The sequence below is a fragment of the Cupressus sempervirens genome, chromosome 3, assembly GCF_028749045.1.
Source record: "Cupressus sempervirens isolate cs-2001-9-10 chromosome 3, ASM2874904v1, whole genome shotgun sequence".
NCBI lineage: Eukaryota > Viridiplantae > Streptophyta > Pinopsida > Cupressales > Cupressaceae > Cupressus > Cupressus sempervirens.
Genome location: NC_143120.1, coordinates 1,077,640,589 through 1,077,712,677, shown reverse-complemented (window position 1 = coordinate 1,077,712,677; position 72,089 = coordinate 1,077,640,589). Strand labels below are relative to the sequence as shown.

Sequence of the window (72,089 nt, the reverse complement as noted above, 5' to 3'; positions counted from 1 at the left end):
ATGACTTGAAAAAAATTTAGTTTAGACTTTATTTATATAAATGCATAATAAGTAAACAAAATACATGATGAAAGCTAATGTTATATATGATTTTAATAAATTATTAATGAATCAAAATAGCTAATATTAATTTTAAAAGAAAATATCAAGCATCTAAATTGGAATGAATTTTTTAGATAGTATTTTTTTTTTTTTTTTTGTAAATGGCCAAGGCCTTGATTTTATTGATTGATAAAATTATTAAATTGCAATAGAGTACCTCCGTTCAAATGGGCACTGGTAGGAAATAATTAATTGGGAAGAAAACCTCCAATCTAGCCTAAGACATTGGTCCTTTATTATTACACCATAAAAGGGGCATACCTCATTCAGATAATTACAATTGTCATTTATATTACAAAGATGATCACTATTTGATTGAGAACAAAAGATATTTTGAATTTTATATGTAGCTAAGACTTGTTATAGCTGAACCTTTCCATCCACTACACTTTTTAGATAGTAAAAGTTGTGCATACACAATTAATTCAAAATATTTACTTAAAGAGGCACATAGTATGAATATGAGAAATTACATGACCTTTCCAATATAAAAATATCTATGTATAAGTAGGGAAAAATTTGGAGGAGGAAGGGGGCACTAGAAAATGGTCAATTGAGAGAATAAAGTTCCAACACCAATCATAATTGTAAATCATCAGTTTAGAAGCAGTCAATGACATCACTACAAAGCTCTATGATTAGTAGCAATGGATTCATGACTATAAATACATCATAGGGGCATAAACCATATGTTTTATTGAAGAGACACTAAAAATTCTTCAAAGAATCAAGTGAGTAGGAACTAAGGTCAAGCAATATACATTAACCCAAGTATGAAGTTGTAGATTTGGCAACTAGATTACACATATATTTGGTAGCTCTAATACACTATAAAAAAGAGATTTCTTCAATAGTTGATATTCAAAGCTAAAAAAATCAACTGCTTTAGTACCAACTATAAATCTACGATGCCAAATATTACATATGTAGTCTTAATCAATAGGTCATGGTCATTTAATATTTAGTGCCAAAAATTAGAAACTATAACCCATGATGAGAAAAGCTATGAATTATCAAACAAAAAGGACTAATATAATAGAAATTACTATTAAGTAATAGGAAAATATAAATATATATATATCATACAAGGAAGATATAGCAAATATCAAAGAATGCATAAGATAATATACTTATCACAAGGAAGACATACATTTTGTCAAAAAGGAAATATATATTTAGGATTTATGGAAATAAATGATCTAAAAATTCTAGTCATCATCAATCATAAACTTGGGCAAATGCTCAGTTAAACACAATCCAAATCATTCGAGTGAAAAGAGTCACTGATTATTCATAGCATTCAATCTGTACCATAGGAGGGATTCATCTCATCTTTGGAACATGATAAAACCCTATATATATATATATATATTGATAGAATTCCTTGGTAATAGATCATCTCCATTGGTAGTCAGTAAACCTCTATTGTTACAAATGCAAATTAGAGGAAATTACATCCAAGGGTATGAACTATGGATAAAAATTGAATACTCTAACATAGATGGTTAAGAAAATTACTTTAATATAACTACTAAACCCACCCCCTTCCAACCACCTCCCCCTGCCCCCTCACTATTACTTGTTCAATTTTTTTAACATCTCTAGCATATGAACTAGTTTGGTAGAGAATTTTTCAATTGACCAAATCTCTCTTCCCTAAAACATGGTGTTGTCAGTCTCTTGTGAATCATGTCATGCTTATAAATTAAAATTGATCATAGTGAAATAGAATTAATGAGATACATACTTTCTATTCCTATTATAGACTAGAGTTGTAGAAGTCTAGTTTGGATTTAAGATGATTACTTACATTCTTTTTTTCAACATTTCTCTTCATAGTGTGGTTGCATACAATGCCTTAAAGATTTGGATTTGAAGACCATATTTCCAATAGCTATATTTTATTTATGGTTTATTTTGGATATCCTTGAAGGGTGGAAATTTTATTTTCATATTTTATATTGGCTCTTCTAGTGGTTTCTATTAAAGGTAAATTCTATAGTTTTGAATTTTATGTTTTTAGACCTATTTTCCCTAAACCAATAATTTGGACTTAATCACTTGTGAGCTTATTAACTTGTTCATATTTTAAGCATGTATGTAGAGAATTCTTCTTGTGTCATGTCATTGATTATTTTCTTCTTTCAAGTACACTCTTGACATATTGTTCGGGTGTCCTTATTTTTTGATATTGAAGTGATAGGCTATTTCTGCAACTCTTTATTGATGAAATTTATCTATCATCTTTTTGAAGAGAAATCTAGATATTTTAATAAACACAATATTTGGTTTAAAAAAATTGTACACCATATTCAATCTAGTATTTGATGTTGTCATAAATAATTTTGACTAGAAAAATAGTTTCATTAGAATTCAATACCAAGATGAACCTGCTATCTTTGTATGGGAGCTTATGAATGAACTGTGTTGTCTTTAGACATGTCTAGATAGGCTCTCCAGCTATACCTAAATACATTTTTGAATCTTCAAATTTTTAAAGGTCTATCTAATTGAATTCATCTAGATTCCATTGGGTATATCCCAAAATGAATAGAAAGTCATTCAATGTCTCAATGATTGATTCAATTCGAAATATTTATGCATTACCAGATGAATATGTTTATAATATTCAAATTCTAAATATTGGAAGATATAAATCTTTTATTTAATGTCATCATCTAGGGATTTTTTTCCTCAACTAGAAGCATGGATTATAGAAATGGCACAATTTTTCAAATGAATTGATGATGATCACATTATAACTATTGCAATTGAAGGTTTCTATGGGCCAAAAATTCATGAAAAAAAATGAAGTTAACCCAGGAGATTGGGTGCAAGAACTTGGTGATGATTTTATGCACAATTTAGCTTTTGAAGCTATTGACTTTGCATAAATCCATGCTTATCCTAATGGTTGGTGTGTATTTTTTGATATTTTTATCATGGTTTGAAAGTTTAGTCAAAGGAGGATAATAAATTTAGTTTATATTTTATGCCTTTTTCTATCCACTTAAGGTTAAATATTTATTTTGTAGCTAAAATCAAGCTCTATGTTATTGATGTAGGGTTTCAGATAAAGAACTTGAAGGAAAAGTTATATTTTTTTGCATTTGTAGATAGCCAATACATCTTGAACCCATCATCAGCATACAAATTACTCTACTACACTACTAGATCATTTCATGGTGAGCTTGGTGATTGCTATTCTTATGTGATGTTTTATTGGGATTTATTTGCATATTTTTTAGTAAACACTTATCAACTCAAATATATGAATAATGTTTCACAAGAACTCTTCTTTTGGGATTAAATGACATAGTTTGGTATTTTTATCCTTGTCTAGCTCTAAATTATTTATTCTTGTAGACTTTATACAACTTGATACTTTGTTTTGTAATTTTCTAGTGTTTTATAAATAGTCTCACTATATTTTAGTGTTACATTTAAGCTTTTAGAATTTTTTATTTGTGAACATAGAGCATTTTTTTTGTTGGATTATTTACAGTGGTTTAAATTTTCTTATTGTATTATTAGTGTTAATGTATAAGTTTGTAGAAATTGTTAGAGGTGGCTAATAGAAAAATGAGGCATGAGAAAACATTCTTATATTGATAGGTACATGGATGGTATGGATTATAAAGAGTTTAGTATGTGATTTTTTTGGCTCATCTATTTATGATTTGTGGCTTTTCATCTATTAGTGGAGTGCCATGCCAATGGCTAGTGTAGAGTGTCATTAAGGAAATGACACTGCAAGCTAGTAATGTAACTACAAATTAAGATATAAGAAAACTTACCTAATTGAGAATTTCAGAAGGATTACAAATTTTTTTTGGCTTTCCTAAAACTTCCAGCAACTACATTATTTATGATATTATTTTATTTTGTATTAATGTTTGTTTCTTATCCTAACATATTTTCCAATTATTGCTTCAGAGAAAACAAATCTTACATTATTCTATATTGTATGAATGTTTGTTTGTGATTATAACATATCTTCCACTAGTTGCTTCAAAGAAATGCAAATCACACATGACTTTATTTTGTATCAATGTTTGTTTATGATCCTGATATATATTTGAATAGCTACTTCATAGAAATGGAAATCACAACCTTTGTTATATGCACACCATATGGAATAGAATATATCCTTTCATGATGACCTAAATTTTGATGAGTGAAATAGTTCCAATGCCCCTCAATGTTTTTGGAATTCTAGTAGGTAATGTAGAGACTACTAGACCATAGCTTATACTAATTAAAACACTTTCTTTTACCTTGGCTTCTACAAATCTGGAGCAACAGAGAGTAGTATGATTTGTTAATCTTAGATTGGCTTTGACATATGAATGAAAACACACTTAAGTCATTCTCTTAGTTCATATCAAACAAGTAGTGTATATTGAGCATAAGTTATTAGATATACAGTATGTTTCAAGTAACTAGTAAATGACGAGTTACTCAAGTGCCAAGTAGACTATATATGTAAAGTGATCAATGGATGCCAAGTCATTCAGAGGCTGAGCTATAGCATTAAACATATAGTGGATGATTAGCATCAGATACTTCAAGTGCCAAGTAAAAAATTTTGGACATAGTTGTTTGTAATGGCATGTAAGCTTCTATGTAAACCATTTTTGAGCCAACTTAGTGATTGTTTTGTGATTCTAAGATGACAAGGATGAAAAAATAGTTGAATCAAAATCATTGATTCATAACTAACCCTAAGTCACCTAAGCCTTCTTAAGGAGAAAAAACCCTAAAAGATTTGTAAGTGTGAAAGGTATGGAAGAGAGAAGTTTACATGCACAAATAGAGCATTCATGGTGGCTAAGGACTTATGACTTGAGATACATTGCAAAATCAATTAGAGAATAGAGGAAAGGAGTTATAGGATAGAAGTGATACATCTAATCAGAGATGATCAAGTACAAATTAGGAAAGAGGTGATTTTTAACCTAGCAGTAGACTGCTAATCGAAGGATCATTGCTAAGACATTCTAGTAGGTGAATTAGTTAAATCTCTTAACAGAGTAGTCCTAATAGGCTATTGTAAACCCTTTAACAGGGTGGTTACTTCATTTTAAGCTCAATTAATTTAATTAGAGACACTTCTAATAAGGCATTGAAATCCTTTAACAAGGTAACATATAAAAATCTTGTAAGCCTTTAACAAGATAGACCTTTCATAGGGTAGATCATATTTTATGATCAAATATTGTAGTCTTCAATAGATACAATTTATTATTGAATTAGTAGAGATTTGTGGGTATCATCCCCACCCTAGTTTTACCTTCTCATTAGAAGGTTTTTGGTAACCAAATATTCTATTTCATACATGTGTTGAATGTTATTTTTATTCATGCTATGGATGAATATGTTTGGCTATCTATTTCAATTTACATGAAAATTGTGAGATGGATGTGTGGTGAATGAATTTATGGTTAAATTTTTGAAGGATTGATTAACTCCTTAACTCAGAGTTTACTTTCCCTATTGTATTTCTAACATTGGTATCAAAGAAATTGGTTCTCTAAAAAGGAAAGCTTTACAACTTTGAGTAGAGATCTTGAAGATGGAAGTCTCCAAGTTGGGAAAGACTATTGAGGATCAAAAGATTAAAATATAGCTTTCCCTACATCAACTGAATGAAGAAAGAGATGAGTTGAAGTGCTCATTAAAAATAAGAAAAGAGATAGCTATTGAAGAGAATGACACACAATACCAAGAGATTAACATTACTTAATTTTTTGTAGATGGAAGTACAAGTGAATTTGATGCAACAGTTGTAGATCTGAAGGAAAAGAATAGTTCCATAACTAAAGAGGTTAGAAATCTTAAGATAGAACAAGAAGTCCAATCAATATTGCTACATATGTGAGATGACCAAGTAGAAAAAGAAAGTTGAAGAAGACAAATTCATGATTGAAGGTGAAAAAAGGATATTAACCAATAGATTGGAAGAGAAGATATTAGAGGTGAATAGGATTACTCAGATGCAAATAGAAACATTTAATCGAATGATGATTACCAATCATGAATTGAATGGAAAAGATATTGAAATCACAACACTAAAGTTGTGGAATAAAAAATTGAGAAGTGATCTAAAAAGAGAAAAATAATTTTTTGAAAGTTTCAATAGACCTAGTGAAGCCATAAAATATTTTGAACAATTGATGAGATCTCCTAGACCTAATAGAGATATTACTAGATTGTATTACACTAGTAATTAAAAAGGAGAATCATCCAAAAATAGTGAAAAAAGGAACAACAATGGTAAGAAATACAAACCCAATTGTCATAATTGTGGTAAGGTAGGTCATACAACAATGTTTGCAGGAGCAAAAATGAAAATAAAAAACCTAAGAAGAAATTCATGGGTTACTACCACAAGTGCAACAAATAAGGACATCATGCACATGAATGTAAGAGCAAGATATCAAGTACACAAAGATTTGAAGGTTACTACTACAACTATAAAAAGTATATACATAGATCATATGAGTGCAAATCAAAGCCCAACTAGTCATCAACTAAGCAAGCCAAGGTAAACCATACTGGAAAATCCTATAATTGGGATTACAATGCAAGGTATAGTTGTCACTGTTATCAAGAGTATGGACATGTTGCTGAAAGTTTCATTAGATCACATTTTATAAGTGACTACAAAAGATGGTTGTTTCAAACCACATGTTTTAGCTATTTAGAGACAAAACACATAAGAAAAAATTGTCCAACAAGGTCAAGAGCACCTAGTAGTGAATTCAACAAAGTTAAAGGAAAGGTTGATCTTGAAGAAGTTAGGGTGCATATGTACAAGACATGGAAAAAGAAGGAAGGTTGCAACACAACAAGTTTAGAGGGGGTCATTTCATCCAATGGATCAGGTGATGATACCACTCCCAACTAATAAATTAAGAGGTATGTATGGGTCATTTAAAGTTAATTTATACATCAGTTTGAAGGTTTAGTTTTGAAAAGATCATATAATCATGAAGTAAGATGAAAACTATTGGTTAGAAATTAGAAGAAATCTATACATTTTATGTTGTCAAGCATGAAAAATTTCACTGTGGTCACCAAGTGAAAGTTAGTTATTGTCAAGCTATCAAAGGTGATAGTGTTGGTTGAGCTCACTGTGATTGCTACACATAGTAGGAATTACATACAAGCCAAGTGAGTCAAAATTTCTATTGGAGGAAAACTTATAGTTATGTAAGCACTAAGAATTAATTGTAAAATTTTAAGGGCTATATGGTCAATTTTTGACTCATTTTCAATTATTCAAGATAGAATAGAGCATTAAGAGCTAAAGGAAACTTGGAGAAATTGATTCAAGCATTTGTAAATTAAATTCAATTTCTACTTGATAGCAGTCATCAAAATTTTCAAGGTTTCTATCATGTGCTAAGCTATGCTATTTGAATTTACATCAACCCTAGTTTGTTGTTATGGTGTCTAGATCTTTTGCTTCTATAGTTAAGGAAAGAAAGGAAGTTTTGAATGTTTGATTAATAAGTAATAATATGAAATAACCAAATTTCTATGAAATTCCTAATATTGCATATAAATTAGACCCATTTGGTGCATTATCTATGATACCATCACAAGTTTTGATGATACAAGATGTAAGGTGTTGCTACACTTGTAAGGTTAGAAGCATTGAAGACATGGAAATAAGAGAGTTATATGGGAAATTATATGAGAATTATTTGTTGAAAGAAAAATAAAAGGTTATAGGTAGAAAAGGGTTAACATGTGCCCTAGATTTTCCAAAAATATTCAAGATAGAATGGATACATGTTATTTTTAGTAAAATTCATGACAATTTTGTATGGTTAGAGGATGGCCCTATCAAAATCACAAAGAGGATTATTCATAAAGTGATAAGGTACCCAACCCTAGACAAACCTAAGATAGTGAGGAGTGATGCAAAAGAGGAAACTGAGAAGAATACAAAGCAATATGAAACAAAAGAGGGATGACCATAGACACAATTACTAATCCCCTAATTGTATTTATAGTAAGAATTATTGCACATAAGCTCTTTTAATCCACTAGGTTAAACAATGTACCATTTATGGCTATGGATTTGGGTTACAAGATAGTGAAGAAAGACCATTCTTATAATCATGTTGAGTTACAACTCCAGTAGTTATTTGAAAACTTGGGAGCCATAAGGAACACAAAAAGTGAACAATGAAAATTTGGTTCAATACTTGTTTGCATATTTTTCTATGTGTAGAACACTTTTATCACAATTGGGAAAATATCTTGGAAGATCAAAAAGTTAGTTGTAGTGTAAATTGGTGAATTTATAGAGAAACTTAGCAATAATTTTGAGTCTGTGATGACTAGCTACTTTGAAGACTTTAATAAGTCAATGAAAAAAAGATAGAGGATTCCAATATCACTAGTAGAGAAGCATTTTGATGATGTTTTTTCTCTAATTGATGTTGATTTTACTTATGTTCGAGCTGATGTTCCAAGGGTGAGATGGCTTAGACCATTGCCTTATGAGATTAATGTTGATAAGGCATCTAAAACCATCACTTCTATAATAATAGAGGAAGTAGATTAGGAGGTTATTGCTTTTAGAAATAATGATGTAGCGAAATGAAAGATCACAATGGACTTAAAGACAACTTCTATGATGAGGAAGAAGAATAAGCTTGTGAAGAAACTCAAGGAACAATTTGGTGAGTGGGAAGAAGGAGATAAAGGGGAAGAAGATAATGAAGATAATGAAGATTATTAAGATGCATCTTCCCAAGCACCATTTACTCCCACACCAAGTTAAGGTGAGGACCAAGGAGAAGAAAAAAAAAAATTGATCAAGGTTCCAAGGGAGAAGAACCCAATGAAGCACCTATTTGGACCACAAAAGAAAAGAAAATGAAAGAAGAGAAGCCAATAGAAAGAAAACCTAAAAGGGTTGTGACAACATAGCCTATAGTTCCTATTTTGAAGGATAGGACAAGAGCTATTGCCAAGAAGAATTAGGAGGTTTAGAAGACAAAAGGCAAGAGAGCTGGCACAACTACAAAAGAGGATGAACTTGAGTAGAAGCAAAGGAGAAAGTATATTACCCCAACTAAATCAGATGAGGAGAGGACCAAGTTAGATGATAGTAGACAATTCAAAGTGGTAATTCATAGTCCCTCTTCTAATTTGGACAACTTGTGTAAAAATATCAAGAATAATGATGATTTAAGTGGATTCAGACATGTCGGGTTTGATAAACTTGGGAAGTTAGATATGGATAAAGTAGAAGAGTCTATTATTCCATGATGGAAACTTTCATGATGAGTCCAATGGAGATTGACAACTATTTATCCAAGAGCCTATATGATAGAGTTGAGAAAAGGTGGAAATATAGTCTCACAACAAAGAGAAAAATTAGAGAGACTACACTTGTATGAGATCATAAAAGGCTATTAACAAGTATAAGAAAAGATTTTCTCCAAAGTAACAAGCTTTTAACATTTTACAAAACAATATGGAATTTTTTGTTCAACAAAGCACTCAAACATGGAAGGTGATCTATGGGCTAAGAATACAACAGGATATTGAGAAACAACCTAAGGAAGTAGGTGAAGAAAAAGTACAACAAGAAGTAATTGAAGTACCTAATGATGAATATATAAAGGAAGTACACAAGGAAAGCACTAAAAATGTAATATCTACGGAAGAGTAACAACAAGAGTAGAGTGTACTAGAAGTACACATGCCAAGTGCTAGTCCACAAGCATATATAGTAAATGTTAAGGATGTATTTGACACTACCTTTCAAAACATCAATCCCTATGCAAAAGGTACTAACTAATTCCACCACCAAGGAACAACTATGAAGTCATCTTATGTTTCTGAGTGTGGAGGATATTGAGAAGGCATAATTAGCATCTGTAGGGATGCAAACACAAACATTGTCCATTATTCCCTCTCAATATACAAAGGTGAAACCTACAATGTATATTGTAGTATATCAAAGGAAGGATACAATGCCTTCACACATTAGCACTAAGATATAAAAGGTTTTAGTAGCAATAGTTATAATAATTGAGAAAGAAAGGACACTAGTCCAAATAGGTTAGGAAGCTAGTCCTACACCTACATCAAAAACCCAAGGTGGACTAGACATCAGAAGGATAAGCCTAAAGATTCAATCTTGAATACAATGCTAGAGGAAATGATAGCAATACAAACACTCACTACCTTACTAGACACTGCTACTCGTACTTCTAGTTAAGCACTTCATAGGTCAAGTATTGAAGCTTCACCATTGCAAGCATCAAGGCCAAGTCCTATCACATATAAGGTTAATGAGGTGACATCCTATGGTGACATCAACTTAGATAAGGTGATTGAGTTGCTAAATTATGATCCTACAATGATTACAATAGAGAAAATGAGCACATTATAGGATACAATAGCAAGGAAGAAATACCAAGAACTACTTAGAAGGGAGCATAGGAAGAAACAAGTACTTCATGAAATCAAGGCCATATTTCTCTATGCATTTAGCCTACCTACACCTGATGAAGCCAAACCAATTATTGAGTAGCTAGAAAATATTGTGAAAAATACCAATGATGGACATCCAAATTCAAATGTCAAATTACTGGAACAGTCTAAAAAGAAATTTCAAACAAAGGTGTATGAAAAAAATCTAGTGCCATTGCACCACATTAGGTTGAATTAGCAACCATGATTGAGGGTGTGAATAAGATATTGGAGAACATCTTCTTTCTTTACACCAAGCTATGTGATGTTCCCCTATTCACACAAGAACTACAGAGACATATAGACCATATAGAGGGATATTTGAAGAAAATAGGTAACATAGTCTAACATATTATCATTTTAGGAATTTATTATCAACATAGGGTCAGTTAGCGACTTTACATGATCAAGATGCAAATATTAGGGCTACACTGATCAACATTCATTCCATGTTAACCCCTCACATGGAGGTGTTACATAAGGAACTAGCCTATGTAGAGATATTATTGAAGAAAGATCCTCATCTTTCTTCACATGAAGGATTAGTCACCCTTGGTATTGAGTTAGACATACATATAAAATCTCTGGAGGTAGCAGATGTCAACTAGGATGCATCATTGAAAATAATGATGGAGGTCCATATATCTTTCTTGGAAAAACATACAATTCGTGTACAACCCATGACATAAGTGAAAAAAGGTGGAGAATACATGAAATGAGAGAATAAAGGGGGAGAATGAATGAATGGAGAGAAAAAATCTTGGGGAGACCAAATAAAAATAGAGATGACATAGCTAATCTACTTAGTAGGAGTATTCAGTTTCAAATTCAGAATGGAACAATCAACTTAGGGGTATTTATAGAATTTTTAGGTATGACTATTAAGTCATAAACATTTTGCAAAATGTTGAACTTTTTAAATTTTGTATGTAATCCAAGTACTATATGGATATTATCTAAGTTATGCTCAAGAGTTAAGGATATTCATGCATGACAAAGTGTTTTTTGCACTCATGTCAAAGGGGGAGATTTTTAATCTTAGATTGGTTTTAAAATATGAGTGACAACACACTTAAGTAATTTTCTTAGTTCATGCCAAACAAGTAGTGTATGCCAAGTGTAAGTTGTTAGTTATAAAATATGTATCGAGTAACTAATAAGTTTCAAGTCACTCAAGTGCCAAGAAGATAGTATATGCTGAGTCATTTAGATGTTGAGTGACCAATGGATGCCAAGTCATTTAGAGGTTGAGTTACAACATTATAGATACAATGAATGTCGATCATCAGATACTTCAAGTGTCGAGTAATAAGTTTTGGATATAATTTTTTGTAATGTCACAAACTTCTATGTAAACCAATTTTGAGTAGACTTAAGGATTATTTTGCAATTCTAAGATGATAAGGAAAAATCTATATTGAAGATCCCTATATAGTACATCCAACCAATAAATTGAAGGGATGTTTTAAGAATCAAAATGGTTGAATCACAGTTGTTGATTAATAACTAAGCCTAAGTCATTTAAGTCTTCTTAAGGAGGAGAAACCCTAAAATATTACAAGTTTGGAAGGTATGGAAGGGATAATTTTGCATCCACAAATAGAGCATTCATGGTGGGCAAGGACTTGTGAATTGAGATATATTACGTAATCAATTAGAGGAGAACAAAGGAAAGGAGTTAAAGGATAGAAGTGATACATCTAATTAGAGAGGATCAAGTACATATCAAGAAAGAGGTGATATGTTATCTAGTAGTAGAGTGCTAATTCAAGGATCATTGCTAAGACATTTTAGCAGGTGAATTAGTTAAATCTCTTGAGAGAGTAGTTCTAACAATCTATTGTAAATCCTTTAATAGGGTTCTTACTTTATCTTAAGTTAAAGTCCTTTAATCAGGCATACTTCTAATAGGGTGTTGAAATCCTTTAATAGGATAAGATCTAATAATCTTGTAAGCCTTCAACAGGGTAGACCTTTCACATGGTAGATCATAGTTTATGATCAAACATTGTAGCCTTCATTGGATACACTTTATTACTACAGTAGTGGATATTTGTTAGTGTCATCCCCACCCTAGTTTTACCTTCTCATTGGAGGGTTTATGGGTAACCACATATCTAGTGTCATACATGTGTTGAATGTTATTTGTTTTCATGACATGGATGAGTATGTTTAGATAGCTATTTTAGTTTACATGAAATTATGAGTTGGATGTGTGGTGAATGAATTTATGGTTAAATTTTTGAAGGACTGATTCATCCCCCCCCCCCCCCGCCCACCCCCCGCTTCCCCCCTTTCCCTATTATATTTCCAACATGATTAAGAACTTGATTACATCAAATTTAGAATATGCAATTTAAATATTAGAATTGGTACATCTTATACTATCTTTCTAAGTGTAGAATTTTTTTATTTTTTTTCTGGTTAGATGCTTGGAGAATAGATATTTCCTCTAATGGATCAGTTGGAACATGATCATGATAGTAAAGTAATAGGAATGCTCTTGGAGATGGATCAAATAGAAGTACAACATTTATTGAATCTCCTAATGTGTTGAAAGGAAAATTTCAAGGGACAATAGATGTACTTCATTTGGCTCAAGCTACAACTGTTACAAATTAGGATGATCAATTTGGTTCACTCTCATTGAATAAGCCTCTTGTTTCATGAGACTAATATCTTCATTGGGGGAAAATATAGATTTTCCTGATGAAATGGGTGAGAATTACTTGAGCCAGAGTTGTTTTGACTGAGGTCTTCTATTGTGGTAGTTTTGCACATTCTAATGTTTTGTTTCAATCCTTCTAACTAGCTCATTTTTTTAGTAGGGATGAAACATTATTAGTTTTTTTTTTAGTATACAAAGGATATTACTGATCCATTACCCAAATTCCCTTTTCCTTTGGCTGATTTAAGTTTGAAAAAGTAGAATTATTTTTTTGAAATACAAGGAACATTTAAAACATCAGCTTGATTGCTATTAGAAATAGATAATACGAAGGGTGGGGGGGAGTGAATCAGTATTTTTAATGATTTATCCCACAACTAAATATTATTAATTACTTTATGATGTGTATATGAAAATAAACCAATAGTGCTGATTAGTATAAACAACCATACACAAAGAGAGATCATACCATCATATTTTGTCTATGCACTATCTCTAAGCATCTAGCTTGCCTCCTTTTTTTGTGTACTTACCTTAGGCATAGTGGACATGAATGAAAGTATAGCCTCTTCAGTTTCTTTATTGACTTCATCATGATTTCCTCCCAGGAAGAGAATAGATCTTTTCTTGTCTTAGTAATGGTGCTCTACCTTTCAAAATTTCTTTTAAATCTTCTTCACTATTTACAAAACATAACTTTCTCACCATGTTGATTCTTATTTGTTTATCCTCTTCTATAACTCTAATTTTCCTATTTAGTAATCTATTATACAAATCTTTGGGTATCTTCCCTTTTATACTATCAAATCTTTTATCTTTTGGAATCATGTTACTAACTATAGCATTTTCTAGCTATCTCCTATCCATGTTATTATACAAGTTATAGTATTTATTAAACTATACAAAATTGTTATCATTAGTCATTTGAATGTTTAGTTTTTCTACCTTTAGCTTCCATTCTTTGTGTACTATTGATGTCTTGGCTTCTTGATCAGCTACTTCAATTGGTTTGTCACTAGTCTCTTCCTCAGATTGAGATGAGCTAATCTATAGAGTTTTTCTCCCTTTTCTTGGGCCATTGATAGTTTGCTTCACTCTCCTTTTTGAAGGTTTTATGATCCTTGTCGACCTTCTTATAGTAAATTTTTCTTCTATCTTTACTAGTTTTCTTAGAGGTTGCTACTATGCAACTACTACATAAGGCATAGAAGGAGTCTACACACTTGTTTGGGCAACTGTGACCTCTTTAGTAGGTCCTACCATTGTAATAGGTGTAGGGGTTAAAAACTGAGCTTGGCCATTGGCCTTCATTTCCATAGCTATTCCCTTTACCTCATCAAATTCTTTCCTTGTCATTCCAGATTCTTTCAAGATAGAATCAATAACTTTCTCCACCTTTTTCTTGGAGTCCTTTATTACTTGACTAGTTTCCAATTCTCTCATTTTCTCAACATATGTTCCCCATATAGGATAGTTAGAATCAACTTTAGAATGAAGGATTATTTGCATATACCCTTCAATCAAATCCTCACTCATCTCATATCCCATAGGTTCAATGAATTTCACCCAAGGAACTACTACCTCCATACATGTGAAATTTGTTTCAACCATAAAACATAATTCAGCCTTATACTTCTCTACAAGCACATGAGGTATCCTATACCTTTTCTTCATTTCTTCTTCAAAAGACTTCATCATTCTGTCAATGTCACTATTCCTAAGTACTTCAAGTCTTGACCTATAAGCTCGAGTGATCTACTACATTGTGCGCTCATTTTCATTCCAAACTATGATGCCAAGAAACTTCTTAGTAGCATAGAAAAATATGTGAATTAGTAGGGATTCAAATCCAAAAACTACGCTCCTTTATTTCTTGATTCTTGATATGTTATCCAACAATTGCAATCTTACAATGTTGCACATGTTAACTTATTCACCTCTTACTACCAAGTAAGCTACATGAAGAAATCCTGTAGGAATTGATTTTATCCTAGATGCATGATTATACTTATATCCTAAAGTTTTGCAAATGAGTCTCACTCCATCATCTTGAATTAAGTTGACTTTCATGTTCATTCTATCAAAATATGCGTTGAGATTTTCCTCAACAAGTTTGTGCACATTCTTCATGTCTACTGGGTTACTACCTTGATTTCTCAAACCTGTGACCTTATTAAATAATTCATTGTCTCCTATCCATAGATGGTCATCATGTTCTTTGCTAAGAATTATCCTTGACCATTCATTATTATCAAAATTTGTGTAGAACATATGCTTAACTAGGTCAATATTTTCTATGAATCTATGTTCAATTTTCAATGATAAATCATTCTTTCACATCTTCTCCAAGTCCTTGTGAATCTCTGAATCACCCATGCTTTCAATATTACAGAGAATATAACCTCTGATATCTTCTATATGGAGAACATTTTTTGGAACTCATGAAAATGATACAATGGGGTCATCGAGTAAAGAAACAAATGGGTGTTTCTTGAAATTATACCTAGGCCTATTGCTTACACTATAAACTTCTTACCTTTCCATTCTTGAAGGATAATGCTCAACAATTGAGAAAATACCTTAATTTTGTGTACTAGGGTTTTCGGTGACTTCACGTGCCTGTAGGATTCTTAAATTCTCCAAAACATGCTTAAATCTTGCACACAAACTTTGCACAAGAAAATGATGTATGCAAGTTAGCTTGCATTCTTTAGATATTTTGCAATCTATACTACACAATAAATGTATATCTACCACTAGTTTAGTATATTGTCTCTATGCAATAGAGATTTTGGTCCTTTCATATATCCTCATCCTGATCATATTAGGCAATGCACACTTCACTGTAGAATTCTCTCAATGTCCACTACATACCATCAATTACACAACCCTTGATAATTCCTCTAGCATCAATTATTAATAATTGATACTTTTTTCAAGTTTGAGAACTTTTAGGTTCCTTTGTCTTCACAAATGATTCTTTCAATTCATTTGTCTACTCTTTTACTTCATTCCTTTTATTATTCCTTCTGTAATTCTAATTCCTATTTAGGTCTCTTCTCTCCTTTCTATAAAACCTCATTGTATGTCCAAAGTTGTTACATAAATGACATATAGGTACATCTCTTTTTTGTTCATTCAACTTGTCATTAGGTGTTCTGCAATTCCTTGCAATTTTTCCAAGATTGTTGCATCTATAGGAAACAATCTATCTTCTTTCTCCACTTTAATTACTATGAGATCTTCTTCTATTTCCTGCATGGTTAGTGTTCCTATGCATCTTACTATTTGTATTATAACTACCAAATTTAGGTTTCTTATAATCTACTATGTAATGACCATATCCATGACAATTATGACAATAAAATTTTGAAATAGATTTGAAAAACTTACCTTTTTAATTGACTTTAGTTTCTTTAGGTTCATCACAACAGGCAAAAGATTCCTTTCTTTTTTTATTCATATCTTGATTAGATTCTTTGACTTTCTCAGAGTGAGCAACATTCACTTTGTCTTTAGATATATCATTTTTATTACTTAGCTCTTTATTGACTTCAAGAGTAATAGGTTCATTTATTTGAATAGGTTTCTTAGTGGATTGACCAAGAAAGAATCCAGGTCCTGTCTTATCATAAGTTGGTCTTTGCACACATATTTATTCCTCAATTTTATCACTACTGATATATAGTTTCTCAAGTTTCTTCTTGGGCACAATGATGTTGTCTTTTTCTAATTATACATGTTCTAACTTAATAGATTATAGTTTTGATGTTACCTTGCTTAACTAGGATCTTAGATTTACATTTTCAACTTTTATTTCAGAGTCAATCTTTCCTCCATTTTTTATAAGACTTAGCTTAAGTTCAACTATCTTTAACTCATCTTTTAGGATCTCATTTTATTTCTTTAGATCTTCAATGTCATCATCACTGGTTTGATTAGTAGGTCCTTTCTATTTTAGGTCATCTATTTTATCCTTTAATTCACCAATGTAGGCTTTTGTATCCTTGTATATGTCTTTGAGACCATCTCTTTCATTAGTAAGAAGATCAATCTACTCAAGTGCTTCTTGAAGATTTTTCTTCAGTTGTTCCCTATCCATAGGGATCTTATTCAAGTTTTTAAGCCTTTTCTAAAAAGCCAAGTTCTAATACCAATTGCTAGAAATAGATAATACTTGGAGTGGGGGGGGGGGGGTGGGGGTGAATTGGTATTTTCAATCCTTTAGCCCAAAACTAAATATTATTAATTAATTTATCATGTGGATATGAAAATAAAACAATAGTGCTAATTAGTATAAACAACCATACACAAAGAGAGATCATAACACCATATTTTGTTAACTAGGGAAACCATGGCCAAGGGAAGACCCTCGTGGGTATGGAACCCGCTAGATGATTCACTATATAAAGAATCTAGTTAAGAATATTGACCTTGTTAGGAGTTTATGAAGCATGTATAGTGTCTCAAGTCCCTGTTAGGAGACTAGGTCTTGTTAGAAGCTTTAACCCTATTAGAAGTTGGTGGATCATATAAAAATGTGTGCAAGAAGAGCCCATTTCCCTAACATGCAACTATAAAATAAGTTCTTGAAAAAATAGGTATACATACAATACTAAATTTTTTTTTGTACTTTGCAAATATTTTGATTGATGATTCTTCACACAAGAGTGACTGCACACACATTAATTTGCATCATATAGAAAAGTATCACATTCACTTGTTACTTGCATTTCAAAAGATCATAATAACTTTGTAATTACTAATTATTGAATCATCATCCATTCTTTCACTTCCACCCTTAGCATCACAAATAAAGCTCTTTACTTATACAAAAAAAATTGGTAAATTGTTCCTTAGTTGACTCATATAACTTTATTAGAGTTGGCTCAATAAGAAATTATAACTCAAAATAATAAATCAAATTGCTAAACACATTCTGCTAATATGCTTTATTCTACACTGTGTCATCACTACATCACTAATTATTCATAATTGAAACTTCATTGACTATATGGACACACACACTGGTATACATCATCATTATGATGTCATGCACCTCTGGTCAATTACATAAGAGAATATTCCAAGTGAATATTTTATTATCATCAAAATTGTCCTATTGTTGTAACACTATCTGATACTTAGACAATTTTCTTCTACAACTAAATGAGGCTAATTTGTAAAACAAAATGTTACCATAAATGATAACCATAACTTACCTTATATGATTGATCAGACATATTGCCAACAATTGGATGTTGCCTTGTTGCTCCCATTTTAAGAAATACAAGTCCATAACCTTTTTTGGTGCTATATTAAGAATGAAATGAAACAAATAATAATTTATTATGTATTCTTTAAAGCGTGCTAGCTCAATGGAAGAGCACCTTCTTTATAGGCAAGAGGATGGTGGTTCAATTCCATCATGCTCTATTATGGCCAAATATGTTATTGAATATGTGACTAAATATGCTATTGAATATGTGACTAAATATGATATTGAATATGCTACTAAATATGTCACAAAATATATGAGTAAATATACTAAATATATGATTAAATATGCTACTTAATTTATCACTAAATGTGTGACTAAACCAACTATCAAACATATGACTAAATGTATGATTAAATATACTACTAAATATACAACAAAATATGTGACTAAATCGATGATCAAAATTAGTGATCAAATAAGTGACTAAAATCATTTAGTAGTAAAATTAGTAGCATTATAAATGACTAGATATTAACAACTATTAATCACGTGACTGATTTTAGTCACATGTATAAAAAAAATTAGTGGTTTTTTTAGTCACACATTTTTGTTTTTGTACTAGTTCCCTAACAAAGACTTATATGTATTGAATGCATTTTATTGGCTCCTAACATAGTCCACCCTTTTACAAGGAGCTTATATATTAGTACAACATTTTATGCGTACCAACCCCATCTGAGGTTTTCCCTCTTATCAAGAGTTTCCCTAGTTAACATATCTAGTGTTATTTTGTATGATAATTTTCTTATGGTTTCTTTTTATATTGATCACACATTTGAGACTTAATAAGGTCAATAAAAATTTTATTGATCAGATAACTAAGTTATCCCCCCATCCCTTAGTTATCTTTGTTGAATTTAATTTCTAATAGATTTCCAATGCCTATAATTGAGGATTTTCTAGATTTCCTGGGAGCAAAAAGGCATTATTCAAAGGTGGACTTGAATAGTGTATACCACTAGATCAGAATAAGGGAAGGTGATGAGTGGAAGATAACCTTAAAAATAAATGAAGTTGTATGAATAGATAGTAATGTCTTTTTTATTGTGTAACGCTCCAAATAATTTTATGAGGCTTATAAATGAACTCCTCAAGACTTATATTTAAAAAATTATTGTAGATTACTTTAATGACACTTTGATTTTTAGTAGGGATATACAAGAGAACTTAATGCATTTCGATCTATTTTTATAAAGGCTTTAGGAAGAGTAGTTGAAGATCAATTTAGAAAAATATATTTTCTTCTTGGAGGAGATTTTTTTTTGAGGTTTGTGAACTCAAAAGATAAATTCAAAATGGATTCTTTATAGGTGTAGGTGACCCTAATTTGACTCACACCTAAGCTTAAAATAGAGGCAACAAAATTTAATATTTTAACAAGTTTTTTATTGGATTAAAAAAAAATTAAAAATTAGTGCTATTTGTTCTACTATGATTGAAACCATAAATAGCGAAATGAAATATAAATTTTCATGTAATGGTGAATCATATTTGAATACTTGAACAAGAGGGTTCTATAAGAACCTATCTTGGTTTTACAATATTTTCATAAGGTTTTAATAGTTGAATTTGATGCTAGGAATAGGGCCATTGGAAAAGTTTTGAGTTAGGAAGGAAGGCTTGTTGCATTATTTAGTAAATATTTAAATGAGGAAAAGAAGATGTACTCTACTTATGATTTAAAATTGTATGCCATGGTTTAGTCCTTAAGGAAGTGGAGACATTATTTGTTATCCAAGGAATTTTTTGTGTTTACTAATAACCATACTCTAATATTTTTTAACATGCAAGATAAATTAAATCATAGGAACATGAAGTGGATGGAGTTGATTTGGTCCCATGTATTAAATAATAAGCATAAGAAAGGATTAACTAATAAAGTTGTTGACATGTATCATTATAACTTTTATGATTTTGTTCCATAAGAAGGGTTATTTGTTAAATGAAGTCAAATTTTTATCTAAGGGATCTATGAGAGAAAACATAATAAAAGAAAATAATTGTGGGAAGTTGGAAAAATAATTTGGGGTTGATAAGATTATTAAACTTTTTAGGATATTCTATTTTTGGCCTAGATTGTAGAAAAATGTAAGGAAATTTGTGGGAGGTTATTTTTTTTAAATAGTAAATTCCACCAGGATAACTAAGAGTGGAGGGGGTGAATCAATTATCTAACTATTAAAACACTTATCATCATTATTATGCCTTAAGAATGTGAAAAATATAATCAACAACCATAAGAAGATACTCATAAACAATAACAGAAGATATGTTAACTAGGAAAACTCTTGGTCTACGGGAAAACCATGATGGCGATAGTACCCACAAAATTATGTACTAATATAAAAGTTCCTTGTTAGAGGATGAACCCTATTAGGAGTCACTGAAATACATTTAGTACATATCAATGCATATTGTGAGACTTTGAACCCCTATTAGGAGATTCCAACGCTATTAGGAGTTGTGCTTGTTGACTAATTGAAGTATAAACAAGATACTAAGATGGGGGGTGAATCATAATCTTAAGCACTTAAAAAATTCACCAACTCATTCACATCTATCAATAAAGGTGTACATGAAAAAATTATTGTAACATATAAATATGATCTATCACATGCATTAAAATAGACACATAACACAATATTTATTAGCCAGAAACCCTCCAAAGTGAAGGTAAAATTGGGATGGAAATGACACCCGCAAATCTTCAGTATTGCAGTAATAAAGTTAACCTATGATGATTACAATGTTTGATCATAATATTTTATATACCCTATGAGGGGTATGCCCTGTCAAAAGCTTAAGATTCTACCATCTCTCACCTTATTAGAGGATTTAACACTTATAACAAACTAAGGACTCTTTTAGGAGATTTGCAAAGATCTATTAAGATCAATTTGTTAAGAGATTTCCCCTAATTCAAGGCTTGTTAGAAATGACTCAATACTTGACTCTTGGTATGCTCTATAAGCTAATTTCAAGCCTTCTCCTTTCTAACTGATCCTCTCCCCTAATATGAAATTACTTGTTTTTCCCTTTTACTTTACTGCTATGAATAGGTCACTTTATTTGTTAAGTGATAACAAAACCCTTCACTAAATCCTAATCTAATCTTAATCCTTTACTTCATAATGCTCCTTTTTTGCATCCATTTTCATTTCATCTCAATTCCCTCTCATCCATGTACAAGATCTAGGTTAAGATCTTTGGTATTTAAGGAGTTTTGTAAAGATTTTTCTAGATTCTTCAATAATGGCCTCTCCATTTGAATAGTTGATCACACAATATAGGCATATTTAATCCACATCATTTACACATAGAATAACCTTTAAATGTTCTATAAAAACATCTACATGTATTAAATTTTTTGTCCAATTCAGGTTGAAAAATGTTTTATTTGAAATTTTGTTCCATCTATGAATTTTATGTAAACTCTACATTTCTTGGTCTTTACTATTTTGTGATGCTTGACATTAATTTTTCTCAGTTTGTATTATGCTTGGAACACACTATGTTGCTCAGGACTTGTATTTTTGAAACTTTCTTAGTCACTGTTGAGCTTGGCTCAGATAGAAAATACTTGGTGACCATAAACTTACATAGATCTTATAGAGTTTGGTACATACTTTCTTATGTACATGACTCAGCTTGTATAGAGAATCTCAATTGTAGTGATGACCATCTAACTCTACCTTGTAATAGACTAAGTGGTTGACACTAATAGACAATAATGGTTATAGATATTGATACTCTCCCTCTTTGATATTAGTGAAAAAAACACCCCTTCATATTTACATCTTTGTAATACAATCTGATAATGATTTCTCTCCTAAAGTCTTATGACTTATGCCAATGAATAATGAATAAGAAATGTAAAAATAAATAAAAAATTAATTTCCCCTTATTCAAATATCTTTCCCCCTTGTTTCCACAAACAAATCCAATTTCTATTTTCCAAATCTATTTTCCCTTTGTTTTTTAATACTATATTCATTGTTGTCGGGGTTGAATTGGTGGAAGTATTTTTTATTGCTTAATGAATTCCTTATGAAATATGGTAATCATTGAAAATGCATGATCTCATGTGGTTCTTACTTCTTCCAAAATATAATTCTATAATTGAAGTCTTGTAGCTAAATAAACTAAACTATTAGCCAGCCAAAGATTATGATCTCCTATGATATGATCCTAGGGTATTCTTATTTCTCTCTGTATGACCTCAAAATGGGGTATCATCATTCCTTCGATAGAGATCTATTTGGATCTCATATTTTTGTTAACTACTTGAAGATTGATCAATGTGCCTTGAGAATTTAGTATATTATTGAAATGATCAATGCTTGATCATGTTGACTATAGAATAATGCTAATAGATCTCTTCATCTCATCTTGCATTTGATTTATTTCTACCTAAATGTTATTTTAAAATCTTGGCTCATTATATAGAATGTTGTACAAATATTGTACCTTCTATATTAGTTCTAGCATAACCTATATTTTCTCTTGTAATTTCTCTTTCTTCTCAGAAATCACAACCTTAGTTTCTCATTTGACTCCATATTACCAAATTTCACTTGATCGACTATATTTACAAGATGGTTGATTATTGGTGCATCTTCATAAAAATTTTGAATATCAAAAGCATAAAAAAATGTTTTACATCATGCAATACCTTCTTTTGATTAAGCTCTCTTCTTAGCTCTTCTTGTTTCTTCTTCTTTGCCAAAACTTCTTGCACCAAAATTATTTTCTCCAAGGTGAGATTTATCAGCCCTAACTGTGGCATCTCAATAATTTCATCTAGACTAACTTTAATATATGTGAAATATCTTTTTTTGTTCTCTTCTTTCTTGGTTAAGGAGTGCTTCTACTTATAATTTCTTTAAGAGTTGGTGGAGGGGTTTCACCACTTGGTCATGCTTGTACATATGTACTTGAGACAAGAATAGTCCACTTTGTTCATATTTATTTGACTCTTTTCTTTCCTTAGTATGAGGTGTTGAAACAATCTTATTATCTACATTTGTTTCCTTCTCTTCACCTTCTACCTCTATACTTGTGAGCCTTGACTACTTGACCTCTAGAGTGTTAGGGGTCTTGACATGTATTGGTGACATGTTGCCTTGTGGACTTGGCACACTTGAAGTTTCTCCACTATTGTAATCATCTTTGATGCTTTCATTTGAAAGAATTGGTATGGATTGTGGAAATCTAATAGATCTCATCATCTTTGATGTTTGTAGTGTCTTTCTTTTCTCTCTTTGTAGATAATCAAAAAATTCTTTTCCAAAAAACTAGTCTTGTTGTTTTACAAATTCATCTTTATTCTATAGTATCAAAACTATTATTTACTTAGGAACAAATTTTCTCATATACTGCTCCAAAAATGTGTCTTGTTGATCCTATGATATGGGTATGTGCAAGATCATGGTCTACATTACAAAATCTATTCAAACCTTTTTCCCACCCATCATGATACAAAACCAAAAAATTAATACCTTTATAAAGGCATAGTATATCTTTGGATACCAACCCTATGTGGTCAACTTTAAGAATGTCTCAAATTTGTGTTTTTGGCATTTTCTTGTATTTTTTTACTTCAAACATGTATCTAACAACCATTTTTCCACCCAAATATGATGAAATGAAAAGAGTTTCTTAAGAATTGTCACAACTTTCCATAAATTTAATGTGTATCACATTACAAGTTGATGGGGACACAACCCAACAACAGAATAGACACAATAGAAAGGGGGAGTTATATTAACTGAGAAAATATGCTAGTACAAACAGTGCAGAGAAAATAAACTTCAAAACATGCCCTACGGGCTTACAATAGCATAAATCTGGAGAATATTTCTCCTTTTAGCACCTCCTCTCAAGCTCCAATCCGAATTGCCTTTTACAATGCCAGAAATCTCCTTAAATAGACCTCAGAGGGTTAAGGAATAGGAGTACATTCTAGAAAGTGCTAGTAGGCATCCACCAAAAAAATAGAAGGTTCCAGAAGCTGCATTAGAAGTCGGTGCAAATCTAGAAGAATCCAAAAACGGTAGCCAAACTTTCGAGAGGCATAACTTTTGAACCGTAGCTCCGATTGACGAACCGTTTACATTTTCGAAAAGCTCTCGAAGTGCTCTATAGCCCTATGGACGAACTTTGCTCGTCCCCCATTTTTCGGACCTTTTCAAGGTCATTTAATGCCCCAAACCTGACTTTGAAGCATTCTTAGGAGGTCTCCAAAACCCAAAAAATTGCAATAACTTTCAAACCGTGGGGCCTTTTGACCTGATTCTTTTTCTGGAATGCTCTAAATCTCAATTACACTCATCTAGCCAAGTCCCACATTCTAGGTCACCAAAATGATGGTCAAATTGCATGTTCCTATTTTTTCAAGATTTTCAAATGCACTGATAGTTGAACTATGAGAGTTGGAACCTTTATTTGAGCCAAATGGGCATCCAAAAATGTAAAGACATAAAACAGAAACTAAGTCTAAGTACATTTTTTTTTTGGATGACACAGGATTGCCCTTATACCTCTGGATGCTCCTGCATCAGTAAACGAATTTCCCTCTCTTTTTGTGTAGACATGCACCTTCTTTACACATTGTGTGCCTTTGTATAGTATTTAAAATCACATCATAGTCATTTTTAAAATCACTTTCAAGAAATTGTCTAGTGTTTTTTAAACATGGGGGTAGACTAGAATGTTGATATACCTAAAATACAAATTTAGATCAAGTTGACTATCATAATTGTATTTATTTGTAAGTGAATAAATTAAATATAAGGTTTAATTTTCAACTTTTTATTATCATTCTTGTATATTTTGAAGGTGTGTATCTCACCTAGGGTTGCATGTGTGAACCAAATCATGGAGATATGATGCAACATAGTACAACTGATCTTGATTATTCCAATTAATGTTTTCAATTTTTGGCACTCCTTTTAACCAAATAAAACCATGGACCTATGTTGCCATTCATATTTGAACCAATAGTCTGCAACATTCATTCCATTCTCAAGTATTTCTTTTCTAAAAAGGGTATTTTGTAAATGCATGTATTGTGCAACAATGTGTGGGTAGTCAATGATATTTTGTTTCCTCCACATTTGTGCTTCTCTTTGATCACTTGGTGGTGTTCCAGGCATCATTACATGAAAGTCTGGCCAATACAAGTCTGATGCACTTGATGTAAAAAAAATTGTTGGTGTTCCAAGTTAGTGAAGCATGTCATTCAATTTTTCTCGACACTATGTCCAATATGATTGAGTTCCCCTTAAACTAGTCCCAAATAGCATCAGTCTATCTACTAAATGACAATGTGGTGTTTTCTCCATATGTTTGCACAACTCTTGTATTATAATTGGCATTTCTTGCAAACTTCTTTTCATGCAAGCACTTGTAGAGCTATGTGTTCGATGTCTCATAATCATATTCATAATATGGTAACAAAATCTTGGATGTTTTCCAAATTTTTTACCTCTATATCATATCAAGTGTTTGACATATTCATGTAGATATACTCTCTTCAATTGTGGTTCTAACCAATCACATTTACCATTAGGGAATAATGAGGGAAATGTCATATCAAGCAAACCTGGCATGGTATATTCATTTATGGGAGACACACCAATGTTAGGCCAATCTATTATTGTTGTTGGTTCTATGTTAGGATTTTTTACCCATACATGAATTAACTCCAATTATGTTTGTGCATTTTGTGGTTTGGATCACTTGATGTTGTGTGCTCTATTATATTTATCTCACCTGTCTCAACTAAAGGACTTGTAAAAACATCATTTATGTTAGAATCAAACTCCATATGCACTATTTTTAACTCACTAAAAATGTTATGATCTACATTTGGTGATATATTATCCAAAGCATTTTCATCAATAATCACATCAAAGTAGAACTTATCATGCATAATCTCACACAATCTCTATTTACTATGAATTATAGTGTGTTCCACATTGATCCTTTCTGTGCACTACAATCAATGAAAGACATTTAACTAAATAAGGTAATTTATTTGCCACACTCTTAATATTCTATGAAAAACTTATTGTGTACTCTCTGTATTTTAATTGAGCACTAGTTGCATGTGTCACTTGTAATATTGGGCTGATAGGCACAATGAGCATTTCTTCCACTTGAGTTAAATTTGCTAAATCTATTGGTTGTGCCTTTAGATTCATATTATTTTTAATTGAGAATCTATGGATGCCCTTTTCTTGTTTGCATTGAGTACAAACAAGACCTTGAGGAGTATGTGAGATAGTAATTCCTATATAACCTTCTTGACAAATATAGCACATGGTTGGAGATTCCAACCTATCCAATTTATTTCGAAATGCCACTTGTAATTTCATGAAATTAGTTTCTAGCAATCCATTTGCATCAGGAAAACCATGTTGAGATGATTCAGGACTTAATCATGCTCCATTTTTATTTATATTTTCTATTGTCTCTACAACATGTTCAACTAACGTAAAAGCTTCCTCTTCAAGATTCCTTGCAAAATCCTAATTATGTGCTTTCATTTTAATATTTTCTTGATGTCTATTTTCTTGTGTTACCTATAGTTGGGGATTATTTTGTACTTCTCCTACACTATGTGGACATTCATTGTGTATAGGATGTATCCCAACATTTCTTTTTTCTCTTATCAATCATTGATCACGTGCCTCCTCGAATGTTCCTTGATGTGTATTCCTTTTATAATCCTAATTATGTAGATTCATAGCAATATTTTCTCGATGTGTAATTTCTTGTATTTCCTATAGGTGGGCATTATTTTTTATGTTTCCTACATTATTTAGATCTTCATTATGTATAGGATGTATGCCAACATCATATTTTCCTCTTATCTCTTGTTGTGCATGTGCCTTCTCAGATGTGCGCAAACGTGTACATCTATTTGTGTTGATGTGTAGGTTGTCCATGTTATCCTCTTGTATTCTTTCACTTTATAATTGTTCAATAGTAAAATATGGTCTATGTTTACCATGTTGTTCCAGTTCAATGTCATTCCCTTGACTTTCAAATTGATCATTTTGAGCATCTGCCTTTTTTTTCATACAATGTCTACGATATTCCTGTCGATATTGTCTTTTATATATTTTTTTGCTCCTTTATCTCAAAGAAGATTTTCTTTGTCAAACCATAACTAATTTAGAATTTTGATTAGAAAAATATTCTATAAACAAAAACATTCAAAATAGAAAGGAATCTATGGATACAAGTACATAAAAAATATGTACTTATATTATAAATATTGTAGAGTAAATAATTTTGTTGAACTGTTCATATCTAGTAAAATTTTGTATTTTGAGCTACATTTTGATATCATCTAAATGTCTCAAAATTCCAGATTTATGTATTTACTAAAATTTAACATACATTTTATAAATGTTAAAAATAGAGGAATATATAGATACTTTTTTATATTTAGTAAAATCTTGTGTTGTTATTAATTGTTGTACTATTTTCTGTATCATGTAAGAATTACTATACATACTCTTACCTTCTTAGTGACTTATTAATTTTGGGAACACATTAAAATTACATCTTATTTTTTTGAAATTTGAGATTAATAACGCAATACATGCAAAAATATATTTTTTGTTTTCATAAAAGCATAATTTAGTAGATACAAAAATGTGTATTGGACATTACAAAAATATTTTGGTGCATGGAGCACTATGACTTTTCCTCACATTATTTATTTAAATATTTCATAAACTCATCCCTGATTAACTCAGAGTCCCCTTGTTCATTTTGTTCATCATAAAATAACTCTCTATAGAAGCCTCCAAAAGCAACAAATATGTCAACTAATCCATAGAATGATTCTTTTTTTTCTTGAATGTAAGTCACATCATCTCCTTCAATTGCATGTGCATTTGAGGCAATGACTTTAAGTTTTTCAATCAGTTGTTTGCGCATATTCAAAATTTATCTTCCCAATTTTTGGACCTCTGTATGATTGAAATTGTTTGAATTGACACTTGATACTAAAGATTGGTAATTGATTATTGTTGGTGTAAATAAGTATTTGCTTATTACACTTACTTAAGTTTTACTTAGGTTAATGCATTATTTAATTATTTTGCATTATTTTATCATTATTTTAGGTGAGACACTTAGGATTTTGTGAACTCTCATTGAGTTACGCAACTCTAATTATGCACATGGTGTTTACAACATAGGAGTATGCATCATTTACTGAGTTGTCATGATGACAACACAGTTATCTGCACTCCTCATTTAGCACATGTTGTCTACACCATTGATTTATGTGCTACACCATTGTAGGCTTTTCCTCACATTATCGCACTTAATCATGTGCTTAAAGGAGGATAATCCATATCTAGTGGACATGTGCCTGGTTGTATGACATATCATGATGCTGACTTCTATGCATTCTAGAAGCTCTCCCAAGGCCTTTATATTCAGGCACTCCTAGTGTACTCTAAAATCTAGTTATTGAATGAATATCGTCATTTTGATCATACTCTATCTATTTTGGTCTACTGTGTGCTTGTGTTGAGTTCTTTAGTTCTTGGGTGAATTCTGGCCTAAACAAAATTCTTACAATTATCACTCTTAGTGAAATCCTCAGAAGTGGTATTTGTTATTTCTATAATTTCAACTTCTTCATAGTTTTCCATATCTCAAATTTCAACATTTTGCATTATTTTGATAGGATTTTCCATGACCTAAGATATATAATGAAAGCAAGAAAAATAATGATTTAATGAAAATAAAGGAATTAACCTTCTATATAATTATATTTATTTTATTTAATATGTAAACTTTTATATTAAAAATATTGACCTACATATAAATAAAATTCTAAAACACTACATTCTATATTCTATATCCAAAAATAATTTAAATAAATTTATTACATAAATGTGCAACAAATATTGAAAATCTTTGCATAAAAACTTCACAATATTGTCATGATATTCACCAATATTTAAATAAAATTGTGAAAATCAATATTCTATATTTTTTATAAATAATCCTAAATTATAATTTGATGTAGATACTAATTAATCACTAACTTTAAAGTATATTCAATTAATTCTAAAAATATCATTTTCTTAAGTTTAATTAATGCCTTTAAGAATAATTAAAAAATTTACTACGTTAAATATAACTACACATCCTAAGAAAAATATAGAATAAATGATCAAAAGAAAATATAAATGTAAAAAAATTAGAAAACTGCATCTGAAATGAAGGATGATTTTAAGTTATAGGTGTACCTGATCAAATCATAATGGCTAGTGAAATTTATTAAAGGCTAATGAAATTGTTGAGAATTGATTACTTTGAATGGTATAGATGAAAATATCTGATGTTGTGAATTAGAAGAAAATTATGAAATTATATATATATATATATATATATATTAGTATTAATAAAGAAAAATATTGAAATGTGAAAAATAAACTTACAATTTAAACAAATTGCTAATTTATTGAAAACTAATAATAGTTAGTAATGACATTAATTTAAAACACAAAAATATTAATTATACTTATTAGTACACTTACTTTTTTTAAGTCAATCATGCTAATAACAACATTCTAAACTACTAATTTCTCCCTCTACAAAACACATACAAATTACTTTTTTCAAAACAATCATACTAATAACAACATTTTAAACTACTAATTTCTCCCTCTACAAAACATATAAAAATAATGATAGAAGTTGAACAATATATGCAACCACAACATGGCCATGTTTTTTTATTTTAAATAGAAAATCAAAGATACTTCCACAATAATGGAATAAATGTAGTTGCCACCATGATCCACTCTTATTAATGCATATGACATTTTGCAGCAATAAGAATTTTAAAAAATTTACATGCATGAAAGCCTTTAACTTATTCGAAAAGGTGACTTTTATGTCTCAATAAAAACTCATATTTTACTTATAAAAGGATTATGTAAAAAAGATTGAAATCTATTTAGAATTCTAACATATGTAATCATTAATATGCTTTTCCAAATTCTATAAATATTTAATAGTAGTGTTAGAGAAATTGTATATTACTGAAAGATAGAGAAATCATATATTACATCTAGATGAAAGATATTTAGTACTTTTTATAATTTCTATAATATAATGTAAGTTTTTTAAGAAATGTAGATTCACTGAATTATATATGCAAAAACTCAAAAATAATTTAGGGAATGCATTCAATTGATAATTGCAGTGATCCTCTGTAGCGATCAAATGACAATTTTTTTGGTGGAAACAACAAAAAAAATCTATAAATTAGTAGGTTATATGATTGGGGAAATCGAATATCTGTAGCCATTACAATTTCCTTATGTTGTATCTTCTTCTCTCTTTGTGTGCATCATTGCAGCCAAGTCCCATCTCTATAAAATGGGAAAATGATAGGCATTTCTTGATTCTATTTTCTCAAGCTTTGAGATCTCATTCCCCAATTACAAAAATTGTAACATCCAACAATTATGATCACAATTCATACATTACCAACAATTAAAAACAATATCCTTACTAAGAACTATATTAAACACTAAGAAAAACAATGTTGCAATATTTAATCTGTAATATGTCATATCAACAATACAACGCAAAATTTCTACGGCAATGCATGAGAAAATGGAATCAAAATAAATATATGCAATCGATAAAGCTTTTACAACATGCATGTAATAGAAGGCATAGTAAAGTGCAATACAAAAGGAAAGAAATTCTAATTACCTCAACTTTCTCTGTAGAAAATGAAAAAGATCATTGTGAGAGAAGAATGAACTCAAAGTTGCCGAGGTTGAATATAAAATAGCGAGTATGGGTTGCCATTTGGCATTTCCAATACATACGTTAAAATTGATTGAATTGGTTTCCTATATTCTTGGTCATTATTGATTGAACTGGTTTCCTATATTATTTTTTTTTCTATATTTCTAATTTTAATATTTTTTTTTGGTATATTTTGGATTTTTTACATGTTGAAAAAGAAATGAGGATGATTTCTTTTTTCTTTCATCCATTTTTTTGAATGACCTCCTATAGAAGGGTCGAATGCTATTGTAATTTTATGCCTCTCAGCATAATGAATCAAAAAAAAGATAGCTCTCATAATTAGAATGAAGTAAATAGTGAAGGGTCCATATTATGTTTTAGAAAACATGATAATTATATGGTATATTTCTTGCAAAGGAGAAGAAATAAACATTCTAAATTCTTACACAAACTTTTTTGTAATCATACATAGGCCTTCTAAATGTGGCTTCTATATACTAGTGAATCAGCTATGAGTGAATAAAAATAAGAGTTAAAATTTCATCCAAATATATAGGGGTCATAGCAGATGCAAGGTGAATAATGTTCCAGTCAAAAGATTTCAGCATTTAAAAGACAGTGTGTATTGCGGATGGAAACCATTTCATCACAAGCTATAGAAATACAAGATTAAGGGTAAGATAGCAGTAGAGGCTATAGTACTCTTTAAAAAACCCTTGTATCATAAAAGATGAAACCTTGTTTCTACTATAATATAAACGTCCTTGTCAAAATGAAATAGAAGTAAAAACTTTAGCTAAGAGGCACCAAATAGTATAGGAAGTCACAACATGGAAAAACCCTCATGGAGGAAGCAAGGCATGCAACATCAAATAAACAAAATTATATAGCCTTTAAACCCTTGTGAATATTTTATGAATGACAACTTCAAGTATTAGAAATACAAGAAAAAATCCAATAATAAAGGAATCAGAAGCATGCAACATCAAATAAACAAAATTATATAGCCTTTAAAGGCATCAGCTAAATAGCCAAATATATACATCGGCTAGCTAGTGTCATTACCTATTCTATCTGTCAAATATTTGCAACACAATATACTTATCATGAGAATTTGTCTCGAAATGCACACAACGCATTGAAGCCACCATCTATGGATTGTAAGATAGGTTTCAAAAATATTACAGGAAGTCACAACATGGAAAAACCCTCATGGAGGAAGCAAGGCATGCAGCATTAAATAAACAAAATTATATAGCCTTTAAACCCTTGTGAGTATTTTATGAATGACAAATTCAACTAAGAGAAATGCAAAAGAAGTCCAATTATAAAGGAATCAAAAGCATGCAACATTAAATAAACAAAATTATATACCCTTTAAAGGCACTAGCTAAATAGCCAAATCTATGCACCAACTAGCCAATGTCATTACCTATTCCGTCTGTCAAATATTTGCAACACAATGTACTTATCTGAGAGTTTGTCTCAAAATGCACACAATGCATTGAAGCCACCATCTATTGATTGTAAGATAGGTTTCAATTTTAAACGCTATTAATATATGTACTTTCATTTAATTTATTGAAATCAACATACTTTTTCAAAAATTAACATAAAGACTAAGACTATGACTAATAAAATATAGATCAATTTTTTTTTTAAATATATATTTTTATTATGTAATAAATCATAAGGTCTACCTTTATTATTATTTTAGTTCTTTTTTAAAATGATTTATATTTTTACATGTAATAAATTATAATGTTTTAAACCTTTATTATTATTTTAATTCTTTTATTGCTTCAATTGTAGTAACATTTAAGAATTAAAATGTAAAATAATATTTAAGTCTAAACTTTTAAAAATAATAAGTAAAATTTTATATTATCTGTCTAATGAATTTTAAAACTAAAAATAGATATCCTTCTTAAATTTACTTTTAATATTATTTTTATCCTTAATAGTACTTTAAAAAAACCAAAATTATATATAAGCTTTATTAATTCATGAATAAATATGATTATTTATTATTTATACATTTAATGTTTCAAATATTATAATTGTAATGAATGAAGATTTACTGTAAAATATTAAAAAGTAGGAGTAGACAGTAATTATCATAATTAAATAATATTTTTTACTTAGAAATTTGATTAAGTTATCTTGTTGAAATATTTTATTTATTACGTTGAGAGGCTTTCTATAGTGGCAACAATCTTCAATGTAAACATATTCCTTTTTTTTTAAATGGCGTTCATTTACATGTGAAAAAATTAAAATAGAAATAGACTAAATATAATAAAAGCTGTGAAAATTATATAGAGAGAAAATGGAAGTAAAAATGAGGCAAATCAAGAGTCTCGAATCATTTGTATTGCAATGATTTTATTTTTTAATTTGATTTTTTCAATACAATATGCATTTTTTTAATTGTTATGATTTTTATGGAAAATGATTTTTTTAAAATTTGTACATGGTGAAATAAATTATTGTCTAAATTTGATTTGTTGAATTTTCTAGTCTCATAAAACTTCTTTGTATTAATATCAAAGCATAGTATATGTAAAAACAAATACAATAGTTTATTCATAGAATTTTTGTATTCATTTGAATACAATATTTACTAATTTGATATTAATTCTTTTGAAATTAGATACCTCTTGGCTTATTTTACAAAACTAGCTTATATATATATATATATATATATATATATATATATATATATATATATATATATAAAATAAGCTGAGAGATATCCTTCTCGAGGCGCCTATTTTCATAATCTCATAATTTTCATCATTGCATATTTATGTGAGTCTAAGAGGATTCAAGATTCTTGGTTTGCCTCATTTTTACTTCCATTTCCTCTTTGTAATTTTCACAATTTTAATTATAATAATTTTTAGTCTATTTCTATTTTGTTTTTCTGAAATGTAAATAAACGTCAAATTTTTTTCAAAATGGAAAATGTTTATATTGAAGATTGTTGCGATTGTAGAAAGCCTCTTGGCTTAAAAAATGAATTAAATTTTTAGTTATACTAGTATTTATGTTATAGATAATTTAATGAACTTTGATGTTTATATCATGTACAAAATATTTTTAAATCAAAATTTATTATAAAATTGTAAATAATAATTTATAATTACGTCGAGAGGTGTTCTATACAATGGCAACACAAATGCCCAGCATGAGAATATGCCAAGATCCCTTGTCAATAAAAAAGAATTGGGAGCGGTTACAAACTTCCAAATTAAATATTAAAAAAGAATTTCCGAAATAATAGCTAGCCAAAATGATAGGAAGCCAAATGGAGGCCAAAATAATAGGCCCAAAATAATAGGGCCCGAAAAAGTAGGGCTCAAAAAAGTAGGACCTGAAAAAATAGTGCCCAAAAAAGTAGGGTCGAAATAATTTCAATATGATTTTTTTTTTGTTAAATATAATTTTGCATGCACATTCATGCTTATTTTTTGCGAGGAGTGGGGGCATTTGAAACAAATTCATGGAATGTGAAGAGATGTCTATTGGGGGATATGAGGAGCCTCTCAGAAGTTATAAAACCAAGGCTCCTCATTTCATTTTCATTTTATCTTTTTGCAGGAAGGAAAAGGTGGAGGTTATTGGAGGATTAGATTGGAGTTTTTGAATAGGAGTAGATTGAAGTTTTGGAGTAACATTTTTGCAGGTGAGATTTTTATTTTTTATTTACATTTTCATTTAGATTTAGATGTAGATGTAAATTGAAATTCAAAATTAGTTATAATATTCTACTTTGATTTAGATTTCAATTTTAATTAATTTCATTTAGATTTAGAATTCTATTCATAACTATTTAGGCTCGCATTTAATAGTTTAGTCTTGCATGTTTGATTTAGATTTAGATTTAGTATTCAAATTCTATTTGATTTATATATTTTATAATACTTTTCATTGTTAATGGTGCTTGATGTGAGTGTTTTAGGGGTGTCTTCTTTTCTATTTCTAAAATATTTTGGTCCAATATGTACTTTCCTAACAAGATCTATCCATTTTCTTCTGATTCATGCATGGAGCTTCCTGACACTATTAGTGTGTTGATGGGACTGAATGGGAATGGATTAAATGTAAACAACTGACTCTAGATCTAGATATGCATTTACAATTGGCTCTACTACGGCTCCAATTTATAGGTTCCTTCCTACTACCTATTCTTTCAGTGGTTTAATCTGGTTAAGTGTGGATTGAGAGGTTCTGGCTCATTCCCACCGGTTTGTAATTTTGTCATGATGTCTAACATGTGGCATTATGATGGGATTCTTCATTGAAAAATGGTGCAAATAATTATGTCAATGCTGAATGACTTGTCCAATGTGATAATTGCTCTGGATATAGAGTGTGGCCATGGTGATTTTCTGAGCAATACAATTGAAGAAAAAGGGAAATTTGGTATTAAGACAATATTATAGGAAATATCTGAGCAGAAATGCTTATAAATACATTCAAATCTCTTTTGTAACTCATAATATCAATCTCACTTTTTCTTGTGCTCCTTTAGTCTAAGAAAGGTAACAGATTGGAGGAAGAAATTGCTTTTGTAATGGCAGTTGCAGGTGCAATTATTTTAACAATTTTGGTCATTCTAACTATTCCTGTGATGGGTACTTATGTTTTAGTTCTTAGATTATGTGATTTGGTTGTATTTAGAGTCTTTTTAATAATGTTTGAAACTACTATTAAATATAATAATAAAGATTAATTTAATGTTAAATATAACATGCTACAACACTTATCAAAAATATAAAAAACACAATTGCTACAACAAAACAAGAATGGAGAAAAAACTTTAGTTTTTGTATTAATTCGTCTACTTAAATTAGATTACAATTGCCATATTTTATATTGAGAAATGCCTAATACTTTCACATGCTTATTTAACTACACTACAATCAAGACTAACTTTGTACTTAATCTAATTTTATTGAATGAGACTGGCCCAAGATTCTTATGTAACTACTATTATAACAAACATAGACAGCCGTAGAACTTGTGATTAATAATTTATAACTACTTGATTCTCTGTATTTCATGCGTAAATTCATGATTCTAAAAACTCAAAGTTCAAACTGCATGTTACATTCTCTTCCTTATTCGGTGAATTGGTGCATGACTATTAGATTAAACGATGCATGGAAGAGACAAAACATTGAAAGAAATTACTCTTTTCTTATTATTATTGTTGCTTCTATTTTTAATTTTTTTATAATTATTGTTAGTCTAGATGTTGTTTTTAATTTTATTATTACAAATATTGATTATTAATATCTTTGAGTTCATCCAAAGAATAGTACTAAATCTAGAAAAACTTAGTAATAACAGTTTGAGATAACTGCAGAAAGTTCTTATTTTCACAAATATTCTCTTTCTTTTGAAAATATGCTATTATTTTGGTAATGAATTGTAAAGTAGAAAGGAAAAACTTTCAGTAAATCTTTTTTGGCTACTGTTGCACTTTTAATTTTAATTTTATATGAAAGTTTATTATTTTTTCAAATCTTAAAAATAAAGATTTTTATATATGTAATTTTATTTAATTATTAAAATAATAAGATTGAGAGAGAGAGAGAGAGAGAGAGAGAGAGAGAGAGAGAGAGAGAGAGAGAGAGAGAGAGAGAGAGAGAGAGAGAGATTTAACATGAGGCAACGTGATACAGAGAAAGAGTGAGATAAATAACATGATGCAATATGTGTGTGTGTGTGTGTGTGTGTGTGTGTGTGTGTGTGTGAGAGAGAGAGAGAGAGAGAGAGAGAGAGAGAGAGAGAGAGAGAGAGAGAGAGAGAGAGAGAGAGAGAGGATAATCTTAGAGGGGGTAGAAGGAAAAGGGGAGAGGGGGAGAGATGAGCCATCGAGAGAAAAGCATAACAAGGGACCAAAATAGATGGAGATAGAGATGGTGGAGAGAGAGAGAGAGAGAGAGAGAGAGAGAGAGAGAGAGAGAGAGAGAGAGAGAGAGAGATCACATGAGGTGATGTGGTAGAGAGAAAGATTGAGACAAGGGGGATAGAGTGAGAGACATGAGGTAGACATAGATAGATGTAGTGAAAAATAATGACGGAGAAAGAGTGGGGCAGGGGTGGGGGGGGGAGGGGGAGGGAGAGGGAGGGAGGGAGAGAGAGAGAGAGAGAGAGAGAGAGAGAGAGAGAGAGAGAGAGAGAGAGAGAGAGAGAGAGAGAGAGAGAGAGATGATTAGAGGGGGTAGGTGATGTAGATATATAGAAGGGGAGTAGGGAGAGATGAGCTAAATAAGAAAATGAATATATAAGGCCCAAAAGAGATTTAGAAAATGATGGGGAGAGGAAGAGTATGATGGATAGTGATAGACAATGACAATAATTATGGAGGGAGAGATGTATATATGTAGAGAAAGAGATGGACAAAGAGAAAAACATAAGGGGAGTGGGGAGGGTATACATTATTGGTGGGTAATTATAGAATGGGACATTTGAGAGAGAGTATGATTACAATTAATCCTAACTCTAACCCTAACTCTAAATTATAATTATAGTTTAGAGTAATAATATTTATAATTATAATTTTATTAGCTATAATATAATTAGTAACCCAAAAATTATCTTAATAGCAATAATCACACAAACCCTAACTCTAACTCTAACTCTAACTAGATAATTCTAATTTTAACCCTAACCCTAACTCCAACTCTAACTCTATCTCTAACTTTAATTATTCCCCCTAACCCTAACCTTAACACTTTATAATCCTAAATCTAACGCTAATTCTAACCCTAACCCTAATTCTAATCCTAATCCTAGCCGTAACTCTTACCCTAACCCTAAATCTAATCAGGTAACTTTAACCTTAACCCTAATCTAACCTTGATCCCAACTCTATCTCTAACTTTAACTCTAACTCTAACTTGAATGCTAACTCTAACTCTAATTCTAACTCTAACTCTTATATGAACACTAACACTAACACTACCTCTAATTTTAACTCTAACTCTAATTGTAACCCTAACCCTAATGCTAATCCTAACCATAACCCTAACACTAACCCTAAGCCTAACCCTAATGCTAACCCTAACCATAACCCTAACACTAACCAAAACTCTAACTCTAACACTAATTCTAATCCTAACCTTAATTCTAACCCTAAATATAACCCTAACTCTAACTCTAACTCTAACTCCAACCCTTATTTGAACTCTAATTCTAACTCTATCTCTAACCCTAACCCTAACTCTTATTCTAACCCTAACACTAACCCTAACTATATTTGTAACCCTAATTCTAACCCTCACCCTAATTCTTACCCTTACCCTAACCCTAACTCTATCTCTAATCCTAACTATAATTCTAACCCTAATTCTAACCCTAATTCTAACCCTAACCCTAATCCCAACTCTAACTCTAATTTTAAACCTAACCCTAACCCTAACTTTAACTCTAACCCTAAGTGTAACTCTAACCCTAACAAGAACCCTAATTCTAATTCAAACCTTATCCCTTACCCTAATTTTCATCCTAATGCTAACCCTAACTTTAACTCTAACCCTAACCCTAACCTTAACACTAACCCTAACTTTAATTCTAACCTTAACCCTAACCTTAATGCTAACACTAACCCTAACCCTAACTTTAACACTAACCTTAACCATAAACATTAATTTGTCCCTAACTCTAACCCTAAATCTAACTCTACCATAATTGGACTCTAACCATAACCCTAACCCTAACTTTAATCTTGGCTCAAAACTTTTCCCTAACCATAACTCTAGAACCTTAACCCTTACTCAAGCCCTCACCCTATCCCTAACCCTAACCCTGGCCCTACTATAACCCTAACCCTAACCATAACCATAAGTCTAATCCTAACCTTAACCATGAGCATAACTCTAACCCTAAACTTAACTATAAACATAACTCTATCCCTAAATCTAACTCTACCATAACTAGGCTCTAGCCCTAACCCTAACCCTAACTTTAATCCTAACTAAAACCCTAACCCTAATCCTAAACCTAACCTTAACCCTGAATCAAATCCTAACCCTATCCCTACAATAACCCTAACTCGAGCCCTATAATAATCCTAACCTTAACCATGAGCATAACTCTAACCCTAAATCTAACACTACCATAATTGGACTCTAACCCTAACCCTAACCCTTACTTTAATCTTGACTCAAACCCTAACCTTCACTCTAACCTTTACCTTGACACAAACCCTCACCCTAGCCTTACTATAACACTAACCCTAACCATAACCATAACTCTAACCCTAACCTTAACTATGACCATAACTCTAACCCTAACCTTAACCATAAACATAACTCTAATCCAAACCTTAACCATAACCATAACTCTAACCCTAACCTTAACCCTAAACATAACTCTAACCCAAACGTTAACCATAACTCTAACAATAACCATAACTGTAACTCTAACCCTAACCTTAACCATAACTCAAACCCTAACCTTAACTCCAACCCTAACCCTAATGCTAACCCGAACCCTTATTCTATCCCTAAGGTTAACATTAATTGTAATGGTAACTTTGTCCCTAACCATATATCTATGTTTGACTATAACATTTTACATTACAATATGCCAAAAAGAAAATTACTTTTTTTTAAACCATAATCCTTACCCTAACTCTAACCCTAAATATAACACTAACTATAAATCTAACTCTACCATAATTAGACTCTAATCCTAACCCTAATCCTTAGTTTAACCTTCACTAAAACTGTAACCTAAACATAACTCTAACCTTAACCCTAACACAAAACTCTAACTCTAACCTTAACCCTTACTTTAATCTAGATGAAAACCATAGCCCTAACCCTAACCTTAACCCTAACTCAAACCCTTACCCTAACCTTAATCCTGATGTAACTCTATATACAACCCTAACTCTAAATATAAACCTAACCTTAACCATCACCCTAAAACTAACCCTTTCTCTACCCCTTTCTCTAACTCTAACCGTAAATCTAATTTTAACCCTAACCCTAAGCCTAATTTTAACCCTAATTATAACCCTAATTTAAACTCTAACTCTAGCCCTTATTCGAGCTCCAATTCTAACTCTACCTCTAACTCAAACCCTAACTCTAATTCTAATCCTAACCCTAACTATATGTTTAACCTAAACCCTTATTCTTACCCTCGCCCTTTCCTTAACACTAACCCTAACTCTAATTCTAACCCTAACTATATTTGTAACCCAAATTCTAACCATAATCCTAACATTAACTCTAACTCTAATTCTAAACCTAACCTTAACTATAACCCTAACAAGATTCATAATCCTAAAAAGAACCCTAGCCCTAATCCTAATGCTAATCTTGACTCTAATTGTAACTCTATTCCTAACCATAACTCTAACCCTATCCATAACTCAAACCCTAACAATAGCCCCAACCCTAACACTAACCCTAACCCTAACTATAACTCTACTCTTCAATATAACATTTTACGTAACAATTATGCTTAAAATAAAACTAAATTAAAGTGATGCAAATAAACACCATATATAGAATTAAAAAATAAAATATTCAAGAATAATTTTATGGTAAGTTTACACTATTACATTTTTATAGTAATTTTATACAACTGTATTTAAAAAGAAATAAATAATTCAGCACTTACCTTTAAAAAATAAAATAAAATTTAAAAATACGTTTCCTATTGCACTGGGATTGCCACTAGCTTATATATACCTCCATATATATTACGCCAAGAGTAATCATTCTCCAGGAACCTATTTTCATTTTCATAAATCCCAACTATGATTAAAATAACCTTGGGATTAAATGAAAATAGCCACCTCGAGAAGGATTACTCTCGGCATAATATATATAGAGGTATAGATAAGCTAGGTAGACATTTGATGTAATTACAATTATTTTATTTATATTTGTGTTGATAAATGACTATAATAAGTACAAAGGAGTCAAAATAACAATTTTAATAACGATTAAACAATAACTAAAACTTAAAAATTTGACAAAATTATATTGTTAATAAATAAATTTCATAAATTCTTATTTATCAAATTTTTTGTGTAATATTTACATTTTATTTAGATTATTTATAATAAATATTTAAAAAATAAATATCTACCCATTTTTCAATTTAAAAATTTGATTGACATATTAAAAAGTTCAAATTTAAGTATTATTTTACACTTTTACCAATTAATATTAATTCAATAAATAAATAATAACAAATTTTAAAAATTTATAATTCATTGCATAAATATATTTCCTTAGAATACTTACTAATTTTACTTTTTTAAAAATTATTTAAATTTCCATAAATTAAATGAATTCGCATTGATGCATTTCAAAATTTTCTCTTATATAAACTAAAATAATAATAATAATAAATTATTTGATTGTTTAAAATAAAATGAATTGTATTGTGTGGATTTCGAGATTAGACTCTCGCTGGGCATTTCAAGAGAGAGACAAGGACTGTAAGAGTCCAAGTATATTTTGTTTAAAATATTTAATGGACGAAATATGTAACGACGCTGGCCAGTCGGTGCATATATTCTACTATTTAGCCAATACCTTACCCTTGTGAGTATTTCATGAATGACAACTTCAAGTAAAAGAAATGAATTTTTTTTAATCATAAATAGTTACACTTCCAACTCTAAATATAAAGATCACAAATGTTCCAAAGTTTCCTGGAACTTTCGACAAAGTGTAGATATTTTTTAATTGAAAAAAAATAATATTTCCAAGAAATTTAGCATCAGCCAATCGAAAAAGACATTAATGATTAAAAATTAATCTATTTCTAAACTTTAGAAGTCCAATAAATTTGGGTATGAAAATTGATTGACAAAGACAACTAGGAACATTGGTTTTGAGGGACTAACAATTGCAATTGTGCATTCTTAGAAAAACATCAGTTTAATATATTTCACATAACAAAAGTATCAACCATTCACGTCAACTCATCCTCACAAAATCGATGGGAGTATTAAACACACATCAACTTCTTGCATAGTCTCATCGTCATCTATATCTTCAACTCCCATATTTGTGACAATGTGCATCAAATTTGAAGGTTTTAATAGGAAGTTCTAGATTTTTTAATGATTGGATTTACTAATCTTCCATTCCTCTCCACATGATAGGATAACCTTGGTTGCCCAGAGATTGCATCTACCATTACACTATTGTTTTCATCAATTTCTCTATTTATGAGTATTCGGGACGATTGGTTCACCACTTCCTTTTCCAACCAGCACCTTAAGCGTCTAAAGCCATAAGCCTGCAATACCCAAAATATAAATGCAGTCAACAGATAATTAAATCCAAAGTGAAGTCAGTGTGCAATTTTAATATTGTTGTTACCAAAATTGTGTACTAAAGCCTACAATTTGTGATTGATTAGTATAACTGACCACTCCTCCAACAATAACAACAATAAAAAAGACTTACGAGATCATAGGTCTGCTTAACAAAATGTTCTAAAGCTGCATCAGTGACTGTCAAAGTAACTCCACTCTCTGCAAGCTGCATAGCTACATCTTTTATCTGCAACCTTGCAACTTTTCTCCTCTCCTCATTTTTAAGAGGTTCAAAGATAGGTATCTCATCAAGCCTACTTAATAGTTCTGGCCTCAAGTGCTTTCTGACCTACAATTCAACACCACATGAGCTTTTACTTGAGCATTAAAGAAAGTTGAAACAAAAGGAGGTCATTTCTCAACTGTTCATACTTCAATAGTTGCTTGGTCTTGGTCATCTTGCAAGTACATTGCTCTAGTAGTGGAAGTCATTATAATGACTGTGTTTGAAAAGTTAACTGTACGACCATGTCCATCCATCAATCTAGCACCATCAAGCATCTGAAGTAAGATGTTGAGTACTGATACATGTGCATTGTCAACTTCATCAAATAGAACCACACTATAAGGTAATCTTCTAACTGCTTCAAACAGTTGCCCACCTTCTTCATAACTGCGATATTTCTAATAATTCATTAGAACTGAGCTTAAATATTGAATTCTTTTTATTCATAACAACTGGAGTAAGAAGATTTAATAAGAACCGTATATACCCCGGTGAAGCACTAATGAGCCTTGAAACTGAATGAGGCTCCATGTATTCAGACAAATCAATCCAAACTAGGGAGTTCTCATCGTCAAACAGTTGTTCTGCAAGAGCCTTTGCAAGCTCTGTTTTACCAACTCCACTGGGCCCCAAGAACAGAAAGACCCCAATAGGTCGATGTAGTGTCCCAAGTCCTGCCTTTGATCTAAGCACAACCTCTGCAACTATCTTAACTACTATGTCTAGGCTAACAACTCTTTTATGCAACCTTTGAGCCAAGCGTAATAGTCGATCCTTATCATCTTGGCCAAGCCTAGTGGCAGGAATACTAGTCCAACGACTCATCACCTGCATTGATCAGTAAACTATATTAATATATCATTGATATTGTGTAATGATGGTCTTGTCAGTACAGATTCACTTTCTGTTGTCTTATTACATGAAAATTATAAGTACCACCATGAACTTTAACTAATGCCTACAATTACAAGTACTACTAGCTTATATATACCTCTATATATATTACACAGAGAGTAATCGTTCTCGAGGCACCTATTTTCATTTAATCCCAAGGTTATTTTAATCACAGTTGGAATTTATGAAAATGAAAATAGGCACCTCGAGAACGATTACTCTCGGTGTAATATATATAGAGGCATATATAAGCTAGTGGCAATCGCGACGCAATTGGAAAAGTATTTTTAAATTTTTTAAATTTTTTTTAAGGTAAGTGCTGAATTATTTATTTCTTTTTAAATGCAATTGTATAAAATTACTATAAAAATGTAATAGTGTAAACTTACTATAAAATTATTCTTGAATATTTTATTTTTTAATTCTATATATGGTGTTTGTTTGCATCACTTTAATTCAATTTTATTTTACGCATATTGTTACGTAAAATGTTATATTGAAGAGTAGAATTATGGTTAGGGTTAGGGTTAGTGTTAGGGTTGGGGCTATTGTTAGGGTTTGAGTTATGGATAGGGTTAGAGTTACTGTTAGGAATAGAGTTACAATTAGAGTTAGGATTAGCATTAGGGTTAGGGCTAGGGTTATTTTTAGGATTATGAATCTTTTTAGAGCTATAGGTAAGGTTAGGTTTAGAATTAGAGTTAGAGTTAATGTTATGATTACGGTTAGAATTTGGGTTACAAATATAGTTAGGGTTAGAATTAGAGTTAGGGTTAGGATTAAGGAAAGGGCGAGGGTAAGAATAAGGGTTTAGCTTAATCATATAGTTAGGGTTAGGATTAGAATTAGAGTTAGGGTTTGAGTTAGAGGTAGAGTTAGAATTGGAGCTCGAATAAGGGCTAGAGTTAGAGTTTAAATTAGTGTTATAATTAGGGTTAAAATTAGGCTTAGGCTTAGGGTTAAAATTAGATTTACGATTAGAGTTAGAGAAAGGGGTAGAAAAAGGGTTAGTTTTAGGGTGATGGATAAGGTTAGGTTTATATTTAGAGTTAGGGTTGTATATAGAGTTACATCAGGGTTAAGGTTAGGGTAAGGGTTTGATTTGGGGTTAAGATTAGGATTAGGGCTATGGTTTTCATCTAGATTAAAGTAAGGGTTAAGGTTAGAGTTAGAGTTTTGAGTTAGGGTTAAGGTTAGAGTTAGGGTTAGGTTATGGTTTTAGTGAAGATTAAACTAAGGATTAGGGTTAGGTTTAGAGTCTAATTATGATAGAGTTAGATTTATAGTTAGGGTTATATTTAGGGTTAGAGTTAGGGGTAGGATTATGGTTTTAAAAAAGTAATTTTTTTTTGGCATATTTTAATGCAAAATGTTATAGTCAAACATAGATATATGGTTAGGGGAAAAGTTACCATTACAATTAATGTTAACCTTAGGGATAGAATAAGGGTTAGGTTTAGCATTAGGGTTAGGGATAGAGTTAAGGTTAGGGTTTGAGTTATGGTTAAGGTTAGGGTTAGAGTTATGGTTATGGTTATTGTTAGAGTTATGGTTAAGGTTAGGGTTAGAGTTATGGTTATGGTTAAGGTTTGGATTAGAGTTATGTTTATGGTTAAGGTTAGGGTTAGAGTTATTGTCATAGTTAAGGTTAGGTTAGAGTTATGGTTATGGTTAGGGTTAGTATTATAGTAAGACTAGGGTGAGGGTTTGAGTCAAGGTTAAGGTTAGAGTGAAGGTTAGGGTTTGAGTGAAGATTAAAGTAAGGGTTAGGGTTAGGGTTAGAGTCCAATTGTGGTAGTGTTAGATTTAGGGTTAGAGTTAGGGACAAATTAATGTTTATGGTTAAGGTTAGTGTTAAAGTTAGGGTTAGTGTTAGTGTTAGAGTTAAGGTTAGGGTTAAGGTTAGAATTAAGGTTAGGGTTAGTGTTAATGTTAGGGTTAGGGTTAGAGTTAAAGTTAGGGTTAGCATTAGGATGAAAATTAGGGTAAGGGATAGGGTTTAAATTAGAATTAGGGTTCTTGTTAGGGCTAGAGTTACACTTAGGGTTAGAGTTAGAGTTAGGATTATGGTTAGGTTTAAAATTAGAGTTAGAGTTGTGATTAGGGTTAGGGTTAGAATTAGGGTTAGGGTTAGAATTAGGGTTAGAAATATAGTTAGGATTAGAGGTAGAGTTAGGGTTAGGGTAAGGGTAAGAATAACGGTGAGGTTAGAATTAGGGATACAAATATAGTTAGGGTTATATTTAGGGTTAGAATTAAGGTTAGGATTAGAATTAGTGTTAGAGTTAGGGTTACGGTTAGTGTTAGGGTTATGGTTAGGGTTAGCATTAGGGTTAGGGTTAGGGTTAGTGTTAGGGTTATGGTTAGGATTAGAATTAGGGTTAGGGTTACAATAAGAGTTAGAGTTAAAATTAGAGGTAGTGTTAGTGTTAGTGTTCATATAAGAGTTAGAGTTAGAATTAGAGTTAGAGTTAGGGTTCAATTTAGAGTTAGAGTTAAAGTTAGAGATAGAGTTGTGATCAAGGTTAGATTAGGGTTAAGGTTAAAGTTACCTGATTAGATTTAGGGTTAGGGTAAGAGTTAGGGCTAGGATTAGGATTAGAATTAAGGTTAGGGTTAGAATTAGCATTAGATTTAGGATTATAAAGTGTTAAGGTTAGGGTTAGGGGGATAATTAAAGTTAGAGATAGAGTTAGCGTTAGAGTTAGGGTTAGGGTTAAAATTATAATTATCTAGTTAGAGTTAGAGTTAGAGTTAGGGTTTGTGTTATTATTTCTATTAAGATAATTTTTGGGTTACTAATCATATTATAGATAATAAAATTATAATTAATAAATATTATTACTCTAAATTATAATTATAATTTAGAGTTAGGGTTAGGGTTAGGGTTAATTGTAATCACACTCTCTCTCACATGTCCCATTCTATAATTACCCCCCAATAATGTATACCCTCCCCACTCCCCCTACATTGTTCTCTTTGTCCATCTCTTGCTCTACATATATACATCTCTCCCTCCATAATTATTGTCATTTTCTATCACTATCCATCATACTGTTCCTCTCCCCATCATTTTCTACATCTCTTTTGGGCCTTATATATTCTTTTTCTTATTTAGCTCATCTCTCCCTACTCCCCTTCTATATATCTAAATCACCTGCCCCCTCTAATCATCTCTCTCTCTCTCTCTCTCTCTCTCTCTCCCCCTCGCCCTACTCTTTCTCTCTCCTTATTTTTCACTACATCTATCTATGTCTACCTCATGTCTCTCACTCTCTCCCTCTTGTATCACTCTTTCTCTCTACCACATCACCTCATCTGATCTCTCTCTCTCTCTCGCTCTCTCTCTCTCTCTCTCTCTCTCTCTCACTAAAAGAAGTATTTGAGAAGATGATTTTGAGGACAGTCCTATGTCCTTAAGGGAAAAGATGATGATGGTGAAGAGGCAAAGGAAAAGATGAGGATTTTGATCTAATATTTTTTCTTGCAAGTTATTGATTCCATGTTTCCAAGGGACTTGGAAAATTTTCAAGGTTGGGAGTATGGTGTAGAGGCACCTAAATTTCAAGAAGACAAAGATATAAAAGCTAGAGAAGCCATTTGTAATAAGTTGTCAAAGGAGGTCTTAATATGATAAATAATGTAAAAATATTTATTTAATTGGTGAATGGATCTATTAGCATCCATCTAAAGTAATTAGAGTCATGCTATTGGTCTAGGTTGGGTTTGTATGAAAGTTGCAATGTAAAACAATGCATATAATGGTTAAAACATTGTCAAGAATGCAAAAGGGTCAAAAGAATGTAATGGGTTGGTTTAAAGGGTGGTTTGAAAGTTATAACCAACCAAAAAAACTATAAAACTATATGTAAGGTCGAACCAAAGCATTAAGGGAAAGGAATAGATACATTTTGAAACAAATTTGGTAATATCCTAAGTTGTTATTTTGATTGGTTTTCTATTTTAGTGTTGGTTCCAGGTCTTGTACGACCATGTACAGCCTGGAAACCATGTAAATTTTGTATATTTGGATAGAGAAGTGAATAAAATTTATTTTGGCTTTCGTTTGGATTTTTTTCATTTAGAAATGAAGAAGTTATGCAGGTTTTGGCAAAGCTTGTAAATTGCAGATTTGAGAATGCCCAACTACAGTCAGATTGAAACGTTTGGTACAAGAATATTTTGGAAAATAAAGACTTATAAAAATATTCATTGGAAAGATACATGAATTAAATTTCATTTCTTTTTGGTTTGGGTTGTTTTTATATAGATTTGTTAAAGTTATGAAGATTTGAGTGAAAACTGGTTTTTAAATGCCTTCAATGGTGTGGCAGGCAAAGATTTGTGCTTATAAATTGATTTATGTATTGGATAAATTAATGGCTTAAAGATTTGGAAATTAGACTCACAAATGGATGATGTAGAATTGGTTTGGGGTTATTTGAATTTTTTTTGTGAACTTTATGTGATGCCCTAGGAAGGGTTACGAGTTTTGGTTCTGGTTTATGACAAAGAAAATTGGTCTTGATACAAAGACCATAACTTGTAATTGGTTTATTGGATGGGTACCATCCTTGAATATGTTTTACTATACCTAGTTTGGAACAATTATTCTAAATTTTTTTTCAAGAAGACATTTAGAACAGAAGTTATGAACAATGGAATTAGACATAGCAATTTGATTGTGTGAGTGAAGATTTTGTCTTTATTGGTGTATAATGTCAGGGTTCTTTGTTGTAATATTTGAGATGTTCTTGGTTCCTTGAGGGCGTACCAGCCTATTGTGAATCCATTTAGTTGAGCTAAGATTCCTTAAAGATAAATATAGAGGGCTCTGCATTAGATGTGCAGGAGCGCATTAAATTTTAAGAAGACAAAGATATAAAAGCTACAGAAGCCATTTGTAATAAGTTGTTAAAGGAGGTCTTAATATGATAAATAATTTAAAAATATTTATTTAATTGGTGAATGGATCTATTAGCATCCATCTAAAGTCATTTGAGTCATACTGTTGGTCTAGGTTGGGTTTGTATGAAAGTTGTAATGTAAAAAAATGCATAAAATGCATAAAACATTTTCAAGAATGCAAAAAGGTCAAAAGAATGTAATGGGTTGGTTTAAAGGGTGGTTTGGAAGTTATAACCAACAAAAAAATCTATAAAAATGGATGTAAGGTCGAACCAAAGCATTAAGGAAAGGAAGAGATACATTTTGAAAGAAATTTGGTAATATCTTGAGTTGTTATTTTGATTGGTTTTCTGTTTTAGTGTTGGTTCCAGGTCTTGTACGACAATGTACAGCTTGGAAACTATGTAAATTTTGTATATTTTGATAGAGAAGTGAATAAAATTTCTTTTGGCTTTGGTTTTGATTTTTTTCATTTAGAAATAAAGAAGCTATGCAGGTTTTGGCAAAGCTTGTAAATTGCAGATTTGAGAATGACCAACTACAGTCAGATTGAAACGTTTGGTACAGGAATATTTTGGAAAATAAAGACCTCTAAAAATATTCATTGGAAAGATACATGAATTAAATTTTATTTCCTTTTGGTTTGGGTTGTTTTTATATAGATTTGTGAAAGTTATGGGCATTTGAGTGAAAACTGGTTTTTAACAATTTTCATTGGAGTTACAGACAGTGATTTGTGCTTGGAACTTTATATATGAATGAGAAAAATGAATGGCTTACATATTTGAAAACTAGACTCAAGAATGGATAATATAGAATTTTTTTGGTTTCATTTAGATTTATTTTGAGGAAGATATCTGATGCCCTAGGAAGGGTTACCAGTTTTGTTTCTGGTTTATGACAGAGAAAATGGGTCTTGATACAAAGACCATAACTTGTAATTGGTTTATTGGATGGGTACCATCCTTGAATATGTTTTACTATACCTATTTTGGAACAATTAATCTAAAATTTTTTTCAAGAAGACATTTAGAACAGAAGTTATGAACAATGGAATCAGACATAGCAATCTGATTGTGTGAGTGAAGATGTTGTCTTTATAATGTCAAGGTTCTTTGTTGTAATCTTTGAGATGTTCTTGGTTCGTTGAGGGTGTACTAGCCTATTGTGAATCCCTTGAGTTGAGCTAAGATTCCTTGAAGATAAATACAGAGGGCTCTGCATCACTCTCTCTCTCACTCACTCACTCATGGCCTCTCTCTCCACCATCTCCATCTCCATCTATCTTGGATGCTTTCATGTTTTTTATCTCTATGACTCATCTCTCCCCCTCTCCCATTTTCCTTCTATCCCCTCTAAGATTATCCTCTCTCTCTCTCTCTCTCTCTCTCACACACACACACACACACACACACACACACACACACACACACACACACTGCATCATGTTATTTATCTCACTCTTTCTCTATATCATGTCACCTCATGTTAACTCTCTCTCTCTCTCTCTCTCACACACACACACACACACACACACACACACACACACACACACATCACCTCATGCTATTTGTCTCTCTTTAAATTTGACTTCATTTCTAAAGTTTGTCCCAATTTATATTTGTATTTCTATAATATAAAATCAAGTACATTTAATAGAACTTAATTATCGTTAATAGTTTTTTATACAATTAATAAATTTATTTAAAATTTTATAATTTTTATATTTCATTTAAGTAACAATTTTATTATCTTTTCTTTCTTTAATATAAATATTATGTGAAAATTCATTTGTAAAATCTAAAATAATTTCTAAACTTCAATATTTTACAACTTCAAAAATCTTATTATTTTAATAATAAAAAAAATTACATATATAAAAAATCTTTATTTTTAAGATTTGAAAAAATAATAAACTTTCTTATAAAATTAAAACTGCAAGTGAAATAGTAGCCAAAAAAGATTTACAGAAAGTTTTTCCTTTCTACTTTACAATTCATTACCAAAAAATAGCAGATTTTCTAAAGAAAGAGAATATTTGTGAAAATAAAAACTTTCTATTGTTATCTCAAACTGTTATTACTAAGTTTTTCTAGATTTAGTACTATTCTCTGGATGAACTCAAAGATATTAATAATCAATATTTGTAATAATAAAATTAAAAACAACATCGAGATTAACAATAATTATAAAAAATTAAAAATAGAAGCAACAATAATAATAAGAAAATAGTAATTTCTTTCAGTGTTTTGTCTCTTCCATGCATCGTTTAATCTAATAGTCATGCACCAATTCACCGAATAAGGAAGAGAATGTAACATACAGTTTGAACTTTGAGTTTTTAGAATCATGAATTTACGCATGAAATACAGAGAATCAAGCAGTTATAAATTATTAATCACAAGTTCTACAGCTATCTATGTTTGTTATAACAGTAGTTACATAGGAATCTTGGGCCAGTCCCATTCGATAAAATTAGATTAAGTACAAAGTTAGTCTTGATTGTAGTGTAGTTCAATAAGCATGTGAAAGTCCATATAAGGCATTTATCAATATAAAATATGGAAATTGTAATCTATTTTAAGCAGATGAATTAATATAGAAACTAAAGTTTTTTCTCAATTCTTGTTTTGTTGTAGCAATTGTGTTTTTTATATTTTTGATAAGTGTTGTAGCATGTTATATTTAACATTAAATTAATCTTTATTATTATATTTAATAGTAGTTTCAAACATTATTAAAAAGACTCTAAATACAACCAAATCACATAATCTAAGAACTAAAACATAAGTACCCATCACAAGAACAGTTAGAATGCCCAAAATTGCTAAAATAATTGCACCTGCAACTTCCGTTACAGAAGCAATTTGTTCCTCCAATCTGTTATCTTTCTTAAACTAAAGGAGCACAAGAAAAAATGAGATTGATATTATGAGTTACAAAAGAAATTTGAATGTATTTATAAGCATTTTTACTCAGAGATTTCCTATAACATTGTGTTAGTACCAAATTTCCCTTTTTCTCAATTGTATTGCTAAGAAAATCACCATGGCCGCACTCTATATCCAGAGAAATTATCACATTGGACAAGTCATTCAGCATTGACATAATTATCTGCACCATTTTCCAATGAAGAATCCCATCAAAATGCCACATGCTAGACATTGTAAAAAAATTACAAACTTGTGGGAATGAGCCAGAACCTCTCAATCCACACTTAACCAGATTAAACCACTGAAAGAATAGGTAGCAAGAAGGAACCTATAAATTGGAGTTGTAGCAGAGCCAATTCCAAATGTATATCCAGATCCAGAGTCAGTTTTTTACCTTTAATCCATTCCCATTCAGTCCTAGCAATGCGCTAATAGCGTCAGGAAGCTCCATGCATAAATTAGAAGAAAATGGATAGATCTGGTTAGGAAAGTACATATTAGACCAAAATATTTTTGAAATAGAAAAGAAGACACCCCCAGGAAAACTCCCATCAAGCACCATTAACAATGAAAAGTATTATAAAATATATAAATCAAATAGATTTTGAATACAAATCTAAATCTAAATCTAAATCAAACATGCAAGACTAAACTGTTAAATGCGAGCCTAAATAGTTATGAACATAATTCTAAATCTAAATGAAATTAATTAAAATTAAAATCTAAATCAAAGTAGAATATTATAACTAATTTTGAATTTCAATTTACATCTACATCTAAATCTAAATGAAAATGTAAATAAAAAAAAGAAATCTCACCTTCAAAAATGTTACTCCAAAACTTCAATCTACTCCTATTCAAAAACTCCAATCTAATCCTCCAATAACCTCCACCTCTTCCTTCCTGCAAAAACATAAAATGAAAATGAAATGAGGAGCCTTGGTTTTATAACTTCTGAGAGGCTCCTCATTTCTCCCAGTAGACATCTCTTCACATTCCACGAATTTGTTTCAAATTCCCCCACTCCTCACAAAAAATAAGCATGAATGTGCATGCAAAATTATATTTAACAAAAAAAAAATCATATTGAAATTATTTTGCCCCAATTTTTTCAGGCCCTATTTTTGTGGGTCCTACTTTTTCGAGCCCTACTTTTTCGGGCCCTATTATTTTGGGCCTATTATTTTGGCCTCCATTTGGCTTCCTATTATTTTGGCCAACTATTATTTCAAAAATTCTTTTTTAATATTTAATTTAGAAGTTTGTAACCGCTCCCAATTCTTTTTTATTATCAAGGAATCCTGGCATATTCTCATGCTGGGCATTTGTGCTGCCATTGTATAGAATGCCTATTGGCATAAAAATTATCAATAGAAAAATTCTCACATTACACATACCTCTACAATTTGATTAGGCCCTACAATGTCTGTTGTTCTTAAATTTTCATAACAAGCGATTGCTGCATCTATCTCTTGAAGTGCTCCATATCTAAAATTGGAAAATCTCACCACATTCATCACGCCTTCTACCTCCTGTAGTGTACGCATCCATTCTTTACTCTGTTGCTTCCACCAGCACAATTCTCTCTCTAGAATTTAATTTTAATAGGGATCATCTTAATTGTGTTGGAAACTATAACCCCAACTATCTCTGATTATATCCTCTATATGGTAAACATATCTCCAGCATTAAAGACAAGTCTTGTTGGAAGATCTTGCTTAAGATTTTAATGGATTTGAATGTACTCTTCAACCTATCACTATCCCATCTAGAATGTTCTTGGGTAGCAAGATATACATTATTTTATGTTTGATCTTTCTCCTCTATAGATGTTAAGCTATCTATCCAGCTCCAGCTTAGCAGAGTTGTCAGGCGATTTAAGCTGAAAGCTATCTGCTGTAAATAGTGTGAGAAAGAGTTGGAGCTCAGATGATAACATTCATATAGTTTCTTTTGATTAATACAAACTATTTCTATTTCTCTTTCTGCATTTTTAGTTGCTAATTTGAGAAATTCATCATTACCCATTCAAGAGACAAATGGAATTATACTTTTAAGGTGTTTGAAGATTACAGAAACAGCTAAGCCACAATGTCATATTTCAAGCATGAAGATCCTAGAGAGTAACAAGATTAGTACTGTTGAAGAAGGTACTTTGCCAGAGAATAAAGGGGTTGTTCATCCATACTTTGTCTATAGACATAAAGTTGTTCAAAAGAATTGATGTTTAGATGCAGTTATTGAAGTCTCAAAAAGAGTAGGTTTGTAAAGTGACTGCAAAGAAGCTGAAGTTAAATTGTAATACAGCTGATACAGCTATGACAGTTGGAGGATCAGATAGTTTAAAAAATAGAAAGCACAAGTATAAAAATATACTCCAAAAAGATAGTTATGTTTGAAAATAAAATTGAAGATTTGTAAAACTAAAGTGAATGTTGCTAAAGAAAGGAGGCTCCCAAACCGAGGGAAGTCACTAAAATTTGAAGTTGTCATACAAGGTCAAATGTTTATCTTGGAGATTGATTGAGTTTGTATAATGTAAAATCATCACTACTTTGAAGAACCAATCAAAGTTTAGATTGCTAGATGCAAAACAAGGGGTTTAAGGGTACAACACTCTATAGAGTTAATGTTAAGGGGGGAAATCATATAAATTGGCGAATTTAAAGAAAAAGGTCACAAAGGATGATATGGGTTTTAATTAACATAAACTATCTCTATTTATGTTTCATTGGATAAAGAACAAGCACCAACTTACCTTTAATTCCATGGAAAAACCCCATCCAAACCACAGTAAATTTCCTTTGTGCTCGTTAATATAAGCCTGAAGCAAAGTAGAAAAATAAAATAACTGCCTAAAGGAATGGTAGATCTCAGTACCAACCTCTGCTAGCTCAGCCTACCTAGCATTGTCTTTCTCCTTTTCAAGGGCATTCAGCTCAACTTCTGGTTGAGTAATTTCATTTTCATAAATTTCTTCAGGTTTACTATCTAATTACACTCTCACATTCACACATGCTTCATCTAGCAGATCAATTGCTTTGTTAGGAAGATGCCGATCTATTCAAAGTCCAAACAAGAAAACAATAATGAATCAATCTTACAAAGCCAACAAGATGCCTACAATCTGATGAACTAAAACATCTCAAGCTTTCATCAAACTTCTAAGGAGTTAAAATCAAAACAATAAATTGACAAAATCATCAGATCAAATCTCATTTATTAAGTTTTAGAATGCCCCCACAATAGACCCAATTCAATCATATGACTATTAAATTTGTAAACTTACGAGTTATATGACAACTTGATAATTGGGAAGCAACAACTAATGCTCTATCCATGATCCTCACACCATGATGCCCTTTGAACTTTTCTCTCAAACTGTGCAAAATATTAATGGTGTCAGGCACACTGGGTTCAGTCGTGAACACCTGCAGGAATTGAGGCTTGAATGTACTATCCCTCTCTACATATTTCTTATACTCTTCAAATGTAATCGCTCCTATACAACGTAGTTGGTCGCGAGCAAGCATTTTTTAAAATAAATTAGCAGCCCCAGTTGGACCTAAAAATGATCTTCGTGTCAGCCAACTACATTGACAACTGTTCTAAATCACAAAGAAAAGGGAAATCACTCACCAGCTCGAAGAATCAAATGTAATTTATCTATAAACAATATTAATCTCCCTTAAAATTCTTCTACCTCCTTACATATAGACTTGACACAATCTTCAAAGTTGCCTATGCATTTCTCTCCACCCACTAAGGCTCCCATGTCCAATGCTATCAATCTAACTTCCACCAAATAACTGCACCATCCCAAAGAAATTCCATCAATCACAAAGTGCATAATCATGAACTGCAACTTAATGTCAAACCATAATCCAATACTCCAAACCCATCATTTTTTTAGTATATTAAAATTGATATAAAGGCAAATCTAGTACGCTAGAGAACAATTTACCTTGGCACATCTCCTTTGACAATCTATTGAGTCAGCCCCTCACCACTGATGTCTTGCCAACACTATCCTCTCCAATCAACATAGGGTTGTGCTTTGTCTTTCGGCAAAGAATTCTAATGATCCCATCTATTTCTTCATCTCTGCCAATTATCAGATCAAGCTCTAATGCCCCTTCTACAAGGTCGCGACCGTACGACTTCAGGGCAGGGAAATTGTTATCATTGAAGATGATTTGCACCACATTAAGCTCCTCGATTAGGGTTTTTATGTTGGATGCACTAAGGCCCACTTCATGGAATGCCTGAATAATCTACGAGTCCTCCATTAGACCAATAATCAGATACTCCACCACCAGAATACTGCCTTCCTTCTTCTTTGTTGCTTCTTCACCACATCTGATGCAATTTTTGAGAGCATTGATGTGCAAAATGCTATCAGGAGCAGAGCGCTGGGTCGGAAACCTCTCGAGGTTCTAACACAGGACTCTCCTAATGGATTCTAGTGATTCATCTCCACAAGAGGCAGATAAGGGCACAGAAGACAAAATTCTCTATTTTAGTAGCCCAAACTCGTCCTCCATCAATGCAAGGGCCAGGTGAAAGGGAGTGACTTGTGCATGCCCATTTTTTGAGCAAGTTCTACACTGGCCGCTACAGCTCCCTCGATCTTTCTTGAGCACATGATATGGGGATCCATATTCTATGAAGCTGTTGCACAACACCACACTTATTGGATGTGCGTCCTAATATCTGTTATCTATTTGCATTTCATTCTCCTTTTTGTTTTCATATTTCTATGACTCACCATGGAGGAGCATCCCTTGTGGCTATAATTGGCTTTGAGCATATTTATGAGCGGTTACCAAAATTATGGGTGTTTCAAAATTGGAGTTACAATTAGAGCATGTAACACTTGCTCCAATGGCAGAATTGTATTTTCTTGCACTGTGCACTTTCACTCGTCCCAGGGTAGTGGCTATATTTTTCGATTTCATTAAAAAAAATTATTAATGTTTATTTGTGTATATATTTGAAACTAATTTTTAGTTCCCGCTAGAAGTTTTTTTCAATTAGTTGATTGAAATTCTTTAATAAAAATATTAATTTTAATTTTAAAAAGCCATTTTCTATTTTTATTATTAATTTATGAAAAATAAAAATCTAAATAGTAGTTTTGAAAAGTCATTTTCTATTTTTATTATTAATTTATGTCTGAAAATTATTAGCCTCTTGCCTATATTATTGATCAAAACTAAGCACAAATAGAAAGTTACTTTTTCTTTTTTTTGAAACTAATTTTTAGTTCCTACTAGAAAAAAATTTTCAATTCGTTGATTAAAATTCTTTAATAAAAATATTAATTTTAATTTTAAAAAGCTATTTTCTATTTTTATTATTAATTTATGAAAAATAAAAATCTAAATAGTAGTTTTAAAAAGTCATTTTCCATTTTTATTATTAATTTATGTCAAAAAATTGTTAGCCTCTTGCCTATATTATTTATCAAAACCAAGCACAAATAGAAAGTTACTTCTTTTTATTTTTGATGCCTAGTCCCTTATATTAAAAAAAATACAATAAAGTTACATATTCACAAAAAAAGGGGCCAGGAGAAATAGGATCACCCAGCAAGTTCATACAGCCAAAGGCTAGATATCAACTATTCATCAGAAGAAAAAAAATATCAAAAAACATAAAAAATCCTCAATCTACCAGTGCAACGCCAGTTGAGGGAGGAGGATCTTTATCATCAAAGCCCCACCCAAGGGTGGGGTGAGTAGATGACTCAAGGGGAGCCCATACTTCATCAGTAGCAACAACATTATCTTCATCTTTCTCTCCCTCAGGCCTAGGAGGAGAAATGGCTAAGTCTAGCCAAGGAAACATCCACTTGGGGTCTGAGTGTGTAGAGGGCCAACCGGTAGCAAGAACAGTAGGAAGAGCCATTGGGGACCACTCGAACCAGATCTCGAGGATGCAAGGTAGAGTGGTGTTGACCACTAGATCCTTTAGAAGAGTGGCGCCGACCAAAAGTACCACCACTGGAGAGTGGTACGGCTAAGAGCCAGGCATGTTAGAGCAGCGAGCAAAACTACTTCGTCCTCAACGGTGACCACAAGGAGGAGTACAATTGTCAGAGGCCAAATCCAATAGAACTCGAGCTACCATTTAGGGGGCATTTCCCCAATGAGCCAAAAGCTCTTGTAGGTGAGCCACCTCCAAAGCCACTTTATTTATTTGTACTTGAATCTGCAACATGGCATTGTTATAAATACATGTTTTAGCATACATAGAAACATTAATGTCAAGTGTGTTGTTAGCATAGATAGTTGCATTACAATCTTTCCAAATGATAAATAAGATCTCCAATCTAAAAGCATACCATATCTAGGAGTACTTGAAGGGAATTTGAGTGTTGTCACCCAAAACAACCATATGCCAAGACAAAGGTTCTCGGTGGAAGGGGCAAAAGAGATCATAGATCCATCACTAGAAACACTAAGCCCATCTACAGAACCAAAAAAATGTGCAAAAAGGTCTCTAGTTGACCACAAAAAGGGCAATGGAGGTCAGGAACACCCAAGTGCCATAGCCGAGGGCCGAAAGGCAAGCCCTGAAAAAGAATACACCAAGTGAAATGCACAATTTTAGGCTCTGTAATGACTTGCCACACAATGGAAAACCTATGACTCCAAGTATGATGAGAATATTGCAAATGCCATGGTTGGTTGAGACCTTCAACCATGGGTAGATGAGGAACCAACCATTGATAGCCCAGCCTAGGCTTATAGTTGGTTACCAGGGTTTTTGGATACCACTTCCAGTCTCTCCACCAAGGGCAAGAGGATTGAATGCCAACTTGATGTAACAAATGTGGAGGCATCGCAAAAACTAGAAGATCAAAAGTCTATCAATCTGGATGAGTGAGCCAGAATTGCACTTTCATATCCTCCCATGACCATATGCTCATAGTAACTTTGGAGAAAAATCTTTAGGGGTTCTTATGCCACATTAAAAAACACACAGAGCACAAGCCCCATGCACCGTAGCTAGGGGAACACCTTGGATAGAAAATAATGGTGACCACCAGAGATTGTGTTGGTTCATGAAGAGCCCATCTCTAAATGCATTACCAACCCAATGAAGCCAAGGCTTAACTGCTTCTTAGCTTTTCCAGTACTCTTGGCAACAAAAGTGCCCTGAATCTGGATAGGTTTAGTGGTGACAAGAAGGGTCTAAAAACCAATCCCCTTCAAGGCTGGTCGGTGAACTAGAAATCTTGAAGAAATGCAATGTCTTAACAAAATCTTCCAAGCTTCATTGTCAAAAAGAGTTTGAATCACCCATTTGGCACATAAAGCAGTACCTTGCTTATGGGTGGACATCAAGCCTAGGCCACCAAATTCTTTGGGAAGACAACAAAAATCCTAGGCAACTCTATGAAAGCCTTGGTGAGAAGCATTTGACACCCAGAGGAAATCATGTAATAGGAACTCCAGTTTGAGAGGCCTTTGAAGGAGCCCAACAGGAGGAATAGTACACATGGGTGGTGGCCAATATTTTGGAACAAATCTAGAATTTTCTCGCAAGGGAGAGAGGTTTGGTGATCCAATACTCCAGCTTCTTCTCTATTCTTGTAAGAACTACATTCCAAAGCTTGAGAATTGAGGCTTGGAAGGCAAAAGGGATGACCAAAAAATGAAAAAATTCCCCATGATGAACCCATTTCCATTGATATTTCCCAAGCCAAGAAAGATAGGGAAGGGAAGACTATCTGCAAAGGGTTTTGTGTCACTAAATAATAGACCCTAAAGTAAGATAGAATGTGTCAACACATTGCAAAGTGAAGGCAACATTATCTTCATCCTCAATGAAAATGAGGATGGAGTCATCTGCAAAATGACCATTCAAAAGTTGATCAAGGGAATCTAGAAGGGAAATACCACAAATCCTTCCTTGTGAGATGGCATTTGCAAGCAAATACCCAAAACCTTCAGCCACCAAAAAATATAAAGAGGGTGTCAGCAGGAAGCCTTGACAAATTGAATGATAAAACTCAAAGGCTTGAGACTAGCGGCCATTAATGGAGATGCAAGCAGAGGCATCCCCAAAAAGCATCTAGACTTACTGTAAAAAAGTAAGGCTAAACCCAAGCACCTAAAGCATTGCAAGGATGAAAGGCCACTCAATCTACTCATAAGCTTTGGCAAAATCAATCTTGAGAAAGATGGCATGTTGCTTGGAATGTCAAGCACATTCCATCCCTTCCCACACAACAGTTATATTGTCCAAGGTATAACAAGATTTGATAAAACCCATTTGTTTAGGGCGAATAATTTGAGGAAGAAGATGATGAATTTTGAGAGAGAGAGCCTTGGAAATGATCTTGCAAGAGACATTCAACAAAGTGATGGGCCTCCAATTGCAAATATCTTAATGGTCACCTACCTTAGGTATGAATTTGATATTCCCCTTATTAATAATATTTCCTAGGGAGAAAGAATTGTAGGCTTCAAGATAAACATTATGTAGGTCTAGTCCAATCTCATCTCAAAAGGTTTTGTAAAATTCACAAGGGAAACCATCACAACCAAGGGTCTTATCATCTACCATGGAGAAGAAAAATTTCTTGAGGTCTACTAAAGTGAGCTTTTGTTCACATAACACATATTGTTCTGGATCAATTATTTTAGGAGTGGCATCCAAACAAGCTTGTAAGGCTTGATTCTGGGCTTTCGAAGGACCCTGCACTGTGAAAACTATTTCATAGTGGCAAACAAAATCTTGGAGAATGTCAAGAAGCTCATAGAAGGAGTCTTGACCCTCCCAAATGTGTTTGATCCCCACTACAGAATAGTGAGCCCTCAATGCATTAAAAAATTCCTTGAAAGCTTGATCTCCAATCTTCAGCCAGTGAAGGTGGCCCTTGAGTTGAGCTCCCTGGGTAGTATAATTGTCTACAAACTACTTCTAGTGGTGCAGGTTGGCAAAATGAACTTGGGGATCCATGTTAAATAGATTCATGGCTAGAGCTTTAGTGGCCATACAAAGATCTTTGGAAGTGGCCTCATAGGATCTCTTGTGGTAAGTGGCCAACTACTTCCCATAAATGTAAAGAAACCTCATAGTACGGCTGATGGCATCATTCCACCATTGTATCCATTGGAGGAGGAATAGGGTCTAGGTTCAAGATTCTAAGTTTGTAAAATATGAGCGATGGTGGGCAGATGTGACAATACTGAAGTATTAAGGTAAAACTGAGTTTTACAATTACGAGGAGGGGCAAAATGCTAGCTAATGGAGAAGTGGATGGAAAAATGGTCAGAAAGAGTCACATCAGGGAGTGGAGTGACAAGTAGTAGACTCATTTGAGAAAAGGAAAAAAAGGACTAAGCAAAAATCATAGTACAATCCTACCTTTTAAGAACCCAATCAGATCCCGCTTGAAACTTGGACAATGTATACTAGATGCCATCAATTTGACGATGATGAAAATTGGGATAAAAAAGACCCAACTTGTTTCGCATGTAAAACCAGGCATCTCACTCTCCAACTGATCATCAAAAAGGCAAAAGGCCCACTTTATCAATTGCTAGCTCAACCTTATTGAAATCTCCATAGAATATCTAGGTGGCAGGTGATAAAGAATTAGCTAGCCACCTCCACAAGTTTGAGTGCTTAACCACATCATTAGGGGAATAAACATTGACAATGCCAAAAGAATGATTTTCAAATAACAAAAAAATCCAAACAACTATCTACATGGGAAATAAAAAAAGGAAAAAGTTGAGGGGAGAGGAGAGTGACTACACCACCTCAACCAACTTCATGCTAAGAAGCAAAAACTAACACCATTTGGCCATATCACACAGTAGGCTGAGTTGAGAAGAATCCTAGAGACTTTGACTTCTTGCAGGCACAAAAAATCAATATTGCCAAGCCTGCACTTGGTATCATGAATAGAATAATTTCTAGTGAGGTATATTAGCCCCCACTCATTCCAGGAGAGGAAATTCATTATAAACCAACTTGCATATTCTTCTCATCCCCAAGCAAGGAAAAGTTGTTATGCAAGAAAGTGGAGGATTCAAGTGAGGGGTCACCTAAAGTGATGGCTCTTTGTTTATCCCTAGTGATAGAAACTACATTCTAGCCTTCAAGGCTATGAGAGCAATGAAGAGACTGAGATGAAATCATAGAAGCTGCTTGAGGCACATAAACCCAAGCAACTTGGACCTCTGGTTATTTTTTCCCCTATGACATAGGGTTTGAAATAGGTGGCAACACAACCATGGGAACCTTGGGTACCATGGGCACAAGAGGAGCTGCATTGGAGCTAGGACAGTTGGGTTCTTGAGAAATGGGACTTGGCTTAGTAGCTCTCTTGCCTTTCTTAACAACCATTGTCCACTCATCTTTTTTAACGATCGACGTTGGCTTGGGTTCCTGAACCAAAGAGCGATTGCACTCAAGAAGAGGACAATCCTTTATCTTATGGCTAGTAGATTAACAACAAAAGAAAGTATTCTAGAGATTTAGGTAAAGCACCTTTTGGGTAAATGTGGTAGCACCAATCTGAATTTCCATGGATTCTTTAAGGTCCCTAGAGAGGTCGACCTCAACGTACACCATCCACTAAGGGCGAGCATTGCAAAATTTGTCTAGTTCCACACAAATAACTTTTTCCATAGTTTGGGGTTTGGGAGGAAAGACAAGAAAGTGATGGGCAGCCCAGAGAACTCTACCCAAACTAGAACCCTAAGTTTGTGATCATTCGAGATGAAAAATTCTGAAGACCATCTCTAAAAAATAAGCAGAGATGAGCAAACTATCCATAGCCCATGGCTAAAAATGCTCTTAGCCTGGGAGGGGTTACCAAAATGAAACAAAAAAAAGCCCTTAGTGATTCTTTGAATCCCTTCAAGGCGAATCCCTTGGGGGGACCAAGCCTTGGTGACCCATTCACGCAGCATGTTTTTAGATGGAATGCGACCCACAATATACCCAATAAGGGTTTGGGTTTCTAGCCATTAACAAGTAGATTAAAAACTAGGTCAGGAGAGGAATTACCTTGTGAAATACCTTGGGCACAAATTTAAGCGGGCATTTTCTTGGCGAGACCATTTTTTCATGCAACAACAACTCCAACACCAACAACACCTATTGGGTCGAAGAGGGCTAAGGTCATTATATCCTAAAGTAAATTCCTACACTAAATATGGAATGACAAATAGAGAGGTAGAAGGGGCTCATATGCAAACTGTACAAACCCTAGCAGAGTTTCCACCAACTTCTTATTCCACTTTATCTCTTCCAGTTACCTTTTTTATTTATTCTTCTTATCTCTAGTTTTTTGAAATTATGAAAATCTTATTTTATGACTTGTTTTGATTTTTGAATACACTAAACATTCATATTCCATAGAGGAAAATTGTACTAATTACATTCATATCTCATTTATCAGATGATCATCGAAGATTTTAAGTTGATTGTCAAGGGAGGAAGAAAGGATTTCATCAAACATTTTTTAGAGTGGTTGTTATTGTTTTTTGCTTTGGATCGACAATGTTGTTATCATAGTTATTCCCAATTTAACAGAGTAGTTACTGAGGCTCATGCTGGTAAGAATGATTAATGTTGAATGTTTCTAATATGTGATTTGCTTTATGCTATTTTTAGTCTATATGTTATTTGTGGGAGAAAACTAAAAAAAGTGGTAGAAAACTATCAATTTTTTTGTCTATATTATTTTTTAGACATGCATATATTTCATCAATAGTATTAAGCAATTTATTTTATCCATCTTCTTATCCCTACTCTTTTGAGCTTATCCAAAAAAAAATATTTTATTCCTAATTCTTTCCCACATATTCTCTATATTTTGTATTTGTTTTATTTTGGTTTTTTGATGCACTAATTAGATTGTTTTCTCATTTCTCATAATGCATGAAGGAAAACAAGAAACGTGTCTTCAATTTTCTTGTTTTTCTTTCATTTGCTTATACTTTGTAGTATTTTTCTATTTATTTAAAAAATATCAAAATAAAACTTATATTAAATAAGTATTAAAGAAAAATATATGAGACTCCAATTTCTCGAATCAAAGAAAAATTGTTGAGTTTCATTAGAAATTTATAGGATAATCAATTTAGATCACACAGAAGAAAAATTTGGTTTTTTTTAATAATTTTAAAAATTAGACATATGTTTCTGTAAACTAATATTTTTTCTAAAAGAGATATATATTTTTCTTTTTTCTAAACTAACTATCGTATTGATTATCTAAAAGTTAGTTTCTTAATCTATTTTATTTATAAATTAATATAATTATGACTATATAATATTTTTTTGAAATAGTAATCATCTCAATGTCTAAAAATTATCTTATTTTTGTTGGCTTTATGACATTTCAATTTAGAGCATGACATTTGTACTCTAATATTCAAAATTAACTTTTAGTTTAGAGGCTTTAGTGTTGTACTTTCTATAAATAATGACTTTTGCTAAAATCTTTAGATATTTTAAAATTAATTACTATGTTTTTTAATCAAATCATGAAAAAATATGTATGTTTTGGTACAATGAATATTTAATTACCAAATCTTAAAAATATATGTAAGTTTTGGTACAATGAATATTTCTTTATGTAATTGATTTTTCTTTTAATATGTAATTTCTAATTAGGAAAATCTCATGACCTATCAACTTATTGTTGCATGCATAAAAACAGGCAGCTACTAGTTAAATTAATGTGGGGACCAATCCGCTTACAAGTGTAATGAGACATTACACTTGTGGCATAAGTGCATCTCATTCTACATGTGCACCTCCAACATTTTTTAGTAGTTGAGTTGGATAGTGAGATGAAATATTTTAACTATTCTAATAAATTTTTTCATATTTATATATGTTTTAAATATTTATTTAAAATTTTCACGATCATATTAAATGAAAAATTAATTGATTAATTAGGTATGAATTTTAAGTGAAATTTGAAACTTTTTGAATCTTTTGGCATAAGTTTCAAAAAAGGGGGATTGTGTATACATATATGTATTGATAAAGGGAGTATGGAGTAGAAAATATTATATGTGTTATGAAAAGAGACAAAGGATTAAAAATAAAATGCAAATGTCTAAATTCTATACAAAAAGAATTTCGAAAAATATTTTGCAAAACACATGCTATACTGAGTATCAGACATGATGTGAAGGAAGTATGTATTTAGGGGGAGTGAAACTCCTTTTCATGAAGTCAATTTTGAGCTATCATGGAAAAAAAAATTCCATTAATGCCAAAGGTGGAGAATATTACTCCTATTCACAATCATTATTGTCATTAGTGAAAAAAATACAATCGGTGAGCAAAATTACTGGGCACAGTGTTAAGTCAAGGAAGAACATACAAATAAGTATGAGATAGTAATAATTGAGCTCTACATACATTGATTAGATATATCTTTACTAAGCATAGACTTACCTGAGCCACTTAAGCTTAACTAAGTCATATAGACACTAAATGTAAACATTCCTATTGAGCATGGATAGTGTATTTATTGAGTTTTATAGGAAGAACATAATGTTTTAAATGGTACATATTACTATGTATTTTGATTCCACCATGCAGAAAAAGGTTTTTGTACAGATCGAGGAACATTTTTGGTAAGATATATTGGGAAAAGTAATATGATTATTTATGATCCCAAGGTAGAATGAGGACCAATAAAATAAAAGAAGGCCCATATGAATGCAAGGTTGATTCTAGATCATTGATTTAGATCAAGAGTGAGTTCCAAAAAAATCCTAAACCATAATTAGGTCAAGGATGAAGAGAGGCAAAATATTCCTATTTAATGACATAAAAAGAATCATTTAAATTTGTTTAAGAAGTTTATGTTGAAGATGCTATAATTAAAGGTATAAGAAGGATGTACTAGAGGAATGAGAAGCTAGTTATACTATAGATCAAAGTTTCAAGCAAAGAAGAAAAATTTGTTATATCTGTCATTGTAGGTGATAAGTAATTGAGCATATCAAAGATCTCAACAAGGAAAGGAAGTTGCATTCAAGAAAATCAGGTTCAGTACTATTTTCTTACTATTGTATCAGATAAATACTTTAACAGAGTAGACTTAACAATCTATTTGTAAATCTCTTAAGTGAGTACACATATTTTTTTTGTGTTGTAAAATCCTTGAAAAAGGTAGATCCTTAAAAATTTTTTGTAGTACTCCCAACAAAGTAAGCCACCAAAAGTGACAAATATTGTAGCCCTAATAAGGAAACCTCTTACTACAATAGTGATTGATTTGTGGATATCATCCCCATCACAAGTTTCCCTCTAACCAAGGGTTTCTGCATGACCAAATATGTGTTTCTCACGTTATAGTGTTACGATTTATGTTTACAAGCATATTTTAATTAGATTAGTTATATTTAGTTTCATTTAAACATTGTTGTAATTAATGTTTATGTTTTCCAATTTGAGAAAAAAGTAAAGGGATAATCAAATTTGAAAGGGTATAAAGTTTTAGAGGATATTGATTCACACTCCTCCACTTGTTAGGGTTTGACAGATCCAAAACAATATAAGAATAAATAGTTATATGCATAAACAAAAGAATAATACTCAATGAACACATATAATACATAGATTTAATGTGGTTCACCTAAAACTTGGGCTACATGTACCTACACAGCCTTCAAACTTTCTATGATCTAGCAAAAATTTACACCATCATTACAATGCATTATCAACAACCAAAACATCAAGACCCACTACATTGTCAGTCACCACAATATCAACAATCTCCCATTCAGAGATTGATCAGGCTCCACACCAAACGATCTCCCACTTGGAGACTAAAACTAGATGACAATGTAGTATATGTAACTCCCACTAGATAAAAGAATTTGTTGTGTATTACCTCCATGATCATCAGTCAAGAAGCCCAATAGAAGCTAAGAAAGAAACCAACATCTCCTTGGGGATTCCTTCGTGAACATGTTTGCAGGATTATCAATTGTGTGAATCTTTTCAAGGCATAATTGGCCATCCTCCAAAATAGACCTTATAAAATGGTACATGAGCTATATGTGTTATGTCCTTGAATGAAAAGGAAAATTCTTTGCAAGATGAAAGGAACTCTTTCTATCATTGTACAATGGGTGATCTTCCTACTTCTAGCCCAATTCCTCCATAAAACATTGTCACCAAATCATCTCCTTGCTAGCTTTTCTAGCAGCTACATACTCAGCTTCAGTAGTTGAAAGTGCATTAACCTTCTGCAATCTATGAATCCAACTAAATACAATGCCTCCTATAGTGAAAACATACCATGTAGTACTCCTCCTTGTGTCAATATCTCCTACCAGATCAAATTCAACAAATCCACTTAGAGAATAACTGGAACCTGTGAAACATAATGGCCTTGTAGTTGTACCTTTAAAATATCAAAGAATTCATTTGATATCATTCCAATGTTCCATACTCGGATTTCTCACGTACCTACTGACAAGTCCCACTACATGAGCAATATATGGACGTGTGCATACCATTGCATACATCACACCACCAATAGATGATGAATATGGGATGTTAGACATTTTATCTACCTCTTCTTATGCCTTTGGGTACATTTCCTTAGTCATTTGAAATTACTAGCCAAAGATTTACTGACTGCATTTGCATCCTACATATTAAATATTTTCAACACCTTCTTTATATACTCACTTTGGGAAAAATTCAAGGTTCTATTTTTCTTGTCCTGTGTAATCCTCATACCAATGGTTTTCTTAGTAGCACCCAAATTCTTCATAGCAAATGACCTTGCTAATTTCTATTTAAGTTCATTTATTTGTTTCATATTAGACCCAACAAAAAGCATGCCACCAACATAGAGTAATAGGATAATGTAACTCCCATTATCCAATCTCTTAAAATATACACAATGATCAAAATGACATCTATGGTACCCTTGTTCAACCATGAAAGTGTCAAATTTTAAATACCAATGTCAAGGTGCCTTCTTTAGGCCATACAAACTTTTCCTTAATCTACACACCAAATTCTCCTTACCCTTGACCTCATATCCCTATGGTTGTTCATGTAAATTTCTTCTTCCAAATCTCCATGGAGAAAAGTTGTCTTGACATCTAGTTGTTCAAGATGCAAGTCATCTATAGCCACAAGACTTAGTACAGTTCTAATTGAAGTCATTTTCATAATAGGGGAGAATATTTCATCAAAATATATACCCTTTTGCTGTGCAAAACCCTTTACCACAAGTCTAGCCCTATACCTTTTCTTTCCTTTAGATTGAGAACATCCTTTCTTTGACTTCCCTCATGACTTGTTGTATGAATGCCCTTTTCCTTTTTCCCTTGTTCTTCCTCTGTTCTCCATGTTTATGGTAGAACTTGATGAGGTCAAAGTTTCACCTATGCTTTTTCATCAAATTTCCTCACGGAGGATAACACAATTTCCTCACGGAGGATAACACCAACAACTTCATCAAATTTCAAAGTGTTTGAACTAGAGATAGAGTTACTTATAATCATAACCAAGTTATTCCAATTTTTTGGTAAAGAAGAAAAGATTAAGAGATCCCTAACCTCTTCATCAAATGAAATGTGTAAAAATGAGAACTAACTGGTAACTATGTTAAATTCATTTAAATGATTTGCTATAGATCCTCCCTTGCCCATTTTCATATTAAACAAATGCTTCATAAGAAATATTATATTTGAAGTTGAGGGTTTCTCATATAATGTAGCCAATGTCTCCATCAGTTCGACTATCATTTTTTTCTTTGATATGTTGAACGTTATAGATAGTTCAAGTCATCGTCAAATAGATCTCAGTGCCTTCCTATACAAGATCTCCCAATCTTCATTTGTTATAGTTCCTTGTTTCTTAGCTTTTCCTTCTAATGGCTTCCACAAATCATTTTGATATAGATAAATCTTCCATCTACATTTTTCATCACTAGAAATTTTGGCCATTGAATTTTTCAATCTTGAATCTGGAATCCTCCATTTCTTCCACTCAAATCTAAAAGTCCTATCAATATACAGCAACAAACCTTGCTCTGATACCAATTGTTAGGGTTTCAAAGATCCAAAAAAATATAATAATAAATAATTATATGCATAAACAAAAGAAGAATACTCAAAAAACACATATAACACATAGATTTAACATGGTTCACCCAAAACCTAGGCTACGTCCACCTACATAGCCTTCAACCTTTCTACTATCTAGTAAAAATGTACACCAATGTTACAATGCATTATCAACACCTACTACATGATCAATTGCCACAATATTGACATCCCTCTCAACATCCTTGCTTTCCTAAATATTCCAAAAAATCTATGCATCCTCCTCATGGATAAGGTTTCTTTGTTAAGTGTGAAGTAATTTGTATGTGAGTGACATTAGTTCAGGAGATCAAAACATAAGATAAGTAAAGGGTTGTTAGGGTCTAGTGGCATTGAGGATTAAAATGGCTATAGTCTTATTTTACTATATTTTAAGGGGTTTCCAAGCTTTGAATACAAAAAAACTTCTTCATTGACCAATGGCAGTGTTAGATGCAAATATATCAAGCCTTAAGGACTTCTCAAGGCTTAAATAATCATATTTTCTTAAAAATTTATTATTTCAGTAGAATCAACATCTTTAAAAAAGTGTAATCCAATATTATTGGGTTCCCCATGTGTGTGTGTGCATGTGTGCATGCACATGGGATACGTTTAACAATAGTTTGATTCAGTGGACTCAACTTTATAAGATTATTATTTTTTAATTAAAAATTATATTCAAAACTTAAATAACTAACTTTATAGAAAATGAATTGCTTATTTTATTTTAATTCAAATGGGATTTCTCAAGGCTTAAATCATCATATTTTCTTAAAAATGTGTTATTTTAGCACAAATCAGTGTGTCCAAAAAAAATTAACCCATTATGTGGTCACTTGGACACACACACACACGCACATGAGATAAGTTTAACAATAGTTTAATTCAATGAGCTGAAATTTATAAGAACTTTATTTCAAAATAATTTTCACAAATTATATACAAAAACTAGAACACTAACTATATGGTAAATGAATTATTTATTTCATTTCAATTAAAAAACAATTATCCTTATATTAATATAGAGATAATAGTAATATTTTTCCGTCATTTTGTATTAGTCTAATTGTTATCTAAAATAAATATGGTCACATGAACTATAAGGATGGACTTGGAAGATCTTGAGTGCTCTATGCATCCTTATCATGGATAGGGTTTTGTTATTAAGTGTGATCAACATTAGTTCAGGAGGTTGGAACACACAATAAATAAAGGGTTGTGAGGGTCTAGTGACAATAAGGATTACAACGGCTACAACCCTATTTTACTATAGGTGAAGGGGTTTCCATCTTAGGGTTAGCTTAGATTCATTGAATCCACCCTCTTTTCTATTCTATTCTCTTCTAGAAACTTCTCTTACAATCCTCTTCAAATTCATCTTCAAATGGTTTATCTTGAATTCTCTACCACTAGCTCCTCACACTTATCTTCCACATGCTTCACACAATTCAAGAAAATAACTTTGTCAGCTTAGATTAGTCAAATCTTTGATCAAACTCATTTTACTAGAACTCGACAATAACATGTTGTTTTCTTGGAAATCACTCTCTCTGATGCTCGGTCAACACAAGGTTGCTCAACATAGACTAAGTCTTTACTAGTGCTCCACCCACGTATAACTTTTTTTACTTGGCACCTACTAAATTTCACTTTTCTTGGCACATACTGAACTTACTTTTCTCGACTTCAACTAACTTTTTTCTTGGACTGCACTAACTTGCTCAACTTCCACTGTTTACTCAGTTAGTCTTGGAAAACACATTTCTTTACTTAGCCTCCTTGTCTTTTCTCAAGTATCCTTTCATTATAGCCTTAAGTAGATAAATAATACACTATACCATAAATGTCTTACTTGGTCTTAGTCCTTCTTTTATACACCATATAACTCAACCTTTCTTTAGGTACTCTTGTTATCATTTCTTTTCAAATCCTCTATATCAATCAATCAAATGATAGCATTTAGACCAAATTAGCAATTGTCTCACCAACAAGTAGTAGGTTTGACATCAATGAAAAAATAATGATTGTTCCCTGATAGGTTTCATCAATCTTCCTCATTTCAACAATTTTCTTCAACAATCTGCCTTTTTGGCATTGATGGAAACCAATACCAAGAACAATACCAAAAAGAAACATAATACCTTGTATTGAAATATCTCCCTCTATTAGTATTTTTCCTTCTTTTGTATAGGCTACAATCTCTCTCTTCTTTAGATATTTAGTATAACTCTTTCTCTTTCTATTTCTCATTCTCCCTCTTTTCAATCTCTCTCTTTTCTGGTACTAACTCCCTCATACTTGTAGTAAACTCTCCCAGATTTCTTCATGTATATTCTCCCTCTTTGACAACAATGCCAATGACTTTTCATCTTCTCATATAAATATCATCAATTTAGTTTCTCCCTCTATCACCTTGCATGTGATTGTAAATCTTCTATTTTAGCTCTTTCCTTACTTCAAGAAGGTCCTAAAGTAAGATCCACTACATCAAATTGTAAAATATTTCATTTGACTTAGTTGATGTAGGGCACTACTCTTTCTTCTTAAGTAGCTTTGGATAGAGGTATCATCCCTATTTTACCTCTAATATATTCATGTGCATCCTTACGTTAAGCCTTTGTGAATATATTAGCTATTTGTTCCTTTGTGTTCACATATTCCAATCTCACTTCTTTGTCTTTAACCAAATCTCTCAAGTAATGATACTTGATTGCATTGTGCTTTGTCTTTGTATGAATTACAGGGTTCTTAGATACATTTATAGCACTTGTATTGTCACAATAAATTATCACAAGTTCAGTAATTTCTTCCTTCGTTCCTTTGAGTAACTGTTTGATCCACACTACATTTGTGCAATTCACTATAGCAAACACATATTTAGCTTCAGCAATAGATTGTGAAATAAAATTTTGTTTCTTGCTAGTACAAGTAACCAATTTTTTTCCTAAGAAAAATACTCCTCTACTTGTACTTTTTATGTCATCAATGTTTCCAGTCCAATCAACATTTGTATAGGCTCTCAATTCAAACTTGTCATTTTTTTTCCTAGTGTAGACCATAGTCTTCTATATTTTTCAAGTATCTCATAATCCTTTTAATAGTCATTAAGATATTTCTCCTTAGGATTCACAAAAAATCTTGCAACAATCCCAATAGCTAGTGCAATTTTAGGTATGCTATGAACTACATATTACAATTGCCAATCATAGACCTGTACAATGTTTGATTTACTTCAACAAAGTCATCATTTTTGGATAGTTCATGTCCTATAACTATAGGAGTACTAACTGGTCTTGA

General features: G+C 31.8%; 1 protein-coding gene and 1 long non-coding RNA gene across 2 annotated transcripts; both read right to left on the bottom strand.

Moving 5' to 3' along the window:
• Window positions 1-42,440: 42,440 nt before the first annotated feature.
• LOC149570499 (chaperone protein ClpB1-like) lies at window positions 42,441-56,270 on the bottom strand. Its single transcript, XM_089817202.1, has 9 exons — window positions 55,649-56,270; window positions 55,320-55,493; window positions 54,974-55,287; window positions 54,565-54,744; window positions 53,082-53,328; window positions 43,428-43,777; window positions 43,096-43,336; window positions 42,815-43,012; window positions 42,441-42,644 (listed from the first exon to the last, which is right to left on the bottom strand). The coding sequence occupies exons 5-9, from the start codon at window positions 53,229-53,231 to the stop codon at window positions 42,441-42,443; spliced, it is 1,143 nt and encodes a 380-aa protein (XP_089673328.1). The 5' UTR covers window positions 53,232-53,328; window positions 54,565-54,744; window positions 54,974-55,287; window positions 55,320-55,493; window positions 55,649-56,270.
• Window positions 51,686-52,587, bottom strand: LOC149570500 (uncharacterized). The gene is made up of 3 exons (XR_016361807.1): window positions 52,503-52,587; window positions 52,079-52,162; window positions 51,686-51,865 (listed from the first exon to the last, which is right to left on the bottom strand). It is a non-coding gene; the product is annotated as an uncharacterized LOC149570500 (long non-coding RNA).
• Window positions 56,271-72,089: the final 15,819 nt, after the last annotated feature.

Excerpts from the sequence above, each read along its gene's own strand:
- LOC149570499 (XM_089817202.1), bottom strand. The coding sequence starts at position 53,231 with ATGCGTACACTACAGGAGGTAGAAGGCGTGATGAATGTGGTGAGATTT. Across the intron at positions 43,337-43,427 it reads GCTTCACCGGGGTATATACG|TTATGAAGAAGGTGGGCAAC; the intron begins GTTCTTATTAAA and ends GAAATATCGCAG. Across the intron at positions 43,013-43,095 it reads AAGACCAAGCAACTATTGAA|GTCAGAAAGCACTTGAGGCC; the intron begins GTATGAACAGTT and ends GTTGAATTGTAG.